Source organism: Panthera onca, chromosome D1 (genome assembly GCF_046562875.1).
Source record: "Panthera onca isolate mPanOnc1 chromosome D1, mPanOnc1 haplotype 2, whole genome shotgun sequence".
Taxonomy (NCBI): domain Eukaryota; kingdom Metazoa; phylum Chordata; class Mammalia; order Carnivora; family Felidae; genus Panthera; species Panthera onca.
The window spans coordinates 102,293,720-102,365,808 of NC_138348.1; the positions used below are offsets into that span (position 1 = coordinate 102,293,720).

General features: G+C 45.0%; 1 long non-coding RNA gene across 3 annotated transcripts; it reads right to left on the reverse strand.

The window, feature by feature from the left end:
* Positions 1-29,158: 29,158 nt before the first annotated feature.
* On the reverse strand, positions 29,159-42,990 carry LOC132660892 (uncharacterized). 3 transcript variants are annotated; one of them, XR_009601946.3, is made up of 5 exons: positions 42,794-42,990; positions 42,410-42,533; positions 38,864-39,142; positions 34,570-34,691; positions 29,159-29,690 (listed from the first exon to the last, which is right to left on the reverse strand). It is a non-coding gene; the product is annotated as an uncharacterized LOC132660892 (long non-coding RNA). The 3 variants fall into 3 exon arrangements; XR_009601947.2 differs by lacking the exons at positions 42,410-42,533; positions 42,794-42,990 and adding an exon at positions 40,959-41,086; XR_009601945.3 differs by lacking the exon at positions 42,410-42,533 and having other exon boundaries at positions 29,160-29,690.
* Positions 42,991-72,089: the final 29,099 nt, after the last annotated feature.

Here is a 72,089-nt window from a genome sequence, read left to right on the forward strand (position 1 = left end):
GTTGCTCAGAGGGTGAGATGAGGTGGGGTAGGTGTCTGCCTATATCACTGGGGGCTGGGAGTCTGTACTGCATGACAGAATTGAGCCCAATTAGCCAGGGGCTCAGGAATCATGTCTAGAGGCTGTGTTTGTTTCTTCAACCAATGTAGATTGAGTACCTGCTATGGTCTTGAATGCCTCAGACTATTCATTTCACCGTATTCTGACAATTTCCAGATTTTCTTCTCATGGAACTGTGGAATTTTTAGACAGAGAAAAGGCCTGATAAACTCTCCTATCCCTTTTATCCCTTTTACTTTGAGTCTGCAGGGAAACAAATGTGTTTTGCCTTAGATTACTGAACTGGTACTTAGGAAATTAGGACTTGAACTCAGATCTCTTGACTCCAAATTTTGTATTCTTTCCATCACACTCAGGGTGAGAGGCCATCCTTGTGTATGGACAACCATATGGTGTCAAGATTTTGGCAGAAAGGGACAACAAAACACATAGAATGGCTTGCCGAAGGTCACTCAGCAAAGTAGGGCAGAGGAAGATTGGAGCCAACCCCATTTTCATTCAGCCTGCCATCTTCTTGGGCCTGAATTTTCTCTTCTGTTCCCTTTTCCGTCATCTCTTCCTTGGATTTTGCCATAACCTTCTCTTCTTACATGGAAGGCTCCAAGTCACACGATGGAAATAACCACCCATCCACTCTCATCTGCCCATCCACCCACCCAGGCCTCCCGGCGTTGTGGCCAGGACAAATGTCTGCTTTGGAGACAAGATCTGGAGATGAGGAAAAATAATAAATTGAGAACTGAACAGGACTGAGCATTGCACACACCTCCCCATCTGCTCTCGAACAGGCTGCTGGATTTGCCTGAGATCAGGTCTCTGTTTCTGATCTGACGACAGATGCCCGAGCCGTAAATAACTGTGTGTTTTTCCCCTGAACTTTCGCTGCCATCTCCCGATGTCTGTGTCACATTGTGTTCTGGGGAGAGGTTCATTGGAGCGTGCTGCCACCTCCTTGTCCTCGTTCCCCCTCTTCTGTGAGCACCGCCACCCCAGTGGGTGCTGAACTGCTATTGGTGGGAGTTCCTGTGGAAACTGGGGATTAGGGACCCAGGACTGCTGGCCCTACTCTCCATTTACTCAGCACAATCTCGGCCCCTCTCAGGGAGACTGAAGTTGGTGTTTGTTCACATGGGCAGGGATCATCTGCGTGAGGTTATGCTAAATCTGCTGGAAGATTTCTGACTTGATATTGGCAGAAACAAAGGATGTAGAGGGGAGACTTTGCAGGCAGCCGGGCCAGTCCCAGAACCCCCAGGGCAAAAGATGCCCTAATGTGGCCCCAAGCCTCCTGTCCCCAAGGAGTGACACTAATGTGTAAGGAAGTATCTTCTCCATCCCTGCAGGGCATTACTAAATGATCCTGCTTTCCACCCTTAGTGGTGTAGTACCCATCTCCCTGGCCCCCACCTCCCTTCCCACACTCTCTTACTGCATTTGGTTCATCTAGAAATCCAGAGGAGTTACCCTTGGTACAGATCAGAATGGAACATTCTATAATCAACAAAACCTGCAGCTTAGCTCTTTCAGCTTGTCTTGGTGACAGATGAAAAATTGATAGTAGAATAGCAACTTCAGATGTTGGCGAAGGTTCAAAATTAGGACCTGTTCCATTTTCTGCTGTTCTGACTCTACGCCGTACATCTTCTTTCCTCTCTCTCTTCCTCCTTCCTCTCCCTCCACCTCCTTTTCTCTCCCTATCCTCTCAATCTCAAGACATCTCTCTCAATTTCTCTCCCAATCTCCCAATCATTCTTGTCGCCTTTCCTGTCCTTATCAGCCTCTCCGCCATCTCTCTCAGTTCCTCTCTTTTCTGTCTTGGCTTGTCACTCTTTGTCTTTCTGTTTCCCAGCCCCTCCTCCCTCTGCAGGCATCTGCCTCTGCTTCTCTCCCTCACTTTGTCCTCTTCCCTTAGTCTCCCGAGGTGTCTTACAGGAGATGCTTATGAGCCTGCCCACATCCAAACCCTGTCAGTGCCTGGCTCTCTCCCCGCTCCAGGTGACAAGGGAGTTCAAGGCAAAGGGCACTTGTCACATTGCTCTCCCAGCTACCTGGCTTCAGGCAGTTACCCTGGTGGTGGTCTCAACAGGGGATCAGCACTTCTCTGGGGTCAGACCAGGCTGAGCACGTGTTCCCCGCTCACTTACCTTCCCATGGACGTTGTGCACCTTTCCGAGAGCTCACACTCTTTGTCCTCCTCTGAGTTCTCTCTCTGGCCTTTTGTCTTTATCTCACTCTCTCCCTCATGACCTTACTCTGCCTCTTCCATTGTTCATCTCCTTCCCTGCTTTTTTGTCTCCCTTTTTCTTGGTCCTGCCTCATGACCCAACTCCCTACTTCTGTTTCCTTCCTTCTGTTTTTCTTTCTCATTATTTTTTTTCTCATACTGTCCATATGTTCCTTTTAGCTACTCTTACAGCCCAGTTTTATCTTTCCCCTGGAGGAATCCCAGACCCCCCTCCTTGTGATGGAAGCAATACTTTTTAGCTCTCAGCACCTTGGGTCTTTCTCTTGGTCTTCCTGCAGCACTGTGTCTCTGCTCCAGGTGGAGTGTCCACATTCTCCCCTGAAGAGCAGCTGGGACTCTCTACCTATCTCTGCACGTCTAGGTGTTTCTCAGCAGATTGAGTAGAACATGGCACAATGCTTAAGAAGCAAGATGTGAGAGCAGTGCAAGAGACTGCTGTAGGAGATTTGGGGGTGGCATGCTGGACATGGTGAGGCATGTAAAGCTGTTCTTCATTTCTGCTATGCACAGAAAAATAAAGAATGAAGGATTAGCTGAAGCCATGGGGCTCTAGCCAGGAGATCCATGGGTGGCTAGAGAGCATCGCCAGGGAGACTGAGGGGCTGCTTTAAGATGGTTTTGGAGAAGGGTCAACGTATCCTGATGGAGTGCTTCTGGTGCTCTCCATCCCTGTGGCAGATGATGGAAAAGGTGACCTCCAGTTCCCTTTGTGTTTTTAGCTCAGGCTCCTTGCTACTTCCTCAGCCACAACAACACTCAGACTCTGAATCTGTGACTGCAGATGCCTCATTAGCCCCTGTAAATAGCGATATAGCCTAGCTACGTGAGCAATCACAGGCATGATTCATCATTCCAGTGCAATGACTTGACAGAGCCCCCTTCTGCTCTGATGCCATTTCCTTCTACCCCAGGATGCCAGCTCCATCTTCATGGCCATACTCCGCCCCTGGGACCTGGCTGGGTGGCTTGGAAGTCCTCAGGCACTTGTGGTTCTCAGGCCCAGTCTCACTTCCTCTAGTCGGACAAGTGGCACAGTCCCACATCCTCCTTGGACAGTTCCCACCCCCCTTCTCTGCGTCGCTCAGCATAATCTGGGCAGTGAGCATGAGACAAAGCAAGGGAGTGCAGCTGGCCAGCCAAGACCATTCTGTGTTCCCAGGCTTTGAGACAGAGTCGTCAAGGTCTGGAGACTGCCAAAGGGCATCTGACTGAGTGAGACATGCATTTTTAATAAACTATATTTGACTTCCATGATGGGCAAGTTATTAAGTCGTTTGACAGCCAATGGCATGAGGAAATGAAAGAATACCTTAAAAGTAGACATTTCTTGGCAGATAAGGGAGAAATTCAGTGAGCTGGAGGCAATAGAAAAAGAAATGCAAATAAAGATATGATGCTTTTACCTATCTGCATATAGTGGAGAAGCCATTAATATAACAGTGAATAGTGGGATTTTTATCACTACTTGACTTGAATGTCTCAAAAAACTGGCTCAGCCTTGAAAGGATCAGTCTTTGTAGCTCTGGACCAAGCCCCGGTCCTTTGTCTCTGTGCTGAGAAGATGAATTTGTTTTCTGATGTGTTTTCCCTCTGCCTCCCCCTTTCCACATCCTTCTGAAATGAGCTTTGGATTGGTTTTCCATCACCACCTGATTTGGAATTATTAAGGATAATGATAAGGAGTAAATGGTTCTTTCTCACCCCGAGGCACACTATTGAATTGATAGATGCAGATCCAGACAGGCAACCTCGCTGTCCACCGCTTCAGGTGATCCACTGAATGCATCTCATTCTCAGGGACCTCTGTGAAGCCCACTTTCTCCATGAGCCTTTTGTGGTCACTCTGGGCATCCAGTGAGTTTCCTCTTTCTCTAAAATCCTACAGACTGACTGTCCATATGACTTATGTGTTGGGCTCCATCTTTCACTGCCTAGAATTGACAGTTTTCTTTGCCAAGTGCCTATGGGTTGTAATTCTTTTGTAAGCTCTTTTAGGTTTGTTGCTTTATTTTTTTCAGCCTCTATCCACAAGACCTGGGGTAGAACTTGAGGTGACCACACTCCCTCTCCTTGTGTAGGAAGGGGATACCATCTGCTTTGGGCCATTTAGTAAGACAAACTGGTGAAGGACAGCATATAGCCATTAATAGCAGGGTTTTAATATCACATCATTGCTGACATGACCTTGAGAAGCCCAGGCCTTGTGTCCTAGAAGAAGTGAATATTTGATATAGTTCACTGGCTTCTCCCTTATGTTATTCTCTCATCTCTGTCCCAGGGATTGTAGAGAAACAGTGTTTGTAGACTTTAGAGCTGTGCTGTGGGGAGATTGCCAGGGGTGAGGGATGGGGTGGATGGCCAACTCATCTTATTGTCTTAAGGTTCTTTTTTTTTTAATCCATGATTCTTCTTGCCTTGTCACTTGCAGTGATGCCTAAACTTCAAACCCTTCCACTGAGCACTGTGGAAATGTGCTCTATATTTTATAACGTCCCCTGAATCCTCAATCCCGTGTCTGAGCAGCTCCATCACCTTCTTGCTTTAACTGAACCCAGATCTTCCCTAAGGATCCTATTTCTCCCTAAAATCCATTGGTGGCTCTCTTTGCTCTTACTTCCCAGTACTTCTGGCTTTGGGACTGTGTGTTCTCCTTGGTTCTCACTGCTGCATCCAGAGTTGTTTGTCCTCCTCCCTAAAACCACCCAACTTTTTGAAGTCATCAGACCATACTTCCTTGACCTATTCAGTATGACCTCTTGAATGCCTAAGAAGAATCCCCCAAATCCAACTCTACTGGCACCAACTCCACCCACAAAATCTGTTTCTCCTCCTCAGTCCTTGGATCTCATTAAGTGGCACCATCATTCATTCTGTTGCTTTGGCTGAAAATCATGTAATTATCCTTGATTTTTATCTTTCTCTCATTCTCTCATCTAGTCCTTTAAATAAGTCTTGCTAAATCTTCCATCAAAATATATTCTGTGGCTGCTTTTCACCACCTTTCATACTACCTCTCAAGTCCAAGTCATCACCATCTCTTGCTCAGTCTACTATATCAGCTTCCTAAACAGTCCCCTCTCTTGCCTCTCTTCCATTTATTCTGAACAGTCAGCAAGACACTACAAAGACCTACATTACAGCATTGTTACTTCTCTTTTCAAAACTCTCCAAAAGCATGTCCCCCCAATTAGCACAAAACACAAAATCCTTATACAGTCTAAACTACCTAAATGACCTTGTCCTTGTGGTCTCACTAGCAGCCATTCTTTCCCTTGCTCCCTCTACTCCAGCCACACTCTCTTCCTTTCTGTTCATCAGTCATACCAAGAATAGACCCACTTTCCATCTCTGTTGCCTGGAACACCTTTCCACCAAGCATTCACATTCTCTCTTCCATTATTCTATTCTCTGCTCCAATATCAACTCATAAGAAAATTATTCTTGACACTATAAGTCCCTGCCCAACATCCTGAATATCCTCCTACTGTGCTCTTTTTCTTCATAAGAACATTTGAATGCCTGGCAATATATTAATGTCTTTTTTTGTTTAATTATCTATTGTGTGTCTCTCCCAAGAGACTGTAGAGTCCATAAAGGGCAAGGACTTACTTTTTTTTTTTATCACTGTTGTATTCCTAGCTCCCACACCAGGCATATGGTTGGTGTTCAATAAATATTTGTTGAATGAACAAAAGAATGTTGGGAAGAAACAGCGGTAGGCTGTTGGAGGGAGGATGGAGAAATTTTGTACACAGTTCCTGATGCTAACACCAGAAAGAGAAAGGGAAAGAAAAGCATCCATTTGGAGGCTTCTAGAGAGGGAGCAATTCAAACAGCGACTTCCTCCCAAGCATAGAAAAGGGATGTGGTAATATGGGACTCTGAGAAAAATAAGAGTGAGAATTTAGATGGCAACAAGAGGAAGACTTCCCTTGCCACTGAGGAGGCTATACTTACTTAGGAAAAGTGATCAAGGAATGACTCTTCTTCCTCCAGAAATTTCCATTACCTTCCCAGGCATTTGCCTTATAGACACATGGCAGGAAGGCCTTACGCTCTCAAGAAAAGGGAAGACACTGCATTTTTATCCCAAATAAAATTTCCAAAACACAAGGACAGTGCACATATGCATATGATTAAGGGAAGTGGTCCACGGTGGACCCAGAAACTTTTCCTCATTTTATAATCTCCTATTAATTATTAATTTTCCAAGAACCTCCTGAAAAGTCATTTCCTTTTCCCGACTATCTCAGGCAGAATTACTTTCCCTTTGTAAATACCTTTGAAATAGTACTTTTCCCTTGGGTGATGGGTTGTTGTTTACACGTTCATTTCCCCTGTATGATTGTGTAGGTAATGACCATGTCCTATTCATCTTTGCATACTGTGCATGGTGGTATTCAGTAAACATTGGCTGAATTAGGGGCTAGCTCTATCTAACCCTTGGAGTTAAAGCATGGAGCTCTTATCAATGACTCTCTCTCTCTCCCTCTCTCCCTCTCTCCCTCTCTCCCTCTCCCCCACCCTCTCTCTCTTTCTCTTTCCCTCTCCACCTGCCATGCATAGAACTTAAAAGGCTGGGTTATAGTGCAGAATTTCTTTGTTATTACCTATACTCTGGTTTGTTGTTGCCTGTCTGTATAAAGCCCATTTACACCTGTGACCCTTAGTTCTGCAACACAAAAGTTTTATTACAAAGGAGATCCCCTGTTCTTTTGGTATCCACCTCCACCACCTTCTTAATACCATCCTGTAACCCGGCTCTGTTTTTTAAATTCTGTCCAACTACTCAGCCAACATTCAGGACTCTCTACAGTCTGTCCTGAACTATTCCATATGGCTGGCTGAGAGAGCTAGGGGAAAAGAAGGTGAGAGAGTAGTTTATCCTGATTGTTCCTTACCCATGGAAGTAAGTGCTCAACATTAAGCTCTCCAAGTAAACCTACTTAATAAGGTGCATTGATCAAAAGAGAACACTGGGGCAGAGTTGCCCATTTCCTGTAATCCTCCACTCTTGGTCTCGAGGCAAGATACTCTGTTTGGATGTCCTTTCTTGGCATGGATGTAGCTGCAACAGATATTACTGTCAAGGGAGAAGTGGAGACATGGTGGTAGCTCTTGGGTGTGATGTGAACAAGTGGGATGTGTATTGGAGCTCCTCACGCTGTGACCAGGTTCTCCGAGCTCACCTTCTCCAAGATGGCTGGCTCAAAATTGGCACTTACTTCTCGTTGACTTGTTTGCACACGCTTTCAAGACAGGAGCCACCTTGGCTAGTGGAACTTATTTTAATAATACAAGAAGGTAAATAATGTCTGGTTTGAAGACTATAGCTATCAAAGTACTTACTCTAATTAAAATTTAACAAATGTCTTCCTTTTCTCCTCTACCATTAATCAGAAACATACCTTTGAAAAATTCCCTGTATATATATTTGGGTTCTCTCCATAGTTTGGCTATTGTTGCTCATGCTGCTTAAACATTGGTGTGCATGTACCACTTTGAATCTATTTTTGTATCCTTTGGGTAAATTCCTAATAGTGCAACCGCTGGATCGTGGGATAGTTCTATTTTTAGTTTTGTGAGGAACCTCTATAACTCTGTAACTCTGTTCTCTGGAGTGGAGAGAATGCTGCCCCAGTATGCATTCCCACCAGCAATGCAAGAGGGTACAATGGAATATTACTCAGCCATCAAGAAGAATGAAATTTTGCCATTTGCAACAATGTGGATAGAGCTAGAGTGTATTATGCTAAGTGAAATAAGTCAATCAGAGAAAGACAAATACCATATGATTTCAGTCATATGTGGAATTTAAGAATCAAAACAGATGAACATATGGGAAGGGGGAAGAGAGAAGAGAGGGAAGTAAACCACAAAAGACTCTTAAGGATAGAGAACAAACTGAGGGTTGGTGGAGGGAAGTGGGTGGGAGATGGCTGAATGAGTGATGGGCATTAAGGAGGGCATTTGCTGTGATGAGCACTGGGTGTTGTATGTATCACTGAATGATGAATCACTGAACTCTAGTCCTGAAACAAATATTGTACTGTATGTTAAATAACAAAAATTTAAATAGAAAATACCATATAAACAAGTCTACTTTTCCAACTCCACCTCATTTTCTATCCACCACAAACTCTCTCCTCTGCACAGGACCATGCAGAAAGACCACACTCATTTCTGGAGACATGTCTCTCTATGTGGAGTTAGCCTCACGTCCATGCCCTTTCTTCTACCATTATGCAGTCTCCTCAGCTGGGTTGTTCTGTGAATGCAGAAAACTCATTGTCCCTCTCCCCACAATAGGACTGCTGTTGTTTATTTGAAAAGTTGATGATTGTGGCTCAAAGTGGATTCCTCCTCATCTGCTGGGTACATGAATAAGAGTAATAAAGCATCTTCTCCACTGACAAAAAGTCATGTATTACTTCTTTCTCTTACTGATTTTCTTTTTTTTAAAGCTTTATTTATTTTTGAGAGAGAGAGAAAGAGAGAGAGAGCTTGAACAGGGGAGGGGCAGAGAAAGAGGGAGACACAGAATCTGAAGCAGGCTTCAGGCTCTGAGCTGTCAGCACAGAGCCTGACATGGGGCTTGAACTCACGAACTGTGAGATTATGACCTGAGCCGCAGTGGGACACTTAACCCACTGAGCCACCCAGGTGCCCCTCTCCTACTAATTTTCTTTAGTTAAAGACCGCTGAGTATAGCTACAGCTCCATTTTGCTCATATCTCCCATAGCACATCTCGTCCATAACTCTAGTATGATGCCTCCCCCAGAATATTCATTGTAATTGGTAACAAGGATAATGAGTTTACTGTGTTTATGCATTATATCAAGGGCTTTACGTGTGTTATCTCATTTAATCCTCACAACAACCTGAAAGGACAGCATTACCTCTATCCCCATTTTATATAGGAGGAGGCTGATGCTTAGGGAATTTAATTGACTTGGCCTTCTCACGAGCCCATAAGATTTCTATAAAGGCAGAGACCAGAATACAACTTTGCAGCATCCCTGGTACATAGGAACATTCAATAGATCATGATGGGGTATTTTTAAAGCAATCATCCAACCAACCAGTGCTTGGCCATAATAGAAAAAGGTTGCAGAATCTAATGATAATTAATCTTTCTGTCCAGCCTTTTGAGTCCTCAGGAAAGAGGAGGGATGGGGACGATAGATAGTATGTGTGTTGTGTGCTTAGACCCCTATATGAGGATCTGGGGAGGGAACTTCAGGAAACCTGACCAGGACCAGGATCTGACTTCTGAATTTAATCATGAAACCATGGTAAGTCTTGTGAGGTTTTAAGGGCTGGCACATAGCAGAGAAGGCCATGATAAATCCATGTCTGAATAAAAACCAGCAGTCCCAGGAGCTTGGTAGGTGGCAAGGCTTAGTCTCCCATTTCACAGATGACAATGTTGAGATTCAGACAGACTGCAAATGGATTCCAGTGCTGGGGAGGAGCAAACTAGAGCTGGAATACCAACTGAAACATGATTCCTATATGCTTTCCTTTTACCGTGATTCTTTCCTTGGTTGATGAATTAAGCTGGTAACCTGACTTGGGGATGGCAGGCTTCAGAGGTGGCTGAGCTCGTCACACTCATTCTTGTTCAGCGAGGCTACTATATCTCAACCAGCCAAGGAGAGTTCTAATCCTGAGTAGTTAAAGGTCTCTTGACATGGTTATGTATGGCGGGTTGAATAAAGGTGATTTACTGAATTTGTAGGAGCCTTGAATCTTGTGCCCTTTGTATGGGTGTTGACATCTATTTGTGAGGTTTTCCTTTCAAAGGCATCCTCTGTCAGGATGTGATGTGTGTGTTTGTGTGTGCGTATAATTGAAAGGTGTGTTCCATGGTTTCCTAATCTGTAAAATGGTGATATAATACCTGCCCCGATTATTTAATGGGGTAGTAATGAGAATCTAAAGTAGTACATGGACAAGTGTGATGTGAACATGACGTGCTCTACAAACCATAGTTGGTATGAATTCACTGGACTTAGAGTAGTGATTTTATGGCCTGGGCTCAAAGTCGTCTTTAAAACATGATCTCTGAGAAGTTTGACAAACTGTGTCACTTTCTTTTTTCAAGATGGTAAGATAAAGGGAAAAACTCACTAGTTGTTGACCAGAGTGTGTGGGGAGAAATGGGGGTCATGTAGGTCTCAGTGTACCTTAACTAGATGGGCAGAACATAGAGGGATATCAGTTGGTATCATTTGTCAGTAAGATGTCACGTTGTCTCCCCTTCCCTCAACAACCCCTGGCCAGTGACTACTGGTAATAAAATAAGCAGAGCAGTGCTTTTCTCATCCCATAGCATAGCTTGTTTTCCATGTATGATGAAGAGCTGAGGATTCTTTCAGAGGCTGATCTAAGAGTGAGGTATGAGCTCTTTAGCCAACCATCTCCCTACATAGACTGTGAGCCTCTTGGTTTCAGCAAACCAGCCTTCGCTAGAGGGCCTGCCCTGCACCCTGCACATTCTCATGCTGTGTGTCCATTGCACCTGTTGTTCTCAGCACTTATGTGGGGTCTTTCTTCACCATCCATCCCCCCCATTCTCCAAAGAAGCCCTGCTCTCTCCCCTCCCTCCAGCCAGAAATACTACATTTATCTCAATGTCATTTCTTCGAGATGTGAGCTGGAACAAATCTGGAGCAGCTGCTTCGCTTCTAAGTGTCCTTCAGGGACCCCCTCGGCAGACACTTTGCAGAGTATAATGATGACATTCTAACGAGCATTAATGTACATGTTGTCATTTTTCTATATTTACTCTTCCCGCAGGAGGCATATAGCTCTGAGAAGGGAACACAAAAAGCAGGGAGAAGGAGAAAGTTCTGTGGGCAAACCTCCCTGCCAACCCACTGGCCAAAGCGAGAAAAGCTTGGAGGGTAAGGGTGGGGGAGATAGAACATTCTGGAATTCAAGAGGGTAGGAAAGGGGAGCAAGAGTTGCTGAGGGGAGCCTGGAAGAAGTAGGAGGCAGCAATTTGAGAGGAGAGAAAGATTCCAAAATTAATTTAGGACTCAAGACTCTATCTTTCCAGGTCTAGAATATTATGTACATTTTTTTCAGCTCATGACCCTGACCACGATGTATTTCATTCATTCATTCGTTGACTCATTCATTCGTCCATGTGAAGGTAAGGGTTGAATTCTTTCTCCATGGCAGATATTATACTAGGCAGCAAGAGTGCACAGGTATACAAGGACAGAGGCCTCTCTTATAATTCACTGATGGTGGATAGATGAGGCTTACAAAGGGTTATGTTACATATACCACTGACCCCTCACAACAGCCCCAGAAGGTATGTGCTATTTTCCTCATTTTATAGATGAGGGGAAAGCTCAGGAAAGTTCAGTAAATTCTCACAGATGTCAATGTGTACACAGCCACACCAAGGCTTCAGTTCAGTTCTGTCCAGTGTTCAATGATCTTTCACCTTTGGTATTTTGCAGAATACATGAGAGGGGTTAAGTGGAGACTAAATCATAGTTCTGTGGATCCTGGGAGTTCTGGGGGACTCTGGAGAGGTCTCTTAGTGGACTGTCAGCCAAAATGCACCAAGCAGCTGAAAGCAGGGGTATCCTTTTGCTCGGGGCCAGCCTAGGGTATCTGTCACTGGAGGTTGGAGACAGGTACATAGGAAGCCTCGCTGGGTACCCTCAGCTTGACTTCTTTTCCAGTTTTCCCTCTGAGTGGGTTCTGCAAATATCTTGTAATGTGTTTTCACTAATTAATAAATTGATGCATGATTAATTATACATTTATATATGTCTTTGCTGCTTGCAAAGCTTCCATATTCATTATCATCCTAATGACTCTGAAGGTCAGCAGGGAAAGAGCTATTAACCCCATGGACAGATCAGGAAATAGGAGCTCAGAGATGTCACCTTGCTGAAGATCAGTCAGCCAGGAAGCAGCAAAGCCAGAACCCCCACACCACTCCTCCTGACCCACATCCTCTGTTCTTTCCCCAAAGCTTAGCAGCCTCCATGGACCGTGAAATCTGGGCAGCGTTGTAGAGATACCCCTCCTCATTTTAGAAATGAAGATGTTGGAGAGGTTTAATTTCTAGCCCAAGGTCACGAGTTGTCCTATACCAATATTGTTTCCCCAACATGGAGCCACCCCAAATTAAGCTTGGATAGGGCTAGGCTAAATGCCAGTCTGGTTTCTGTCCCTAAGAAGCAGATTTGGACAAGGGTGAGACCCTTGAAAATCATGTCAAAGTTAAACACAAGCAAATATGTGAGTGGGTGACATAGATCCCAGGGGAAGCAAGCAAAGTCGAAGCTGGATCCCTGTGGGGTGACAGTCTGGGAGCCTCTATGGGAAGCTGAACCTTCCCAAGGGCATGGAGAGAGGGTGGCTCCTCGAGCAAGCAAAGGGAAGATCCCTTACTTTCCCTTAGACGAAGGATAAGGTCAAACTTTGTCCTCTCCTGCCCATAGATCTTATCTGGGTGGGATTGTATCAAATAAATAATGTATCAGAAGATTCCTCCCCTGTTACATTAGCCCCATCAGGAGCTAGAGCACAGCCCGGGTGTGTGATAAGTGGTAATAAATGGCAGTGCTTGTCGGTGGAAATTTTTCTGGCAAATTTCCGAACCAGATTAAAAAGTAAATTAGATTTCTTCTGAAGAGTTATTTTCAAGGGTTTTTATCCACTGACGTGTGTATGCAAGATTGCAGCTTTGCCAAGGGGGAGAGAACAAAGCTGGAAAAAAATAATAAAATAAAATAAAAAATCAGCACACAATTATCTGTCTGAACAAGGCTATCGTTGGGAAGGCACCTAATCAGAGATGTCTCAAATTTGCTTAAAATACAATGTGTAATATAAAATGTATTTATAATGTGCCTCCTATGCTCCAATAAAATTGTTACCAGGACCAGACAATTGTAAGAGACAGGGGTTGTAAAATGGAATGGATGGAATCAAATCAGTTATTAATAATAGCTGAATAAAATACAGCTTTGGGAGAGTTGTATGTTGTTCTTTTGGTTTTTTTGCTTGCTTGACCAAGCCTCTTAAGTCCTGTGTGTGTCAAACGCTGATGACACTTGCCCCCTTCCTCTGTGTCCATGCCCTCATAGGCCCCTCTCTTCTCTTTCCTTGCATTCTTCCAACTGCCTCTTACGTGGTCTTCCTGTCCCCCATCTGGTTGCCCCTTCCAGGTCACCTTCCATACTGAACTCAGAGTGACTTCCTATTAGGCAACCCTGTGCCATCCCCGTGCTTCCGAGACTTCTGAAGCACCTCATTGTCTATAAAATAGTCTAAACTCCATAGTGAGCCATGTCTTGATCATCTGGGTCCAACTGGATGTCCAGCCTCATTTTTACATGCCTCCTTTCCCTGAACTCTGTGCTTTCAGAAAGACAGGAACACTGCAAATCTTTTCTGGGTCTCTCTTTGCTCCAAAATATTCAGTAAATAATGAGTAAGTGACCAAATGGGGGAGGGCTATAGTCTCTGAGGGACACCTCCATGAAACAGGTAGGAGTAAGGGCAGATTTAAGGAGAATTTTGGTGCCCTGAGACTAAGGAATTACAATAGCCACCTTCCATCCCTGGGCGAGTTCACACTTTGATTTAAAAAGGTAATCTCGGGGCGCCTGGGTGGCTCAGTCGGTTGAGTGTGCAGCTTCAGCTCAGGTCATGATCTTGCAGTCTGTGAGTTTGAGCTCCACGTCAGTCTCTGTGCTGACAGCTCAGAGCCCAGAGCCTGCTTCGGATTCTGTGTCCCCCTCTCTCTCTGCCCCTCCCCCACTCATGCTCTGTCTCTGTCTCAGAAATAAATAAACCTTAAAAAAATTAAAAAAATAAATAAAAATAAAAAGGTAATCTCTATGACCCAGCAATCGCACTACTAGGAATTTATCTAAAGGATTTGGGAGTGCTGATTCATAGGGGTACTTGTACCCCAATGTTTATAGCAGCGCTTTCAACGATAGCCAAATTATGTAAAGAACACAAATGTCCATCAACTGATAAATGATTAAAGAAGATGTGGTTTAGGAGCACGTGGGCGGCTCAGTCGGTTAAGCATCTGACTTCAGCTCAGGTCATGGTCTCATGGTTCATGGGTTTTAGCCCTATGTCAGGCTCTGGGCTGACAGTTCAGAGCCTGGAGCCTGGACCCTGCTTCAGTTTCTGTGTCTCCTTCTCTCTCTGCCGCTCCCCCACTTGTGCTTTGTCTCTCTCTCTCAAAAATAAATAAACATTAAAAAAAGAAGATATGGTTTATATATACAATGGAGTACTACTTGGCAACGAGAAAGAATGAAATCCTGCCATTTGTAACAACGTGGATGGAGCTGTAAGGTATTATGCTAAGTGAAATAAGTCAGCCAAAGACAGATATTATATGTTTTCACTCATATGTGGAACTTGAAAAGCTTATCAGAAGACCATGGGGGAAGGGAAAGGGGGAAAATAGTATCAAACAGAGAGGGAGGCAAACCATAAGAGACTCTTGAATGCAGAGAACAAACTGAGGGTGGATGGGGGGTCAGGGAGAGGGAGAAATGGGTGATGAGCATTGAGGAGGGCACTTGTTGGGATGAGCACTGGGTGTTGTATGTAAGTGATGAATCATGGGAATCTACCCCCAAAACCAAGAGCACACTATACACTGTATGTTAGCTAACTTGACAATAAATTATATTAAAAAATTTTTCTCTTTCTCGAAAATTATCAGTAAAGGGCCAATCAACTAGGCTGACTCTACATACCTACTGGGAAAAGGAGCATATTGGTTAATTTCCAGTTTTCAGTAGGAGTCCTGATTTTCTGTGGATTAGGGGTATTTCAAGACTTGTTTCTTGGTTTTCCTCTTCTTGCTCATGCTCACTCATTGACCATTTCAGAGTTTAGAAACAGAAACAAGAAAGTTGAAACTCATTATACCTCCAGTGAAGGAAAAGTTGGAATAGATGGTGAATGCTTTGGCTCCACACCAAAATGAGCCCTGTGGATTTAAACCCCCTCTGCCTCCCCAACGGATCCCATCAACCCTGCCAGAAAGAGAGAGTTGCCTCTCTCTTTGTCTTCCAGAAAGATAAGGAACTCTGTAGAACTTCTCTAGATTTTCCCTGCTCTCTGTGCACACTCGTCACTCACCTCTCCCTCCTCCTGGAACCTTCTAGCCTGAGTGCGGTTAAGGAGCAACCTTAGGTGCAATGCCTCACCCCCTGCCCAAAGAAGTGTCTACTTTTCCTCCATCTCAAAAAATTAGAAAAGAAAGGGGAGCCTTGTGGTCTGGTGCTGTTATGTGTGAAGGTGAAGGCTGGCAGGACTGAGTGCCTCAGGGAGAAGAGGCACAGGACTAGGGCTGAATCATGCAAATTAAGTGGGCCCTGGAATTAACTGAAGAGCCACTTATTTCAGTCCAGCCCCCAACAGCTTCCCTTGGGAAGCTGAGAGATAAAGGTGCAGAGAGGCCTCTGGGCTCTTCCTTCTCTAATGATGTTTACTTTGACCTCGAGTGGTGTAGATCCATGAAATACTTGCACTCTGAGAAGCCAGTCTGATTGCTCAGCATGGGGTGAGCACAGAAGACCTTCCAGCCCTCTTTAGAGATCGGCGAGAGCCAGGAGAGCCGGGCCACCAGAACGTCTGCTGGATAACTGCCATTGCAATGTACCCGTGACCCTGCCTGGACGCCTGTGAGTCTGGGCCGCTGGTCAGTACAGCTGCAGTGTCTGCCTGAGGCAGGTGAGAGGAGGTGCTTTGGGAGAGTTGATGGGGATCAACCCAGGGAACAGAGGAAGACCAGCTGGGCCCAGTCAAATCCAGCTGGGTCTTGAGTCTGCCCCACAGAGACACAAGCCGATAGTTTTCCGGTAGGGTTAATCCAAACAGATCTAGCTGGAGTAGGTGAGGACAATCCATACAGATCTAGCTGGAGTAGGTGAGGACAGAGAGGAAGGAGCAGGACCCTCCTTTGTGTTGTAAGTGACGACTGTTTACACAAATCCAGCTGCAGCAGGAACTGCTGTGTTTGAGCTGTGAAGAAGCCACCCTTCTTCTGCATGGTGGCCTTGCAGTCACCTCAATTCATAGATGCTCCAGAGGAGGGTAGGCCTAACACTGAGGATGCAGGGATGGGAAGAAGCAGGCCCCAGGGCCAGACACCAGGTGCTGAAAAATTCCCAGAGAATCTTTGGAACCCATTTCCACTGGCCCGCTTCAACCACTGACCCTGGTGTCTCTATTCACTTTTCCCTTTTATTCTCCTCACTGTACTTTCTACTTCACCTTTGTGGCTTTCTCCTTTCCTTTCTTCCATTTCCTCCCTGTTCTGGTATCCAATGACATTCTCTTCTGCTTAGCACAGCCTTGAGCAAGAGACAGGTCCCCTCTCCAAGGAGCTCCCTAGTGCGAGGAGCAGGGAAGGAAGCCAACAGTCCTGGGACAGCCCTCAAGGGAAGCATATGCAGCGTCCTAGGATCATCTAATTCTGCCTCAGGGGCTCAGGAAAGGCTTCCCAGAGGAGATGACATTTGAGGATGCCTGGTAGTTTTCTCAGACAAGGAAGAGCTGAAAGGTCTTCCTCTCAGAAGGAACCCAAGGACAAAGACATGAAGACACAGCCCTGGTGTCTCACTTGTGGCTGGAGACAGGGCAAGAGCTGATCCCACCCAACTGCACAGGGCTCATGTCTGGGCTGAGGAACCTGTGTTTCTACATGCAGGCCACAGGATTCTTGGAAGGTTTCCAAAAAGGTGAAGTACAAGATGGCCTTCCTCCCTCTTCCTCTACTTCAACATCTTTCACGTCCCCCTTCCTTGTCTTTCTCTCCTCCACCTCTTCTCTCACTGAGCCTGCTCTTGCCTCCACCACTGTTCACCCAGCTGTGCTCTGCCCCAGCCAACCTCACCCTGGACTTGGGGTTATCTCTGTGTGCACATCCATCTTTGGAAGCAATGGCTTCCTTAGCATCCTCAGCATGGCAGAACATACCTCTCTGGCCCCTGAACAGTCTCCTCCTGTCCTTCTTAACGTGTTGTTCTTGCACTCTTTCCTTGATCACCCATTTCCCTGTTGGTGACTTTCTGCCCCGGGGGAGCCCACAGTCCCCTGCACAGCTTGAGGGACACAGAGTAGAGTTGGGCAAGCGTCTCCAGCCCCTTTCAGACAGTGAGACCAGCTGATTATAATCAACCCATCTTTCTATCTGGAGGTCTTGGTCTTTAAAGTTTGAAGGTACCATAGAGATAACACTCCACACCTACCAATGTCAGTACTAATACTAATGCAATACTTAGACTAATATCAAATGCTAAGAGTAAACCTCAAAGAGTGTCTTTCAGTTTAAAAATATCCTCTTTACTGGCGATTTCTCATTCAAAACTCACAGCCGCATCCACAAATGCTTGCAGATCATCTGTTCTGTGCCAGATACTGTGTTAAGTCCTTCACATACGTGCTGTCTCATTTAATGCTCACGAGAATCTCATGAGAAAAGCACTTATTATATTCACTTCATACATGAGCAAACTGAGGCTCCGAGAGGTCAGAGAACTTAACCATGTGTACACAGTGAGTGAAGCAAGAGCTTGGTTTTAACCCATGTCTCCTGACTGCAGGTCCAGGCCTCTCTCCATCTCGGCTATGCTAAGAGGCGTTTCCCCTATCCACATTTCACAGACAACAGAAGCTACATTCCTGGAGGTGAGAGTCTAACTCTCTCACGATACAGATAAATAAAGTGGGTCCAAGGGACTTTTCAGTGTGAGTTATGAAGCTAACACTCAAATGATATCCCTCAAGAACATTTTGGCTTTTTCTTCCTCTTGCTGATGGTGTGGTCTTCTGCTCCTCCCTCTGACCACCCTGCCCTCCCAAGTAGCATCAAGGGACAGACAGACCTGGGGTGAGAGTCTAGGTCATCAGGGCCATGTAGTGGGGAAGGGGTGTTTGGGTCCATCTGTCACTGTGACAGCCCCATATGTCTTCTGATCAGAAAGCTTTTGCCTCCCCTAGAGCAGCTCATTATTCCTCCCGATGTTGTTGCCTGAGGAGCAGAGCCCAGCGTCTCTCACGCTGGTGAGTGACGACGTGGTAGAATGGCAGCGTGAAGTGCAAGCCCCAGCTCCCCAAGGCTCTTCGGTGTTGGGGGGAGGCAGAGGTGTGACTGGCTGGTCATTGTTTTGAGAGTGGCATTGATCCATCCTGGTGCAGATGTAGCTGGAGGGGCAGGCTGCCTGCCTGGCCAGCTTGTTAGTAGCACTCGCTCAGAAAACTCAGCTTGTGAGTATTTGCACATGTGTGAGTAGAGATGGCCTCACACCTGGGAAGAACCAGCACAGATCGATAAAGTTCTGGGCTTGGGTCAGCTCTGCGAAGTGCTGTGGGGGCTATGGGAAGGTGGGGGTGATAGACAGTGGACCATGGCACAGACCCTGCCATCCAGGAGCTTAAAGGTGATGAGGGAGATGTGGGGGGGATGACCGTATCCATGGTTCAGAGCTTTGGTTATGTGGGAATTAGGAAGGATAAGGAAGTGTTTATTTCAGAAAAGCTCAATGTTTTCTTGACAGTATGATATAGTTGGGAGACCATGGGATGCTGTGTATTGTGTTGAAAACACAGCTTCTGATCTTAGAGCTGGCTGTGTGCTTTTGGGCAAGGTATGTGACCTTTCTGAACCTCACTGTCCTCATCTGTGGAGTGGAGATGACGATACCACCTATCTCAAATGGAAGTAAGCATACTAAGGATTCAACCCCCTGCCTGGCACATTGCAAGGCCCAGGGAGTGACTGCCAGCTTCTGTGGATGTTAGAATCAAGGAGCTGTTTCACATTCCAGAGCTGCCCTATCCCACATGTCACCTTGGGCAGGTGACATACTCCCTCTGAGTCTCACCTATACGATGGGTTGATTCCATCCACCTAAGGAAGTATGTGCCTCATATGAGATACACTATGAAAATTGTCTGACACTTAGTAGGACCTCAGTAAATGGTAGTTACCATTAGATGACAGCAGAGGTAAAGGCTGGATTAACCTCAGTCCTGACAGAGAACGAAACCCTGTTAGATTCGAACGTCCTTCTGGAAATTAATTGCTTTTTACTTATTCATGGTTATTACTTTAATCAAAATGAAATGTCTTACTTAAAGGCAAATGATTAGTTCTGCTAATAGAAAGGTAAAAAGAATCTTAATCTATGAACTTTCCATTGTTCTCCCAGCCTGAGATCCTGGTGGGAGTTGGGCAGGGCCGGAAAGCTGAGCATGCTCCCTGCAAAGCCCCCTTGCACCCGCTCCTGCACACATCTCCGGCTCCTGCAGCTCAGAGGTGGGGGGGAGGGGGGAGGGAGACGGATCTCTGTCCTGCATCATGCCCTGAAAGTGTAAGTAGCTGACAACCCTTTAATCTTGCGGGCAGTATTTGCAAATTTGAAGTAGGACGTTTTTATTCCTGCTTCCACTTTCGTATCCCTTAATCCATTCTCCATACTGCAGTCAAGGCCACCTTTTAGAAACACAAGCCTCATCATTTCTATCCCCTGCTTAAAACTCCTTAATGACTTCCCCCTGCCCTTAGGATAATGTCCGAATTCCTTATCGAGGTTCACAGGGCCCTGCAGCACTATTCTGGACTCTGCCAGGATCCTGGCAACGCCCAGAATCTACACAGACAATTCTCGCTGACCAGATTGTTCTCCACTTAGCCAGCCCCTACTTATCCTTCAAATCTCAACTCTAAACGTCCTTCCTTACAAGGGCCTTCCCCGATTCCCTACACCGACTTCCTGCTCCTATGGTATCAGTGAAGGCAAGCTATTTCCTCAGCTCTAAAAATATAAAGATGTGTAAATGGCATCTCTCTTGAGAATCTTGACAGACCCTGTGGTCTAGGAGGAGTAAGATGGTTTCAGCACACTACTTCCTGCATCCATGCCCTGGTGAGGCATCTTTGCAGATACAGTAAAACCTTGGATTGAGAGTAACTTTTCTGAGAGTGTTCCACAAGACAAGCAAGCATTTCTAGTAAGTTTTAACTTGATAAAAAAGTGATGTCTTGCAATGCAAGTAGTGTGTGATGCTGAATGTCACATGATCACAACTGAACCAATGGTTTTTCTCTCTGTCTCTCTTTGTCTCTGTCTCTCTCTCTCACTGTGGGATTGTGGATGATCGTCTCCAGTGCTTGGATGCTCAGTCTCAGGCCACAGTGTTTGGCAGAAATCAGTGATTTTTCAGAACGTGGGAAGGAGCCAATAACTGGCACTAGTGTATTTTTTGTCACTTCAAAGCACCTATGGACAGTCCTTTGCTTTTCATGTAAGAGTAAGCTTAGGAATGCTTTGCTTCATTCTAGGTCAGGCTGCTTGCAGACATAGACCCTTTCCTCTACTGCCTTACTGCCAGTTACATTAAATGCAGTATATGACAAGAGTTTATTAATATTATACTATATATAGGCGATGTCCATGCAGAAGTATACAATGGCCCCCATGCAGAAAAAGATTCCACTGAGCCAATGGATAGCGGTGATTTCATTGGTGATAGTGAAAGTCATCCTATACAATAGTCCTCCTCTCTCTTGTCACCCTCACACCAGCCACAAATGTTTTAAAAGATAAGTAAGGGTTAATTTATTTTCCTTTATATTTTATATTTTCTTTGTTATTTTGTATTATATGACAGTATTGTTATCATTTTTATATGAATATTTTTGGGTGGTGGAATGAATCATCTGAGTTTCCATTATTTCTTATGGGGAAATTCACTTTGATATACAAGTGCTTTGGATTGCAAAGCATGTTTCTGGAACGAATTATGCTCACAAACCAAGGTTTTACTGTATTTCCATCAAAAGGTAGGGGGTATTTATCTACCCCTTAGTTTTGGGGTGGCCCTGTGAGTTGCTTTGGCCAATAGAATGTGGCAAAAGGGATGACAGGCCTCAGGAAACATTGCACAAGGCCATCGGTTGTCTAGGAGCTCTGCCAAGTTGCCCTGTGAATGAGTCCAGACCAACCCGCCGAATAGTTTAGAGACCATGTTGCCCTGTCACCTCTCATGTGCTAGTCAACATCCACCTAACCCCCAGAAGCAGAGTCCAGCATCCGACAGTGGATGCATGAATGAACCCAGCCAAGACCAGAAGAATCACCGAGCAGAGCCCATTCCAAATTGCTAACCACTGGAATCATGAACTAAATAGATTGTGGCTATTTGGGGCCAGAGTTTTGCGGTAGTTTGTTAAACATCATAAACTAACTGACACAGGCCTTTTATATGATAAAATAAATACATGCATAAGCAGATAAGCAACAGCACAAGGGAGTGTATGCTAAGTCTGCCATGAGTGGACAGGCAGGCATATGAGTACAGGAAAACGGGGGTCCCTGGGGACTGGAATTGTTCAGAGATGATTAATTCATGTACATTATTATTATTATTTCTTTGAGCAGATGAAGTTTTCTGAGAATGTAGAATGTAGCTTAAAATGATTGTGTACTTTCTGCAATATATAGCACAGTGTGAGTTATAGCAGTCAGTTCAAAAAGTACCTGATGGGTATTTAAAGCCAGGCTGAAAACTGCAAATCTCTTGTTCATTTTATGTCCCCTGCATCTGCACAGTGCCTGGAATATAGGAGGAACTCAGTAAATACTTAGGGATGAATAAATGAGTGATTGACTTCATGAATAAAGAAAAACATCATATGTGTTTGTGAGCGTCTTTCCAGGCAACCCCAGGCAGTGTGTATAGGTAGGTGAGATGAGGAGGAACAGGCAGAGAACTGAATGGTGGTAGGACCAGTTGCCTCACTTCAATCCATCGTGTCATTTGTGACTGCCCCAAGACACAGACAATGGCATGTTTGTCCACTGCTCTCTGCTTCTCTTCTCCAGCTTCCTACCATCTTTCTTTCCTTCTCTGTTTCCTCTATTTCAGTTCTCTGTTTCTTCTGTCCTCCTGATCCTTTCTGAGTTAACATCTCTAATGTAGGGTGGTGATCAAGTTCAAGATTGTGGCTTTGTGTCTGAAGGGATTGGGGATATGGGGGTTGGCAGATGCAAGGTCTTGTGGCAACTGTAGTGCACAGATAGGTTCTGCACTCTCCATTCCTGTTCCCCTCCCCACTCCCTGAGAATCCAAATAAAGGCAAAGCATGAGGACAGGATGAAATGGAAAGGGTGTGTGTGTGTGTGTGTGTGTGTGTGTGTGTGTGTGTGTCTGTGTGTCTGTGTGCAGTCTATGACTGAATTTTGACGGATCTGATATTACCACCCGAGAACACTCTTCCTGATATACTGTGTGCACCTGCATCCTTCCAAGGTCTTAATAATGGCGTCCTTCTCTGGTGGCATGGAGCCAAACTTTGGGTCAGAATGCAGTGACTTTTGAAGATAACTACAGGAGTCTACCCTCCAGGCACACGCCCTTTACACACGTGCATAATCTGCATACGTCCTCTTCACCTTGGCTGTGTTTCAGCTGCTCCTTTTCAAGACCACTCCATCTTATCAGACTAGCCTATCCCTGCTTCATGTAAACCTTCCTTGGTTTGTTTCTCCCTAAAGGTTCTAGCGCTTGCCGTGTGTTACCCCTTTGATATTTGCCACACAACAAATAATCTCATGACATTTCTTGTTTTAAGCATTGCTACACCTAAACCCCTAGAAGGAAAAGAGTAAACTTTCATTGCTCACAGAGCCAAGAACAATCCTAGACATAGAGTAGGTCAGAATTCATTTTCTGAATGAATGGCGGGTTTGCTTTGAAAACCCTATACCATTAAAAACTGTTACTTTTTAATAAGTACTTACTACGTGCCCAATTTCAAAGTATGTGATTGCTGTGTAATTTAGTCTTCAGGATAGCACTGTGAGGTAGGTCCTACTACCGTCTCCACCACTAGGAAGGGAGGCACCGACATTCAATTCCAGCCAGTTGGGTTCTGAAGCAGGCACCTTCAGTCTCCAATCGAAGTTGCTCCCTAGAGGAATTAGAAGACAGTTGGAGGGACAATTTGGCCACAATGTGGCCAATTTGTAGAGAAATAGCCAAAAATGTAGTATACCTTATTTATGAAAATAAATGGCATTTTCCCTTGAAAATGCCTTCCTTCATGATGGCCCTGGACATATCAGGACCCCTGGCTATTAGCTGTCTGCAGTTATTTCATGTGCATTTATTTTGTTTACCCCCAAAGACTATATTGATTATTATATAATAGCAGCTACCACATATTACCTACCATGTTTCTGGCACTATGCTAACTAAGCACTTTGCATTCAATACCTCATTTAATCTGTGCAAGAGCCCTGAACACTGATGATATTATTGTTGTTGTTGTTATTTATTTTATAGATGAGAAACTGAGGCAACTTTCCAGAGTCACTCAGGCAGTGGGTGTAAAGCTTGTTTCTATTGGACCCCCAGTCTCTCCTACCCAAACCTGTTTCCTCTTAAGTACTAAACCATTGGATTTCAAATTTCAATGTGCATAAGGATCCCCTGGGGAGCTAGTCAAAAGCATATTCCCAGACCTCACCTTCAGGGATTCCCGAGTCGCTGTGCAGTGGTGTCCAGAATCTCCCCTTTGAACAACTACTCCTGTGAATCTACTACAGCTCGTCCATGGTGCCCTCCACTGTACCTGCCTCCCTCCCCTCTGTAAGTGGCTGGAAGTAAAGTCTTCTGTAACCTGTTCCCAGATATCGGGTTTCGCTTGCTGGCCATGAGACATGCTGGCAGTGCCTCAGATGTAGCATTCGTGAGCTTTTGTCTTGTAGCCTGCCATCAGAATCAGAATTCAAACGCCTATGGCTCTTTCTAGCTATGGATTCTGTCCTTAATGTCCTTTGCTCTTCTGTTTTTGAGTGGCTTGGCTGGAAACCTTAACAACCTTTTTATTCTTATTTTTCCAGGTGTAGCCTGATCTAAATATCTAGCTCCACACTTCTTTTTCCCTGGATCCCATGCTGCTCCCTTCCCCACCTCCGTGAAGCTGCCACCCAAGCTAAAGGCATTCCTACCCCTTAGAGCTATAGATTGTCTGACATCTTAACTTTCTTCCCAAAAGAATTACTCCTTTGTTCTAAGTAGGGTATTAGTGGGGAATTTACACAGTGGCCCTGTAATTTCCTTTTGTTCTCCATGAGAAATTAGAAAAGTTGTTTGCAAGAGTTCTCCATTGCATTTCTCCTTTTGTGAATTCAGTGAATTCGAGCACGTCTTGCTGCCTTTTTGCCACAAGGGACATTGTCATTGAATTTTGAAAAAGTTCTGCCTGCTCCATCACAGGCTTCTTTTCCCATCGTTGCCTGTGTATCCTCTCGGGATCAGTGCGATGGGTGGTTCTTTCCCTAAGGGGGCTTTATGAATGTCTCTTTCAATATTAATGTGACACTTGCAGATGCGATATTGAGCAGCACAGGTTTGCAGAGTGTGGCACGACTTCCTGTGAATAACACGTCCAGGTACGAGGCACAGTGTGAAGTCAAGCTGGCACCAAAGAAGGACCCAGTGTTTATTGCAATGTGTGAGACCCTTGCCCCTCCAGAGAGAGCAGTCTTAATAGCAAATGTTTCTACACAAACAGTGAGCAGTACAGTGACTTTGGACACTTGTGTGTGGATGGTGAGACCCGTTTGTACTATAGCTGTGACTGCAAAATAGGTTTCTGGTGACTGGTTCACTGTTATTTTGAGTAATTTAATTTCTTAAAATATGCCTATGCCATCCCCAGACCCCTATACTGAAACACAAAACAGTGGAGAACTACTGGACTAGATTCACAGTTTCTCTGCCATTCATTTATCTACTCATCAGAAATATTTATTTGACATCCATGATGTAACAGGTACTGTCCTAGAAACCGAGGCAACGTATGAGAGCGAAACAGAGTTCCTCCCCTTAAGGAACTTGCAGTCTGGTGGAGGAGACAGAGAAGTGCTAATGCAATGCGCTAAGGGCTACTTTTTAAATGTGCACCATGTGCTATGATAGCCCAGAGGAGAGGTTCTGAACTAAAATGGAAGGTTTGGAGGTTGGGGGGAGGCAAGAGGTCAGGGCAAGTTTTCTAGAAGGGACACTGGAAATGAGTATCCAGAGGCTAAGGGTATTTCGCGAGAATGAGGTGGGAACATAAAATAGGCAGGAAGAGAGGATTAATGGCTTCATCTTCCCTGGTTGTCAGTCAATCCTTGCCAGTTGTCCAGGTTTTACCACCTGTCAACTAAAACTTAATTGAGAGAAATCTCTCATCAAGAGGTTAATTGTGACACAGATTCCCATATCCGGGGGAAAAAATCCATCACCTGTGCAGACTGCTTCTTTTTTGGCATCTTGAGCAATCCTGACTGTTAGCAAAATGTAGATGTTTGCAGTAGAGCTCCTTCTGGTCCCCAGATTCTTACTGACCTTCTGATCTTTCCTTGAATATCCTCTTTATGTTTAAAACTTCTTGGCATTCCTTTGGACTGAGATTGTCCCTGTCTCTCTCGGACCCCTACTTTCTTTGGCACCCCAATCCTGAATTGAAGGTGTTCTCAAGGACACAGTCTCTATTCTTTCTTGTGAGTGGAGTAGAATTCTCAACCTAGGAAATTAGAAATTCACTAGGCTAAATTCATGACCTTATACCCCCAGCAGGTGCAGACTCCTCTTTGTTTTCTGTATTTCTCCAATGCCACAAGGATCCCAAGGATCCTTTCTCCCTTCACCCCCCCCCCCCATAATGACCACGGTTCTAGCTTCAACTTTCGGATTTCTTCAATCTGTAGCTTCACCGGTATCTCCTTCCTTCTTTCTCTCCTGCCCACTCTCTCCTCCTCCCCTCCCTAACCCTGTTCCTTTTTGCTCTGTCTCTATCATCAGATGATATACGTGCATGTGTCCATTGACTTTTGAGATTCTGCAGGGAAGGGGTCAGGCTACCTGTTACATGAAGAAAATGTGAGTAGAAATCGTTTCTAGATGACTCCAAACTTAACCTGACTCAATTCTATGTAACTTTTTAAAGAGTAGAAGTTTAAATAAATTAGGTGGTCAGTAGGAAGTAGATAAATCAAAGTGCCAGGAAATTATATGGGAATATATGGAAAAGAGACCCAAGCCTGAGATCTTCTAGAGCCTCATGGGTAAGGCCTTCTGTTTGATCCCTGGGGATAATGGCAGGGGATTTTTGTCCTAGGTGTTTATTGCAGGCAGCTCTTACCTTTATTACGTAAAAGCCACTACAGTTCATGAGGAACTAAGGCCCAGAATCCAAGAGAAAGCCCATGTGAAATCCTCTAGAGCACACAGGCAGCTTGAGCAGTGATGCTCTGACTCACCTGAGAATGGGGCTTTTAAACCAGCATGGGGACCATATGCAGAGGCAGATGTCACTGGGAAATGAAGTTGTTAAGTCCAGTCTAGGTTGTGACTTGACAACATCCTAGAAAATTAGAGTATGAATATTTTCATTGAAGCAACAGACAGTATTGACAGTCTCAAACTGTGGGTGCTTGTAAGCAGAGCATTCTGGGTCAGCCAAGTCAGGGTGCTATCTTTGGAGGAACAACAGTTAAAGAGTCAGACCAGTGCTCTAGTCCAACTTCTCTACTGGCCAGCTGTAAAACTTTAACCTGGTTACTTAATTCCTCTGAACTTCGTTTCTTCGAATGAAGATGAGATCATAAAACCTACTCCTGGGGCGCCTGGGTGGCTCAGTCGTTTAAGTGTCTGACTTTGGCCCAGGTCATGATCTCACAGTTTTTGAGTTTGAGCCCTGAGTCGGGCTCTGTGCTGTCAGCTCAGACCCTGGAGCCTGCTTTGGCTTCTGTGTCTCCCTCTCTCTCCGCCCCTCCCCTGCTCATTCTCTGTCTCTCTCTATCTCTCAAAAATGAATAAGTGTTAAAAAAAAAAACCCTACCCCATAGAGGTGCAATATTGCCTATGAAGCTCAAGGCATAATACCAGACCTACCTTGCTATCTAGTAGCACATATTCTAGCCCTGCAGGGCAAGCCAGGTAAAACATCAGAACAAGGGAAAGACTCTAGACACTGGGAATTGAATTAATTTTCCTTGGATTTCAACACATATATTAAGTAACTGCTGTGCATTGGAGCTGTGCCAGTACCAGGGACACAAGGACCAAGATGGCATGGGCTCTTTCTCAAGAAGCTCTCAGGCTGGTGGGGGATAAAGGCAAAGGAACAGAGTGGCAGTGCCATGTGCTGAGCACTGGATGACAGGTCTATGCAATAGGTTTGATAGCATGGGCACTGGGGAGGAGGGTCAGGGAGGGCATCATGGAGGAGGTAACAGTGGAGATGGCTGTGAATAAGCTGTCACCCGGTTGTCTTCCATACGGGATGCAGAATAGCAAATGGACTGAGCCAATGGGGTCAGGGTAGAGATGACCTAACCTTACAGCTCCAGGACAGAATGTCATGTCTCTTGAGACAGCTCACACAATTAAGACCCCAACCATTTGAAGGTACTTCCCATTCACCTTGTCTGTCATTGACTGACCGTTGGCAACCCTTTCTATTGAGATGAATACAGTATGGGAGGGTAATTAGATGGACTAATTTCTCAGTCAAGGAAACTCTCCCAGCCTCCAATTTCCCTATGGGCTCTGAATTGAAATTGCTATAGAAGAGAGAGTTAGAGGGAACCCAGAATCAAGGAAAAGGACTGGAAGAAAGATGGACACAAGTCGAGGAGGGAACCAGAGTGACATATACAGAACTCAGCCCAGTCTGAGCAGTTACCTTTCCTCCCCACCCCCCACCTCTACCATTCCAGTGATTGTTTAATATACTAAATAGTTTTAATACATTTTCTGGCTTACACGTTAATGAGCATGCATGAGTCATCATGTTGGTTCTCCCAGAAAAGCCCAAAGAGTGACCTCGGTCAGGTCATTTCTCCCTGAGTCTCAGTTTCTTCATCTTTAAGATGGGGAGTTAGGGTGACAACCATCTGTCTGGATTTGTCCACCTCTAATGTCTAGGGCTGTACAGATTTGAGTGTCAGAGAGCCAGAGATTCCAGGGGAACACAGATCTCAAAGGGAAGGATGGAGAGTGAAGAGAAAGGACTTTTGGTACCGGGGAGGGGGGGCAGCAGGGGGTGGGATTTGGCCACTAGGGGAACCCATTGAGCAATACTGCATTGCATCAAGGCACCCTGTGCTTTTAATTAGCCCTGGAGGAAAGCAATACTGACCCCTGTTACTCACCTCCATGTCTCTAGCACCTGGAACTGTGCTTGGCACATAGTCTTTGATCAATAAATGCTTATTCTGTTAGCTGACCTGAATACCCAGATCTGAAGGAATCCAGAGAAAGAGACAGAGGACAATCTAGTTCTGTCCCCTGGATTTCTCTACAGATAACTGATCTTATCCATTGTGGTGAATTCTTATTAGTTTTCCTCTTAGAGGTTAAACTAATTTCCAGTCCTGAAGACACCTTCCTCTCCCCCTGTACACTGAGCGCTTCTCCTCTTGGCTTGGGTCGGAGCCCCTTCTCCCACCTTAGACCACCCTCTGCCTTGTCTCTGGCAGTGGCAGCAGAGTGGAAGGGACTCATAGTGTGAGCCAACCTGTTAGTATTTACCTTCAGCTATTTTCATGCTTCCTAAATTCAAGCAGGCCAGGCTCCAGAGCTTTGGGAACTGTTGGGTCGTTGACAAATTTATTTAGAAAGTGATATGCAAAAGTCAGCACAGGTCAGTCTCTCCAAGGAGCCTGATTTTGACCATCTGCTTAGGGGATGGAGATTCCTCTTCCCTAAGCTGGGGAAAGGAGGGGTAGAAATCCCCCTGCGGACCCTCCTCCCTCCACCCTGAGGCGAGAAAACACTTGACCAAGGCTCTTCTTTCAGGTGCTTGGATTCAGGAGGCCTTGACTGCATCCAAGATGACAACCCTGTCCTGACAGCAGTGACGACCAGGGGACCCTCTCATTTGGAAAGTCCCTAACCTCTATTACACTGAGGTAACTTTTGCTAAATTTCACATAAAATATACATGAGACTGTATTTTTGCAGGCGGCCAGGTATAGTCGAAAGAGCATGGGATTTGAAGACATAAATTTAACTTCTGGCTCTGTTACTTCTTAACTCTGAATCTCCTTCCTTATCTGGCAAGTGGAAGTAACTAATCTACCTTAAATTTACTATAAGGACCAAAGAGAATATTCATTTACCAGTTCAACAAACATTCATTAATTAGGATAAACAAAACTTATGCCTTAGCAGGTAAGCCCCTAAAGCTCAGCGGTGCAACACAATGGAAGTCTGAAGCATTTGCTGTAGGCTGGTAGGGTCCTCTTCCATCCGGTACTCAGGGATCCATGCTCCCTCCACCTCCTAAGGTGGTTGCTGAGGAGGTTGCTGTGGCAGGAGAGAAGATAAGGTCAGTTGTCTCTTCCGTGCCTTGGCCCAGAAGTGACACATCAGCTCGACTAGTGTTCTCATTTGCTAAAACTTAGTCATGTTCTTCCAATTTCTTTTTAAGGGAGGCTGGGAATGTCTCTCCATTTGGGCTCTGGAAGAGGAAGCTATATGGAGAACAAATAGCATTGTCTCTCCCGCAGCATCTAGTATGGATGGGGGACACAGAGATGAGCAAACAAAGTCTCTGTCCTCAAGGAGAACACAGGCCAAAGACAAAATGTGTAGGCACTATTAGCTCTCAGGATGGTTCTCCTCCCCTTTTAATTCTGTAATTACATTAATTCAGTTCAATCCTGTATTCAAGTAACTGTAATTTCCCCATGATTTCCTGCTATCAATAATTATTTATACCCTAAATATTCTGTACTTAAAACTTTATTTCATGCCTATCAATTTCCTTTGAGTCATTCCCGCTTCCTTCCCTAGATGGTAAATCCCTAGGGCTGGATTTACACCTTCATTACCTGTCAGTCATTCCCCCCACTCCCACCCCCTAAGCCCCCGCCCCTTGTAACCGAATATGGTACCAGTCACATGGCAGGTTCCCCTTTCCCCTAGATTTTGTTGAATTTGAGTTTTACATTTGTATCTTTGTTTCTTTTCCTCCATGATATTTCTCTTCTCCCTCTGCACATTGCTTCTGGGGCCCACCTTGCCCAGCAGACTACCCCAGGCTCAAAGAGGAGACACCCAGTTTCCCAGCCCAGCTCTTCCTCTGACATCTCAGGCCGTGGGGTTGTCCTGGGTAGAGGCGAGACCAGCACACCCATCCTTCCTCTCTCCTTCTCTGCCTGACGACCCTTTCTCCCGGGACTAAGCATGAGAGCACCCTGACTGAGCCCTGGGGGAAAGGTGCTGTCTGTGGAGCACCTGGCTCGGTCAACTGGAAAAGCTGTAGGTAGACAAGAAGGGTGCTGGTGGATCCAGAGGAAGGCTGTGGTCCCTCAGGGAATCACCTGAGGCTCCCTCACTGAGCCTCTTTCCCCTGAGGCTGCCTCCACCTGCCAGGATGGGGGTGGGTGAGCAGCTCCTAGGCAGCTGTTGGTGCTCCATTCCTCTCTGACGGTGCCTGGTCCCAACAGGGCTCAATGCTCTTATCATCCCGGCAGCCAGGTCCTGCCATGTTGGTGAACAATAACGGATTCAGCCTCCCGTGTTCATCATTACCCTGCACCTTTAATCAGGAGTGTTATCCGCAGCTCCTGCCCAGGCCTCATTTAGATTTCTTGTTTGTAGCAATAATACCCTTTTAATATGCTAAATGAGCGAGCAAATGAGCCTTCCTCCACTTGCGAGGTTTTTAAAAACATCCCTTCTTTAGTGGATGAAGGTCATTCTTTTGGCAGATTAATACTTAACTAGGAGGCCCTGTTTATTGTCTGGGGTCACTTCAGCGGCTGTCACAGCATATTAAAGAGCGCAGGATTGCCCATGCCGGAACAATGCGGCTAGGTGGGAGATGCGGGAGGGGCGGCCCCTCACCCGATTCCCTTCCCTGGCTCTCATTTAAACTCCGCAGCCGTTATTAATACTTTAATTTGTAGTGCATTAATGAATTCTAATCCCCATTATGTGTTGAGCAAATGGGCCTTCACCAGGCTCTGTGCCGTCCAAGTGAGTCCTGGCTGTGGGCTGGGCAGACTCACTAATGGCATTAGTGAGGGGCAGGGGTCCCGGGGCCCCCTCTGAAGGGGCAAGGAGAGAAGCAGGCACGCTGGCTCCTGGCAGCTCAGTAGCCAAGGGGCAAGTGGAAAGGGAAGAAATGATCGCAAAGACACTGTTTGAAACCTCGGCCCCACTGTGCCAACCCTATCTCTGCACTTTCCGGCTCCCCATTGCTGTTCCAAAATTGTCCTCATCTGTGTATAATAATAGCATCTACCGTATAGGGCAGACTTGCATATTAATTGGAATAATATATAGAGACGACTTACAGCACGCAGAAAACACTTATTGAGTGTTTAATAACATTTGTTATATTAATTATCGTTGCTATTCCCTGACCAAACCTCCTGGCTCTCTTCTCCACCAGGACAAGCCTGAGAGATGGGCTCCTCAACAGTCCCTACTGGCATCTCTGAGCCTTTCTTGCCCTCTCAAGGCACTGGTTTATGAGCCTGACTTCTCTGTGAGGGCAGGGACTGTGTCATTCTAATTTTTACACCCCCCAGTGTGTAACAACAGTGCTTGTCAAAAAGTAGGTGCTTCATAAAGTCTGGGTGCACAAGCAATTGAATAAATGAAGAGCGTTGGATTGGGCTCTCTCGTCCCCGATCCCAGAAAGACCTGAGTCTTTCCATCTGTCCCAGGAAGACAATCCACAGAGGCTACAAAGCTCTCTTCCTGGTGTGTCTACTTTTACCCATCCTGAGCTTCTGCCTCTGGCCTCCTGCCCCAGGAAGACCAGTCCTGCCCCCTCTTTGAACTCTAACCCTGTTTCCTGAGCCACTCAATGGTATCAGCTTGGTCTTGTCCATCCCTTGGGCTGCAAAGCAAGCCCAAAGGCAAGACTGGGGTCTCATATCTCACTTCCATGCCTTGTACAGACATGTTCAAAAGTCAATGGATTGTAGCACAACCTGGAAAGGGGTGCATGTGCCCAGGGACCAGTGCTCATTTTCTTTCTTTCTTTTTTTAATTTATTTTATTAAAAAAATTTTTTTAAATGTTTCTTTTTGAGAGAAACAGAGACAGAATGCAAGTGGGTTAGGGGCAGAGAGAGAGGGACACACAGAATCTGAAGCAGGCTCCAGGCTCCGAGCTATCAGCCTGGAGCCTGATGCAGGGCTCAAACTCAGGAGCTGTGAGATCATGACCTCAGCCAAAGTCGGACGCCCAACCGACTGAGCACCCAGGCGCCCCTGCTCATTTTCAGATTCTAGGCAACATGAGGGCTAGGGCTGTATGTCACACATTTTGTGTCTGTCTTACTCTGAACCTGTACCATTGAGTGCCTCATTCAGACATAACATCAGCTATTTAGAAGACGTACCCTGGGTCAGGTGCTGAGCAGGGCGCTCAGAGGATGTCACTGAATCTGCACCAGAAGGCTGATGCATAGCATTATCACTCCCATGTATCAGATGACGTTCTAGTTGCATTGCCTTGCTCACTAGTAAGTGCCCCCCAATCTTACAGCAAGAAGAAACCTCAAATGTCATTCGGGACAAACTCTAGTTTTTAGTTCGAGGTGCATGAGACTCAGGTTTAGGATGGTCTAGGGTCACACAGCCATTCTGTAACCCAGCCAGTGCTCAGAGTCCAGCTAGTTCCTCCTACCCTGTGCTGAAGGGGCACGTAGTTTGATGGGCCAGGCCATCCTGCTGAGGCTGATGCAGGGGCCCTGCTGGATGGGCCAGGATGCTGAGAGCCTCCAACCTCAGGCCATGAGGACTTGAGTCAGCCCCTGGTCTAGATTGCTCTGCCCTCTGGACTCCCCAAGGCCTCCAAGTGCTGTAACTCAATTTGACAAGTACTTAGGGGTACCTGCTCTGAGGGAAGAAAGCCCCCAGCTAAACACCAGAGGCCCTGATTCTGGCACCATCTCAGTGACCAACATGATTTATGAGTTTCCACCTGTCCCATGGAGGGTTAGTATTCTAAGTGGAGGCCTATTCTATTGTCTGGTGGGGGCTGGTATTCTAAGTGGAGGCCTCATGGGGCTCCCTGACCACACTGCCCTGGCTCACTGTGATGGCAGGCAACTCTTCCCCCAAGGCCACTCAGAGAGCCCATCCCTGTAGATTCTAGCAGAAACTCTTCTCCCACCTCCCCCTGATGTCTGCTCGGAACCCAGGGTCCAGTCATTTGGAAGAGAAGCAAATATTCCTCCTGTGTTGTATACTCCTGATGTGTTATATACCTTCCCAAACTTCCAACCTGGGCGACACAATGAGCCGCTTTCTTCCATTAATGTGGGAATTTTGTTAGACTCAGACTTTTCTTCACTGGCACTAGACAAACAACTTCCTTGGTCCTCTATGCCATCCTGCCACACAGCCCAGGGTGTCTCATCCCTTCTATTGGCAGAGATTTAATGGATCTGAAGTTCAGTGAATCAGAAATCAAAAGACAAAAGAAGAGACGCTGATGGATTGTGCTCTGCAGAGACAATGGGCTTTCTGGCCAAGTTTCTGTCTTGCTCTTTCCTGATGTATCGGCCTGATGTCCCCCAGCCAGTGCTGGCCTCTGCCTTGGCTCTTAAGTTGCTCTCAGAGCCAGTGGCAGCCTTCCCTCTGGGGGACGTGCCAGGTTCCATCCCGTGTGTTGGCATGGGACCCTGGGGGGCAGATGGGTATAAGAATATGAAGCATGTGTGAGTGTGTGTGCAGGGGCCATGTGGAAGGTCTCCGTGCATGAGTCCTTATCAATAATGGATGTGGTAGGTGGGTGAACATGCATATGCATGAATGGGTGTTCGTTGTGTGTTTATTACTGGGTATGTAGGAAAATTGAGGGTATTTGAATATGTGGGTAATGAATGAGCCTTTAGTGTTACATGAGAGCTTGAGTGTATTTGAATGATACGGATACATGCACTAACATGTTTGGGAATTCTTGGCATGGATGTGGATGGGGTGTTGGTGTGTTTGTGTTCATGAGTGGGGATTCTGGGTAAATGATAATGGTGTGTATGTGAACGAGTGTGTTACAACAGAGGTATTGGGTGTGTTGGCGTTTATACATCACACAGCTGTATATGAGAGTGTTGGTATTTTTGAGGCAGGATTTAGAAATGTGTGTGTGTGTGTGTGGGAGGGTGCCTAGGTGTCTCAGCTGGTTAAGTGTCTGACTTCAACTCTGGTCATGATCTCACCGTTCGTGAGTTCAAGCCCTGTGTCGGTTTCTGTGTTGCCAGCTGAGACCCTGCAGCCTGCTTCAGATTCTGTGTCTCTGTCTCTTTCTCGCCCCTCCCTGGCTTGTGCTCCATTTCTCTCTCTGAAAAATAAATAAACATTAAAAAAATTTTTTGAATGGTGGAATTCTCAATTAAAAAAAAAGAAATGTGTATGTGTGAATTGGTAGATAAGTGTAAGTATAACGAGTGAATGTGTATATTGCTATGCAAGAATACATATGCTAGCTAAGTCAGCATAATTGATAACTGGGATCCATGGTTCTTCAAGTGTCCATCAAGAGAATTCAGAGGTCCTATGAACTTGAGTGGGAAAAAATACTAAATCTTTACTTTTACTAACTTCTAACCAAAATGTAGCATTTCTTCCAATATAGACAACAATCCACAGTAGTATTACAGTGTCTCTGATTTTATTACCAATAGAAATCACAGATATTTTCATCTCATTTTATAGTTTTTGCAGGTATATCAAAATATCACTTATAGTCGCTACTTTAGTTGTGAGATCCATCATTAGATTTTATTTAAAGCTTGAATAAGGAAGCACACATATTACCAATCCACAGATTGTGTTAAGAATGCTTTGAAAATTGAACTTTAAATGTAATTGTTTTCCGTTGTACTTCTGTGTATTTCATTTTATGCATTCAAAAACATTTTTCTGAGGGGGTTCATGAGTTTCATCAAACTGCCAAAGGGGCCCATGGCACAAAAGCCCATTACTCAGATGCTATGTGTAGATGTGGTCGGCAGATCAATGAGTGGGGCCCTTGTGTGTGAGAGAGTATGTGGTTATGCCTTGGAATGTAGGAGTTTACGTGACTTGCAGGCATTAGGAGTGTGGGTGAGGGAACAGAGATAGGTTTACGATCCAATCCCCAGAACCAGATTCTTCCCTTTTCCCCAGGGAAACCCAGGGAGTCTGTGGTGGTGGAGTAAAGGGATGGGGAGTGTGCTGTCCAGAGGGAATGTGAGCTGAATTCTAAACCTTTCCCTTTGAACATGGACTTACTCCAAAGCCCTTTTATGCAATTATTATTGGCAGAAAGTAAATTCATTCTCTGAATGCTGGCTTCCTTGCTGAACATAGGTGGGGTAAAATTTCTCACCTGATTCATGGAAACCCTTTCCCTGTCCCTGCAGACAACTTTAGGTCTCTTTGGCCAAAGGGCCTCACCACTGACCTGTTATTTTGCTTGTTCATTTCCAGACACATTAAAACCCATCCTGACCTAACATACATAGCCCTCTTTGGCTTAGCTAAACACATCCCACTCTCCACTCCCTGGCCTGGCACATGCCCCTACGCCTTTCTTCACATGACATCACCTCAACTCGATCACCTCCCTGCTCTGCTTCCTGGCTGGGGTGTCTGCCAGCTGGTCTCAGCCAGAGGACAGCTATAAAGTTCTCCTGAAAAATAGCTTTTTTGAGCAAAGGGGAGGAGGGGGAAGAGGAGAAGGTGAAACAGGATGGGGAGGAGAAGGGAGGGAGGAGGACTGCATTTTGGGGCTTCCTGCTCTAGGGGTCCAGCCCCAGAGTGATGGCTCTCAGAGTCAGAATCCCTGGAAGGCTGCTCTTTCCCTGATATTTAAAAAAAAAAAGTTGATTTTTTGATTGATACTGATAATGCTTTCATCCTGGAATTTATTTGTCATTGACCTCTGAAGTGAGAGTCAGAGCTCTTCTCCTTCTCTGGACTTTTAATCCACACCCTTCCTCCATGTGAGATGCTCTCAAATTCTCCCAAAGGGTAGACAGTGGACATTCCCATAAGCCTCTGGAGAAGAGGAAGCTCTTCACCTTTGTTAAATCAGGTCTCATAAGGCTTCCTCAAAAGCTGTTGTAACCCCAAATCCCTCCTGCTTCAGTGTAAGCCTCTTGATTGGCCTCTGGAGGAAGAAGGGCAAAGCTGTATGATCTCTGAGTTTTGAGAGCTAGCAGCCAGCCTCTTTTGAAAGAAGCCAAGTAGCTGGATGGCCTGGGAGCAGCCCTGGGACATGACCTTGAGAGGTCTCTGGAGCCTAAAGTGGTCTGTGCTCACCTGTGTGGTGGGGAGAGAAGTGATCTCTGAATAGACACACAATTTGGCTGCCTCTGTGTTTGTGGCCTTTGTAGGAGTGGATATTCTATGACCTAGAACTATGAGACAGCTTGGGTGAGGATCCCCAGGTGGCCAAACACAGCAATGCTTCAGGCCTCTGGAAATAATCTTTTATAGGAGCAATAACCAGAAATAAATCCAGAAGGGACCTCACTGACTATGAGAAGCAATGAGTCATGTTGTTCTTTATTGCATACAAAATTCTCCTCAGACTGAGATGTTTTCTGGAATCAAAAAAGGGATCTTTCTTGGGGACAAGCATGCAACCTGGTCTTGTCCTCTACATCTTCTCAGGTAGCTTGCAGCCTACCTGGATGCACTGGTTTGATTCACCAACCCTTTGGTCTGTTCCACATAAACTGTGAGGTTGATAAACTCTGAGCAAGTCACTTGAAGCCAAGCCTATGTCCTCAATTTATGTATCCAACTCAGGGCTGAGCTGGAGAAGACCTGAGTTTTTCAACCACTTCTTTCATCCTCATCAGGTGCTGCTGGTTAGAAAGTATTCTTTGTGTCCTTGTTATGGAAAATTCCATTTAGAAGTCCTAGTGAGTTCTCTGAGAATCCCATCTCAGGTTTGAGAGGACACCTCTTGTTAAATGGTCCTCACTCAAAGTCTGACATTCAGTGAGACAGGAGATGAGGCTCCTCAGTTTCTGATAGTCCTACTTTGGGCATGTAAAAATGGTTGGAAGGTAATTAAAGAGAGTCAAGATCTGTAGGATGGTTGCCCAGCTGCCCAGGGCTATGCTAAGGGCACCACTGGTGGCTTTTGTTGTTTCCCCATCAAAGGCATGTTTGTATTTGTGTTCTCACTTACCAAGACAAAATATAATCTTGTATTTTTGAACATGAGTCTCTTTGTGTTCACCTGTCTGCACCCATTTTGGGATAGCCCCCCAAAACTCTTAGGAATGAGCTGCAGGAGGAGACATAAGCTAAGCAGAGGTTATAAATGTAAGGTGGAAATCTCCCCATCCTGAATTTGTCCAGGCCCTCATTTCTACAGCTGGGCTGGAATACAGTCATCTTTTGCATCAAGGCAAGAGGCATTCACCTACCCACCACCTCCATGCTGTTCCTTTCTTGCTTACAAGTTATTCCATGTCAGTTAGTTAAAAACATAGGCTCATGGGCTTCTACTAACCAGATGGACACTTGTTATTTGCATTACTCTGGCAAATTATTCAAACTTTCCAAGCTTTAGCTTCATCTTTTCTACAATGGGGATAACAGTACCTTTGTCACATTATTGTTACCAAAATTGGGATAAGCCTGGTAAGACAATTAGCCAGAACCGACCCTTGTTAGTAGTGCATACACATCATTAGTGGTGGTGTTACTGTTATTGTGCTCATTCTCTTGGTTCTCAATCCTTTGTGCCACTGACTTTGTGGATTTCCTTTAGGCATTTGTCTATTCTCCAGACCCATCTTCTCTGAGGGGGAAATTTGTAGAGACAGGAGTAGCATGGGATCCCAACTGGTCATCTGTGGAAATGATTACAGTGTGCCTTGACATTTATCCCATCAGCCCTTGCAGTGGTCAGGGACGCCTGAAAAGTTGCCCTCCACTTTGAGCAGCTTCTTGTGGGCTCCTCAGAATGCTGCCAGAGCAATGGCACCTACTATCAAAAAGTTGGGAAGCACCTGAGTTAGAGAATGTTGGCTCCAAGACCAGAAAATGTTCATACCAGGCAAAAATTATGGTCCATACATCCTGAGCAGTGCTCAGTGTCTCGTGAGAGGGGCCTTTTTGTAGTCTCCTGGAGTGGAAGACTCATGGATGTTTGTGATAGGGGAAGGGGAAGATGGGCAGCTTAGAGATGCTGGGCAGAATTCTCCCCCCTTGAACTTAGATGTTGGAGTGCCCTGATATCAGGTATTTCTAGATTCTTGCATGGTCTCCCCTCATTTTTTCTCACATTCTTCTTGTTCCATTAAAGCTTCCTTGTAGATAAACCATCCTTTCTTCGTTTTTAAAAACGTGGGGAATCCTGAGTCTAAGCGGCTTATTTCCTCTCAGATTACTTACCAGTGCTTGTAGGTGGCCTTAGGTTCCTGAGAAACATCTCTCACTACAAGCCTTTTCAGGATCTTGTGAGAACATCCTTAATGCCTGAAACCCCCTCTGCTGAGTGTTACTGACCTTATGTGAAAAGAGATGTCAAGCAAATCTCCTGCTAGTCACACATGATTTGATGCGGACAAAGAAACCACAAAGCAATCCTCCTCATTGACCTGGTGGACATCTCTCTCTTGGTGCAGCAAAGCTGGACATGGAGGGGATGTGGTCAGAGGTCCCTGTGTCTTACATGTCCCTCCTCTTTACTCGGAGAGTCTTCAAGAAAAATCTTCTGGGGTGAAGCTTCAGTCAGAGTAAAGAGGGTCCCCAGATCTCCATCTCTTAGCCATTAGGAAAACAAGACTGCAGATAAAAAAAAATCCAAACTTAAAACCAAAGAGGAGTCACCCAAAATGTAAGAACTAATCACCAAATTGGAGTGAGGGAAGAAGAGGCTTGAGGCATAGAAGGAATGATTTTAGGTTTAAAGAAAGAAGGACTTTGCACAGTTGGTGACAACCTTCTGGAACTCCTTATCCCATGGGTTGGCTTGAATTGAAAATTTAAAGATGTTGCAGAAGCCAGTGAATTTTACAAGGTCATTAAAAGAGTTGTTCTGAAGTCAGCATTTATTTAATATCTTCTATTTCTCAGGCACTTTACTAGGTACTTAATGGTCTTTGGTTTCATTTTCACAAGAATTCTGTAAGTTAGGGACCATTGCTATTCCCATTTTATAAATAGGACTCATACTGGTTAAAGAACATATCTAATTGAGATGCATCCTGGTAATCAAACTTGTACTTGTCCAGCTGCAAAGCCTGTGGTACGTCTAGCTATTCTGTTTTTCTAAGGCAGACAAAAATATACGGAGCATTTGCTTACCTATGTAGGTTGAGATTAGGTAAAAGGGCAAGATTGGCTTTCAATTATTCATGCTTGCATGCATTCCTGTGTTCATTCCCTTAATCAGTATTTAACTATTCTGTTCTGGGCACTGTGATCTTGGTCATAACATGTCCCTTGGGTCTTTAGTTTAAAATAAGCCACTAGGGTAATACCAAGTATAAGGAGATATTTTGCTTCCATGACTCACATCAAAGTAGTACAAAGAGACAGATACAAAGAGCCAGAAGTCCTTGTGTCCTAGCATGGTTTTTCTGTGACCAAAGATTACTTAACAGTTATCTGTCCCAGGAGCTGATAACCTGCTTTTCCAAGCCCTACTGTCCCTAAAACAATCATTTGCATATAAATGCATAAGCCATGTCCTTTGTCTAGTAAGGAGCATGAACTATATGAGAGCCAAGCGAGGCTGATAGTTCTGTTCATGTTTTAGACCTCATCTCCTTACTCCTCTTCAAGGACATTTCTCCAGGAACTATCATCTCTTTCTCATGAAGTATGATTTTTCTCCTCCTTTCTGGATCATTTTTATCAGCATTTGTACATGCCACAATTTCTCCCATATTAAGAAAAAAAGCAAAAACAACCTCCTTTGACCCCGTTTTTCTCACCACTTCACCGAAATCTCTTATCAAGATCACTCTTGTGATGTGATGGCCATTTCTCACTCCTCACGCTAGTTGACCTATCAACGGCAACCTTCGACCCAGTCAGTTCCTCCTTTGAAACACTGTCTTCACGTGGCTTCCAGGATACCATAGTCATTAGTTTTCCTTTAAATTTTCTGGCTGCTTTGTCTGAAATCACTTTTGTTGGTTCTTTTGCATGTACTCAAACTCTCAATGTTGGAGTGCATCAGGACTCAGTCCTCAGGGTTCTTTGCCTTGGAGCTCATCCACCCCTGTGTCTGGATGCATTGAGGATATCACCCTCAAGATGCATTCTCTCCCTTCTGCTCCAGACCCACATGCCCCCTGTCTACCTGACCTGCTGAAACTGTTACAGGCATCGCAAACTAACATGTCCAAACTTGAGCTCCTGCTCCTCCTTCCTAAGCCATCCTCTCCTACACATCCTGCATCTCTGTCTATGATGACTCTATTCCTCCAATTGTCCCAGCTCAGTCTTGGTGACATCTGTGACCCTCTCTGCTCTCTCACCCGCCATGTCTCCTCTGTGAAAAAAAAATCCTCTCCTACTTTCAAAATACAGCCAGAGTTCCACCACTGTTGACCACTTCCACTGTCACTACCTCGGTCCAAGCTGCCATTACCTCTTGCCTGTAACACTGCATTAGCTTCCCAATCATGTTCCCTGTTTCTGCTTTTGGTCCCTCAAGCTGTATTTTCCACACAGCAGTCTGAGTGATCCTGCTAAAAGCACTCTGATACTTCCTGTGTCTCCCAGGGTAAGAGCCCAAAGTGCTCACATTGACCAGAGAGCCCAGTATGACCTGACTTCCCATTTCCTCTGTGACCTCAGCTCCTTCTATTAACTGTGTTCTGGCCACACTGATCTAGCTGTTTCTTTGACACACAAAGCACAGTCCTGCTTCAGGCCCTTTGCACTTGCTTTTCTCTGCATAGAATGTTCCTTCCCCAGCTACCACATGGCCAGCCCCCTCACTTCCTGTTAGGTCTTTACTCAAATGTCACTTGGTCCAATAACGTTTTTTTTTAGGCCCAAATCTCAAATTTCATCTTCCACCCCTGGATTTATGTATCTCCATCCCATCTTTTTTTCCCCTCCAAATAACAATATCTACTACAATGTATTTTATGAAGTTATCTTGTTTATTGTTGACCTCTTCCAATAGAATGTAAACCCAGTGAGGACAGGAATTTTTGATGGTTCTATTTAGTGCTGTAGTTCAGCATTTAGAAGAGTACCTAACATACAGTCTGTTTTCAAAAGTAGTATGTGGATAAATTGGATAGTGAGAAAAGGAAGAAAGCCTAGGCCTGAGAAACTGCCTAGTTCACAAAAGAAACCTGAAAAACACCAAAATAGATCAAAAGCCACTTTTAAAACCTTAACACTAGGATATTACCTAATACTAGGTCTTATAGCTCTGAATCTTATCCATAAAGTGCTTAATAAAGTAAAATATTTGCTATTCTCTTCCGGGGACTGGGAGGGGAAAATTGCAAATATTGCAAAAGTATAAGGTGAAGGCCAATGATAAATTAACTAGGATATTGCTTATCACGCTTTAATATCAGCAATACTAAAACACAATGCAAGCCTGGAGTCAGATGTCATAACGGGCTTTCATCCACCCAAGCTTTCTCTAGCGGCAGTTTCCTTCTGCTTCCTCTTCTGTGAAACGTGGGCACATGTTTAGGTGATAAACGCTTCTCAGCAACTTACACAGGAATCCTGTCTGTGGGATACTGTGTTACAATAAGGTGATAGAGCCTAAGGTTGCACAGAGTGCAGGGACTGATTGGTCTTCCTAAGGGTGAGTTTCACATCAAACAATAGACCCATGTGCCAGCAGATCTGAGAAATGGGTGCTAACTGCAAGGACCTTCCAGTAGCAAGGCGAACCTTGCATGGGGAGGCGGGAGTGTGGATGGTGAGAAAAAAGAAGGCTACAAATGGAAGCAAGTTGTTTCAAGGGTGCAGAAGGGCCTTGATGCCCAGGCTTTGCACTCAAAGTTGCCCCTACTTGGCCCCACACCATGTAGCTGACAGTCAACAAAGGTATTGCAAGTCCCTTACCAGCCACGGTCTATACCTCCCAAGTCTGCTGTCCACACTGGCTCTGGTCAGCTCATGATTCTGGTCACTCCCACACAGTGTTACAGTTGCTGACAGTCCTGATTTCTTAGTTGCCACCCAGGTGCTACATAAGGACCCTCAGTCAGACTCTGTGGCTGATCTTCCTACCCTTGCTCCCTGAACATAAGAGAGTCTAGCACTGCATCCCCAGCCCCAGAGCCCAGATCCCCTCACGTGAAAGGTGATTGTCTAGTAGGGCTGTGTGCACACTTTTGGCAGAGAGTGTATAACTCTGGCAGCCAGGGTCACCTCCTCAACCAGCATCCCCTTGTTCTCTGTCTAATTCAACAAACTCCATGGCAACGCGGGCCCTGCACAGCTTACCTGACCTTCCCCGACCTCACTGTTAACAGCACTCTCACTTAGCTGAGTGTGCTGTGAGCCTCCCTCTCTTCCCGTGGCCTCCTCTGATTTTCTGCATCGCCCTGCGGTGAGTGGGGGTAGCCTCTATTGGACAGGAGGATCGAGGAGGGAAATAGAGGGGGAGATTCAAGGCTGCGGGTGAAGGAGCAGGGAGCTAGTCTCTGTTCTTACCTGGGATCTGTTCTAGAAGGTGACAGTTCAAGTGGAAAAAGTGGCTCATTGTTGACTCTTGCACTCCATGAGAATATGTCATAATGCATGTTCTAAGATTTGTTTTAGTTTTGGGCACAGTGGATTGATGCTCATGTCGCTCAGGATGATTTCTGACAGCTAATTGTGAAGACACATCCTCTATCCCTCCTGACCCATGACTTACAGGGATACTTACATGGGGATTTGGGGACCTTTCTTGCCAAACTAAGGCTTCTCTGGCCATGACAAATATCCATAATGTGCTATTTGGAAGATTATAATCAGCCATTTCATAGTCCCACTGATTTATGCTGGGCTTTTTATCATTGTTCTTTCTTATGATAAATATTCTTTTTGTTGTTTTACTATCGTTTTTATTCTTATTTTATATTTGTAGAGCACTAGACAGTTTTTGAAGCACTTTCTCATAGGCCATCCCATTTGGCTGTCCCGGAGCTCCTACAAGGAAGTCAGGGAAGGTCCCGATGATGGTTGAGGGTCATGTGTCTTCCTGAAGGCGGTCACAGCAGAGTGCCAATAGGCTAACGGTCCTGGGAGATGTAACAGTCCATGGAGGCCTCTGGATCCATGTCAAAGGCTTTCCCACTAGCCCATAATGTCTCCATCTGATGGTGTGCCTTTGCTGTCCTTCAAGAGGAGGTTTGACCTGTAGAACGTGTGAATGTGAGAAATAAGGGCACGAGTGACAACAAGGCTCTGGGCTCCCACATATGCCGTGCAGGCTGGTGTCAGGGAGTGCTGGTGTCACCCCATCCCTTACTCCTTTTTCTTGAACAACCGCCCCTCGACAGAATCAATCTCTCCCGCCTCTCTTCTCCTGTACCGTGTAATTCGAAAGTGCTGAGAAAACGCTTATAAGATTGTAGTACAGATTGGTGTAAAAGGGTGGCTTGGCTGAGACTAGAATATGACAACTTGGAGGTTAAGCAACACTCCCCTGGAGGCCTTCTCTGTGCTCTGGGCAGAAAAAAATCACTCCAACTGTCACAAAATGTTCAGAGACTCGGTTACAGGTGTCAGGCAACATCCTGTGATTTCCCTGGGGCCTGGGAGCTCTGTGGGAAATAACCTGAACCTTTGCTTTAGTTGGAATTCAGAGCTTCATAGATATATCTGAGGGACTGAATAGGGGGTGAGGGAGGATGGGAGAAAAGAACGAGAACAGAGAACCTATAGAAAGAGATCTCCATAAGTGAATAAAGAGCCTGGGAAGGCAAGCTGGGCTCGGCCACAGGGTCTGAGGACTGGAGAGACAGGAGACTCTGGTGCAGAGCGAGGCTGCTTGGAAACCACCTGTCCCTCCCCCGTGAAGCTCTGGGCCTTTCAGGAGAAGGGAGCAAGCAGGAGCCCTGTGTGGATGCATGTGCCCTCCCTCTGCTGTGGGTCCCCGTGAAGGGTCTGGGCCCATTTCCCCAACCGGCTGCAGACAGGCGATCATTGGAGTGCAGCGGAAGGAGACATTAAGGAACCTTGTAACTACACTGCTGAAGAATGCACATGTGCTGTCCTAGGACTACCCAAACCTGTGTGCCAGCCAGTGACTCAGTGGGGCCACCAGCATGCCTGATATGTGAAACACCCCAGCTCTTTAGGGGTACCCCATAAAGACATCCGAAGTAAGGAAGACAGGCTTGGTGGATATGCGGCAGACTCTTACCAAGGCGGGATGTAAGATGTGCACCACGGATGGCTGGGGAGCCCAGGACAGAGGAATCAGCTGGCACCGCTTCTCCGTCATTGGCTCTGAGGCTTACGAGCAGGAAGCAGGTCTTCCTCATCTTTGGAAGATGCTTAGTGATGACTAACGGTACTTGTATCCGGAGGTTAAGAGCCTCTTTCTAGCCTCGGTGTTGTTTGGTTTCATTAGTTCATTTCTTTTCATTGTGGTAAAATATGTAAAATTCACCATTTTAACCACTGGGAAGTGTGTAGTTCAGTGGCATTGAGGACACTCACACTGTTGTGCAGGCATCACCACCATCGGTCCACAGAGCTCTTTCCATTTTGCAAAGCTGACGTTCTGTGCCTGTTAAAAACTGCCCATCTTCCTCCCCAGGTCCCAGCAGCCGCTCTTGTCCCTTTTGTCTGGATGCATTTGACTACTCTGCGTACCTCGTCTCAGTGGAATTATGCAGTGTCTGTCCTTCTGTGACTGTCCTACGCCACTTAGTACAATGTCTTTGAGGTTCACCCAGGTTGTGAACCTGGGTGAGGTTCACCCAGGTATTTGTCAGGATGGCCATCCTTTTTTTTTTTTAATTAAGCATTTAAAAACAAAATATTTATTTATTTTTGAGGGAGAGAGAGACAACGCGAGCAGGGGAGGGGCAGAGAGAGAGGGAGACACAGAATCTGAAGCAGGATCCAGGCTCTGAGCTCCGAGCTGTCAGCACAGAGCCCAACACGGGGCTTGTACCCGTGAACTGTGAGATCGTGACCTGAGCAGAAGTCATATGCTTAACCAACAGAGCCACCCAGGGGCCCCAGGATGTCCGTCCTTTCTAGGGCAAAATACTGTTCCCTTGTATGTATATGCCATAGTTTATTTATCCAGTCACATCACGTGGGTTGCTTCTGCCTGTTGGCGGATAATGCTGCCACCAACGTGGGTGTATACATATCTTCCTCTGTGTTGTTTTGCACATTGTTTCTCATGCCCCCCCCCCCCTTCACCCTCTCAGCTCCTCCACCTGACTGACTCTTAGCCATCCATCCTCTCTCACCCTACAGGTCACTTCCTCCAGGGAACCTTCCTTGATTCTGTAGACCAATTTAGTTGCCCCTGGCCAGGTTCCCACAGCACAGTTCATTATCATTGCCTGTTTGTCTTTCCCATTAGCCCCTCAACTTTCTGTCCAGCTCACCATTGTATCCCTAAGACCTAGCATGGTGCCTGGACCAGAGGAACCCTAGGAGAACTCTGGAATGTAAGAGCACATCCGGCCAGCCAGGCGGGGACGTGTGCACCGAGCACACACGCTCAGGGCGGTGGCCTTGCAGGTGTCCACTCTTACAATGCGCTTCTCCCTGTCTGACTGGGGTTCCTTCTCTAGGTGTTTGTGGAGCGCTCAGTATGTGCTAAGCCCTACAGTAAGCCCTGGGGACACGCACAAGCTGTGTGAGGTATGTCCCCAGAATTCCCTGGGGGGCTCCAGGCCCAGTGAGGAGACAAGAGCTAGAGCTGGGGAAGAGCGTGAGGCAGAATGCAATGAGGCAGCAAAATGAGTGCCAGAAGCAGGCTCAGGAAACGGAGAATGTGCTACTTTCCCAGGGCTGCTTAGCAAATTGTCACCAACTTGGAGTCTTAAAACAATGCACATTTATTCTCGTACATTTCCGGAAGCCAGAACTCTAAAATCAAGACGGTTGGTATGGCTGCCTTCATTCTGGAGTCCTGGGGGGTGTGGTGGGACTCATTTCCCTTGCACCCGGAGGCTGCCTGCCCTCCTTGGCTCACCTCTCCTTCCTCCACCTTCACAGCACATCACTGCGGCCTCTGGCTCTGTCCTCACTCCTCGTTTTTCCTGCATCCCTCTCTTATAAGGACTGTGTGGTTGCAGTGGTCCCAGCCAGAAAATCCACTGGCACCTCCCCATCCAAGGTCCTTGATGTAAGCACATCTACACAGTCCTGCAAAGAAAGGGACCATAGTCATCTTGGGGTGGGGGGGAGGAGTAGGGCACAGACAGGGGCCGTTATTCCTTCTGCTGCAGGAAATTTCACATGATCCACACAAGTGAGGGCAGACGTTACTGAGGTTATACTTTGCAGGAGTGGGAAGGTTTAGGAAGACTGGGGGAAGGGGGACAGGGACTCTTCAGGTGCAGGAGGGGTGCAAAGAATGTGTAGCTTAGGGGTAGAGCAGTGAGGCCCTGGCTGGTTGGGAGCAAAGAGTTTTGTGTGGGTGAAGCAAGTCCAGGGAGATGTTGGGGATGTTTGTCCAGACTTCTGAGGGCCCTGGCTGCCAGGCAGAGCCATCTGGCCTCACTCAGAAGACCATAAATACTCCTTGGCAGTTTCCGTGTAGGAGTTCTGCACACTCTCGGCTGGGTCTGCTCTGGATCACCTCCCAGCATCCTCTTTTACATGCTTTTTAACGAGCACTAAGATGGCAGTGGGATAAATCTCTTCAGACCCTTATGTGAGCATTTTAGTTGCCATTCCCAGCAGCCCTCAGTAACAGCAAGTAAATAAAAGTGATGCCCAGGAGCTGGAGGACCTTAAGAAAGGGAGGAGTGCTCAGTCCTGAGGTTTGGCACCTGGGACTGGCTTTCACAAGAAAATGGTGTAGCCAGCTGTTTCTACAGAGCCCAGGAAAGGTGTCCTGCTCCCCTCCCCCCAGGATGCACCTTTGCATTCCTGTCCCATCAGCATACTGGATAACAGGACCAGCTTGGGTTGGAGGGTGTGTGTCTTATTTTTGCTATAATTTCCCTTTCCCTGTTCTCAAACTAGGCATAGGACAATCTCAGTGCCTTTCGAAGCCAGGATCCCAGCTCCTGCACCATCTAGTGGGTTCTGGGAGAGAATGTGAGGAGCAGGCAGGTTGGGTCCTGGGCCAAGTCCTCAGAGTACCCTCTAGAACCCAGTTTCTGCTGTCCACCCCATCCTTCTTCCAGGACCAGCCAGATGCCCAGGGCCACTAGTCTGTCTGCTCTGATCCTTGAGCCCTGCTTATTTCTTACCTTGACCAGATTTCCAGTAATGCTGGGAATGCACATCGTTTCCAGCCCTAGATTCTTTTCTAGCCAGGAGACTATCGACTTCCTGAAGGCTAAAAATAGAAAGGCAAATGCTCCCTGCACCTGACCATATTCCGTACCTCCACAGTCCAGGGTGTAACCACCCAATCTGAATCCCTCAGTGTCTTTCTGGTTTAACCATCACCTCCTGACTGCTCTCACTGCTTCTCCTTTTGATCCTCTCCAGTTCTCATGAAGCAGCTGAAAACACAAGTCAGATCACACCATTCCCCTGCTCAAAACCTGCCAATGGCTTGTCCTCTTAGAACAGAATCCAGCCTCCCCATCATAGCTTGCTAGGCCCTGCATCACTGGGCTCCTCTGGGTCCCCTTAATCCCACCTCCTACCACCTTCCATTCCTGTGGGGGCTCCTTGCTGGTCCTGGGACACAGCACGGTTATTCCCACCTCCAACTCTTCTCACTACTCCCTCTCTGGACCGCACAACTTCCTTGAGATTTCAGAATGGCTCCTTCCCTCACTCCACTCAGCCTCTGCACAGAGGACTTTCCTGGCCACCCACATGTGAAATGGTGCTGCCTTCCACCTGGCACTTTTTGTCTTCAGGGCACTCATTGCCATGTGACATTTATTATGTGACCATGTATTTGTATCCCCTGTCTTCCTCCACTAGAAGGGAAGCTCTATGTCTTATTCATCACTGGGTCCTCAGTGCCTTGTACAGTGCCTGGCCCAGAGCAGATATGCCATAAATATTTGTTGAATGAATAGATGAAATCATTTGCTTCATAGATCGTGACTGAGGCTATTGCCTGCTGGGCACTATGATAGGTGAACAATGCTTATTCTCAGTGCCTGGGAGCTCACAGTCCTCTGAGCAATGATGAGGAAATAGATATAAATATATCTATTATCTACATTATCTATCTATGTCTGTGTATCTCTATATAACTTTCATAGGGTGTGATAGATGCTATAAATGAGGCATGCACAAAGTATCATGAAGCAGGTGAGATGACAGTGAATTTTCCCCCCAAGGTCCCAGGAGAGGGGCTTGGACTTGAGCCCCAGGTGAAGGGCTCCAAATCCTCCTCAGAACCAGCTAGATGCCCTCTAAGTCCTTAACATCCCTGAGCCATCAGGAGTAAAGTCACTCGGAGTTCTCAAGGATGACCATGCCTGAAGAGGTTCTGATACTGGGTCCCAGAGGCTTGCCGGTGTGAGGGCCTCCCAGACCCTCCTCAGGAACCTCAGTGTAAGGGCCTGTGTCTCTAGGACCTCAGCAGGGCAGGGCTCCCAAAGGGCCACCCTCCGCATGTTGCCAAGACTTGAAGACTGACTGTTAGACCACTTGTGGTGGCAAATACTTGCTCAGAGGCCTTGGCCCCATCATGCAAAGAACTGTCCCAGTTGCGCTGTCCTGGGTGCTGCAGGCTGGTGCACTGGATGCCACAGTAGCCTGTCCTGGATGTGCGTGGCTGTGGAAGCTTCTCCAGGCTACCCCGTGTCTCTTCCAAGAGTCCACAGGAGTGCACTTGTGTATGTGCCACTGGTAGCATCGGTTATTCAGGGTAGGAGACACCCCTACCTGGTGGCAATACGGCAGCTGCCAGGAAACAGTAATGCTACCATGTAGACAACCGTACTTAGAAGGAGAAGGGATAAAGCATCAAAGGCCCCTCTGCCCCATCAACAAGGCTGTTCTCATGCAGCCTTGCTGATCCAGGGTGGACTCTGTAAACAGCACCAGCTCTGAAAGATGAATCATTGATAATCACCCTTACATTTTTTTCAGAGACTTTTATACACATTATGCAACTTGGTCCTCACAGCAGTCTTGTGAGGTAACAGGGCTGCGTGTTTGATCATGCTTTAAATAGTATTGTCCCCATTGCATTTTATTATAGAAATTTCGGAATATGTGAAAAGGTCCACTGAATAAAATAAAAATCACATGTAATCCTACCATGCAAAGTATCTACTGCTAATGTGTTGGTGTATCTTCCATGAGGCTTCTTTCCTGAGGCATAAATGTAAAGACGGGCATCAACTTACGGATCATTCTATTCTAACAAAGTCCAGCTAAGATGGGCTCAAATTCCTATCTGATAGCGTTCAGAAGTATGTCTGAGGCTTATAGTCTTATGGTAAACTGTGGCTCTCAGCTACTGTCATCTCTGAATTTCTCTCCCAGTCGACCACAAGCTGTCATTATTTCACACCATGACAATACGAATGTGGAACTCAATCCCTTCCCCATTTCCACTGCTCCCACTGCCCCGCCACACACAAAACCATCTACACTCAGCATCCTTGTGCATAGAAAAATGCCTTAGGGAGAAACGTTTAGGGAGACAGGAGGCCTTTGTAGCTGTACAAACAACTCCCCCAGGTTGTTCAATTGAATTTTCCCCTCTTCTGTTCTCTCCTAATTTTCTTTTTTAAATTTTTTTTTGAAGTTTATTTGTTTTGAGAGAGAGAGAGAGAGAGAGAGCACAAGGGGGGAGGGGCAGAGAGAAGGGGAGAGGCAGACTCCTAAGTAGGGTCCACACTGTCAGTGCAGAGCCCGACGTGGGCCTCCAACTCACCAACCATGAAATCATTACCTGAGCACCCCACACTTTATGTATCCCCACAGTTAGGGATAGCTTTTGTTTACTAGTCTCCATCTACCCTTCCCCAAGGGGGCACCTCAGTCTGCTAGGGAAGAAAGTTTCTTAGCCAAAAAATTTCTTCCTGTAGCCCCTGAGTTTTCTTAGTTTCAAGCCATGGAGACAGATTTAGGCAAAAAATATAAAATGTATCAAAAAATAATCTGGGTATTTCACAGAATTGAGAGGGGGAAAATGGTAAAGAAAAATCTCAGAAAGGACAGAAACCAAATTATACTAAAATAATGGGTGGCAGAGAGGCCCCCACCACTTTGATAACTGGAGCATTTTCCAGTCTTCTTCAACCTTCTCAAGATTCAAATTCTGGGAAGAGCATCTGATTGGCCTAGATTGTTTCATCTGTTCATAATTTGGCCACAGAAAGGCAGGACGCTCGGCTTGGCAATCCTACCAAAACTGCACTCAGTACGGGGCACCTGGGTGGCTCAGTTGGTTAAGTGTCCCACTCTTGATTTCGGCTCAGGTCATGATTTCATGGTTCATGGGTTCAAGCCCAGCATCAGGCTCTGTGCTCACCCCATGGATTCTCTCTCCCTGTATCTCTGCCCCTCCCCTGCTCATGTGCTCTTTCTCTCTCCCTCAAAATAAATAAACATTAAAAAAGAACTACATTCAGTGTCAGACAAGCAGTTCTCTAGGGCAAATGAGATTGCTATGTATTACTTATAAGTGAAAGGACAGACACTTGACCATTGGCTCACTAGTCTCAGCAATCTGTATTTTATCTACTAGTTTATTGGGGGAGGGGAACACCCTTTGATGCCTTACTCCCGTGTCCCTTGGATAACTCCCATCCATCCTTTTTCATTCAGTTCTCAGCTTGTACTTTTATTTTTGGAGACATCGTCCACAATCCCCAACCAAAGTATGGGTTAGGTCCCTCTGTTATGTGTTCCCAGAGCACCTGAGGCATTCCTAGACAAACCTTGAGTCTTAATCTACAGGACCTGGCATAGAAACTGGCATGTAGATGGTGTAGCTAAAATATTGTGGATTGACTTATCTGCCATGAACAAAGTGTCTTCAGAAGACTTGCCTGGGGAAGAATAAAAGGAGGCAAAGGGAACTCGAATTGATCCCAGAGGGAAAAGACCCCTGATTGAGAAGTGAGTATATGGCCACTGGAATGAGCATCTCTCACACAAAAGAAACACAAACACCTACACATTCTGCCCTCCAATCACAAAGGACCAAACAATTGGAGAGGAGTCTATAGATAATTGCAGCTTGAAGCACTTAGCCCAAGTGCGGGTGCTGTGGATTCCAGGAGGGTGGGCGGTGGGGAAGCCTTTAGCAGGAGCATTGCAACATTTCGCCAGAACTCTGGGTGGAAGGTTTTGCCTTCATTGTCAGTCATTGGAAGAAAACCAGGAATGTGGGACATGGGGAGGGATGCATAGGCTCTGCCAAAGTCCAGTACCAAAAATAACAGAGTTAAATCTCATGGGATTAGCTAATTAAACTTGTTACTCTCTGTGTGTAGCACTTAAAAAATATGTGTAAATGGTCACCACCCAAGCCCATGGGATAGATCTTCTTAGATAAAATAACAACAGCCAACATGTGCCAGCCATTGTGCTGAAGCACTTTGCTAAACCATCTCCCTTAAACCCCCTAGGGGATACCATGGCCTGGCTTGCTCAATGTCTACTGTACCTCCTTCTGTGATTGCTTCCTATATATACTGTAGGGCGTGGGAAACTGAAAACTACATTTCCCAAATGCTTCATAGCTAGAGTCTAGATGTGATTTTGCTTATCCAATCAGATTTCTTGAAACTTGAATTCCTTGATGTGTGAGGTAGGGAGGTAATCCATTTCCTAATACAGATCCAGTTGGTCTAGTCCATTTGACCCTGGAATTAGCAGTTGTGAAGATGGCTTCCGGATTGCTACAGTTCAGACATTCCTTGGACCAGCAATTCTGGTGACTTCTGATTGTTAGGATTATATCTAAGGTGATGTGTTCCTAAATTTGGCAGTTAAGACAGTGACCTCCTATTTCCTCAGCTTTATGACTGGCAAATGTAGTTCTCCTCTTACTGAGCCAGTAGGACAATTTTGGAACTTATTTGAAGAGGCTGATCCTAGAGCCTGCTCAACCCATCATTCAACAATTTTGTAAGCACATAAGTCACTGCATTCAGTCATTGTCTGGTTAAAATACCTGGTGTGTTTTATGTTATCTGCGTGAACCCTGATTAAGCCAAGAAGTATTGTTCCCATTTCGGGGATAAGAACATTGAAGCAGAAAAGAGAAAAGTTACCTAATAATTGTGGAACTGTGTTTTGAACTCAGGAAGTTTGCCTGGATTAAATACCTATCCATCACCATGCTATTCATTCATGCTTTCACCCACAATTAGCTGCTGGAGAACTGTATACCATGCAATATATTCATCTCTGAGGGTATTGCAGTAAAAAAGTGGAAAAATCTTACTTCTAACTCTCCTGACTTTTAATAGAAAGTAAGATAGTTATAAGTACATTTAAATGGTGATACATTTTCCTACAGGCTTGCATTGGAAAGAAGCAAGTAGCTTTTAAAAGCAGGCAGTCTGTATCAAAAAGCATAGTATTGTAAACGAACGGGTTGCTGAAGGGATTCAATTCAAATTTTGGTTTACACATAATTCAGTCAAAATATTGGTAAGAATTAAAGAAGGAGGCTAGGAAGAAAAGAAGGAAGGAGTGAGTTAGTAAATGGGTTGGCATCCTTTGCTGTCATGAAGTCCTTTGATCTTCCCTCTGGCTTGCCAACACCCCAGACCAGCAGCATTATGTGACTTCAGAGCCCCTGGATCCCATTTGGGATTCTACCCTATGGAAGAAGAAGGTAAGTTTTGAGTAGGGGACTTGAAAGGGGATAGTGTCCTCCCCCCCCCCCCACCCACCCCTGGAAATTTCCTTCTAGTGCTGAAATGGAAGAAGTTGGTAGTTAGGTCATGTGAGACGTCTGATCACTGCTGACTGAGAAAGAAAACTCTGGAGAAGCTAAAGACTTTCCCAGTAGAGGCTTAATCTGCTGTTGGCAGAAGAAAGACTCCAGGGACATTAATATCTGGTGATGCCACAGAAGCACTGGAGCCATAAATATGCCCCAGGAAGGAATTTTGATTCTAAGTTTCGAGACTGAGAGTGATTTGAAAGAAATGTACTCAAGGTTTGGGATAAAACCAGGGCAAGATAATCGATAATCGTGAATAGTTAGTTACATGCCGGAACCCCCCAAAATTTCCTGGGGGAATCGGTTTTGTTTTCTATCAAGACTTAACACTTTTGGACTCTCCACATATCTCTTTGGCACTTATTTATTTATTTATTTATTTGGCACTTATTTATTTAAATGGAGAATCATGTTTTATGCGAGCAGGAAGCTAGGTGCCCAGATGTCCAGGCCACAGGTTTATCCCCAAGGTAACTCGAAGGCATTGGGTTCTCATTGCTGGCCAGGACCCAGGAAGAAATAAAGAATTTTGTGTGTGTCGGACTTGTGGTTCTAAATGTAAAAATGACAACAACATCGTGGGTTTTGCAGAGAACGAAGGAAAAAACGACTCTAAGAAGAAATCTTGAGGCAAAGGTGCACTTCGAAGATACTCGGGTTACACACATGCGCCAGGTGGATGTTTCATTTGTTTCAAGGAAACAGGGATCTATGATCCTTTGCTGTCAATTCATCAGCTGACACTTTGTCATTTCCAGACACTTGCTATATATCACCGAGGACCTTCTCCTTCAATCACTCAACCCAATTCAAAATGTACGGACATGATGAACACCTACTATCCATCAATAAAATATGTATTTGCTTCCTACTATGTGCTAGGTTTTGAGGAATACAAAAGATACATCAGTCAAATAACTGTTGCTGGAAAATTAAAATAAATGAAAGACATGTAAGATAACTATTTCTCCCCTCCCCTTGCTGAGGGAGAATCATTCTTTTTTTTTTTTTTTTTTGTCCCACTGAAGTCAGACTCTGCCTTATGACTTTGACCAATAAAATGCAAGGGAAAGTGATGTGTGTCATTTCCAGACAGAAGTGTTAAGAGCCACTTCTTGCTTTACCGTCGTCTCCTTTCCCTTGCTGTAATGACAGGCCATGTTCCGCTGACAGTCAGCCTGGTTCTGGGAGTAGAGCAATATAGAGCTGATTCCTAACTGTGCTCCACTAGACATGAATCTTGAATAAGAAATAACCTTTTGTTTTTGTAAGAAGCAGTGTTTTAAAATTCTTTGTTACCATAGCATAACTTAGCCTAATCTGACTTATACAGACATCTCTATAAAATTAACATTTACTGGGGCACCTGGGTGGCTCAGTCGGTTAAGCGTCCGACTTCAGCTCAGGTCATGATCTCTCGGTCCGTGAGTTCGAGCCCCACGTCGGGCTCTGTGCTGACAGCTCAGAGCCTGGAGCCTTTTTCAGATTCTATATCTCCTTCTTCCTCTGACCCTCCCCTGTTCATGCTCTCTCTCTCTGTCTCAAAAATAAATAAATGTTAAAAAGATTAAAAAAAATAAAATAACATTTATTGAGCATTTACCATATCGTGAGCACATGCTGAGGGTTTTATATGCATTATCTCTGTGAATTCTCATAAAGATACCATGAAGTATATATGATATTCCTGCTATTTTATAGATGTTGAGCTGAGTCCCAGAACTAAATTCAGACCATGATGTTCTGTAGTATTGGAGTTGAATTTCAGACTCTGGTTTGCTTGGCTCTAGAGCCCATGAACTTAACCATTGTGTCATACTAACATAGTGGCAGGCTGAATACAGTCACAGGTCAGTATGGAATTTTTATAATGAGTCTAAATGCTCTGGGCAGTTCAGAAGGGAAAAGATCAATGTGCACTAGAACTTCTTGGGAATAACTTTATAGAAGAGATGAAATTTGAAAAATGGGTAGGTTTTATATAGGAAAAAAGGAAGCTATAATATTCTCTGACCTTTTTGGAATGGGGAGAGGGAGGGAAGAGACCTCACGTATCTGGGTGAAATAAGGCAATACAATGGATATGCCAAACCTGGAAATTGGTTTAGGCTACACTTAAGAACTTTACAGTCAGAGAGGGATGATAAGGCATTTACCCAAATTGCTATCATAATTCAGGCAAGCTCCATTAGGAAGCATGCCGGAATTCTCTATAAAGTTGTGTTAAGATGTATCAAACCAAGACTAAGTAGAAATCTCACCAATGCAGGATGGGAGTTTGGAAAAAATCTGTACAGGAGGCAGCTCAGGGGTCCAGATACAGTAACCCCAGACACATAGAAGTCTTTGTGCCAAATTCAAAAGGTGCTGGTATAGAAATAATCCAATAAGCCAGTGGAAGGTGTCAGGAGAAATAATTATCTTGCTGTCCATCACAGTTCCCAGCCACACCAGACCAGAAGGGCTAAAGCAATGCTAAGGCTGTTTTTGTACTTCCTGTTTCTGTGGTACCAGCTTGGGCATGGGAGGAGACCACGGTTTTGTGAGGACCACAATGGTAAGGCATATAGAGAAGTGTTTCTCAGTTCCTTACCTATCACCTCCAGAGATTCTGAGTTAGGGCATCTGGAGTTGCACTCAGGAATCTTCATTTTTACCGAGCCCTCGTGCGATTCTAATGTTGATGGTCTTTGAACTTCATTAAAAAAGCAAAAACATAACAATAATACCACCAAAGAAAATGCTTTTCTAGAAGTTAAGGCAGGCCTGCATTAAAATGAATTGAGGGCTCCAGGGTGGCTCAGTCAGTTAAGCATCTGACTCTTGATTCCAGCTGAGGTCACAATCTCATGGTTTGCAAAGCCAAGTCATGCATAGGGCTCTGCACTGACATGGGGAGCCTGCTTGGGATTCTCTCTCTCCCTCTCTCTCTGCCCCTCCCCCAGTCACACGTGTGTGTATGTGTCTGTGTGTGTGTGTGTGCGCGTGTGTGCACGCACACACACACACACCCACACACACACACTCAAAAGAATTTTTAAAAATAATTAAAAAAACACTAACTGAAATACCAGGAATAGTGTGATGAGTTCCTTGAGAGAGATAGATAATGCTTTAAGAATTCAGGGATTAAAAAAATAAAATAAAATTTAGAGAAAATAACTCAGTGATGGGCAAAAGGAAATGGTGTGGGGGTGTTTCATGAGCCTCTAACACTATATGCAAATATCCTATTGGCTCATTTGTATCTTTCCTGGAGAAAATCTAAATTTTCATCAGATTTTCAAACTCAAAATGTTTAGGAGTCACTAAGTCTGAGTAAGTGCCATTTTACTTGACTATTTTATTTTGAGAGAGAGAGAGAGAGTGCATGCATGCACATGCATAAGCAAGCTGGGAAGGGGCAGAGAGGGAATCTTTAAAAATTGTTTTTTCATGTTTTATTTATTTTTGAGAGAGAGACAGAGTATGAGTGGGGGAGGGGCAGAGAGAGAGGGTAACACAGAATCTGAAGCAGACTCCAGGCTCTGAGCTGTCAACACAGAGCCTGACACGGGCTCAGACTCCTGAACTGGGAGATCATGACCTGAGGAGAAGTCATACTCTTAACTGACTGAGCCACACAGGTGCCCAAGGGAGAGAGAGAATCTTAAGCAGGCTCCACATCCAGAGTGGAGTCCAAGGCCGGGCTTGATTTCTTGACTCTGAGATCATGACCTGAGCCGAAATCAAGAATAAGACACTTAGCCAACTGAGCCACCCAGGCATCCCTTACTTGGACTTTAAAGGGAGACTGAAATTTTAGTAACCAGACATACATGGAAGTATTAGTAATTAGTAATAGGAATGGCATGGGCAAAGATAGAGTCAGGGAAGAAAGACAATTTTTTGTGATATACTAAGTTTGGGTAGAGTTTGACATGCTTACAGGACAGTTTCCCAGTAATGCTGGGAAAGCAGGCAAGGATAAGATCATGGAGAGCCTTGAATGCCAATTACTTGTAATATAATAAGATGCCATTGAAAGTGTAGCAGCAGAAAAAATGATGTGTTGGATCTGCAGTCCAGAAAGATAAAAACCTCAAGTGTGTGGGATGGATTGGACGGTTGAGAGAATGGTGGAGATCCTGGACAGAAAGTTGTAGTTGGTTCTATCAAGAAGGCTGAGCACACGAAAAGCACAAAACAGAAACAAAACATATTATTAAAGAATTATGGACAATATTTTTCAATTAAGTGGATGTAGAATGGAGTCAAGGATGACCAACTGAGGTTGACTGAAAAGAGAAAGGATACATCATTTATAGGAAAAGGTAAGGCGGGTGTAAGAACTCATCTGTAATGAATCATAAGTATGCTCCAGGAACTAAGCATGGTTATTTGGATGTATTACCTCTTTTAATATTTTCAAGAACTCTGTGAAGTAGATACTTTTATTTTCCAATCTCACAGGTGTGGAAATAGAGTCACAAAAATGAATTTCTTGGGACACCTGAGTGGCTCATTTGGTTAAGCCTCCTGCTCAGGTCATAGTCTCATACTTTGCAAGATGCAGCCCCAAGTTGGGCTTTGCGCTCTCTCACAGTGCAAAGCCTGCTTGGGATTCTCTCTCTCCCTCTCTCTCTGCCCCTTCCCTGCTTGCATTTCTTCTCTCCCCTCCCCCCCACTCTCTCTAAAAATAAATAAACTTACCAAAATGAATTTCTGGGGTGCCTGGGTGGCTCAGTCACTTATGCATCCGACTTCAGCTCAGGTAATGATCTCGCAGTTCACAAGTTCAAGCCCCAGGTCGGGCTCTGCACAGGCAGCTCAGAGCCTGGAGTCTACTTCAGATTCTGTGTCTCCCTCTCTCTCTTCCTCTCTGCCCCTCCCCCTCCTCCACTCTCTCTCTGTCTCTCTCAAAAATAAATAAACATTAAAAAAATGAATTTCTTAGGGTCACATGGGTAAAGCAGTGAGGAGCTGAGTCTGGAACCCAAGCCTATAAAACTTGAAAAGCCATATGTTTAACCAGTAGACTGTACTGTTTTGATGGATGTGAACATTAGTCCAGACTTGGAGCTATTTCATTATGTCATTGGAACATCCACATGGAGATGTCTACAACACTTTTGGAAAGGTGGAAATGTAACTTGGGACAATGCTTAGAAATGGAATCTGTGGTGTGTGGATGATGGTGAGGCCATGGGATAGATGAGATCACTGAGGTGGAAAAGGTAGTGGGAGAAGAGGAGAGATAGATGCAGGACCTGGTGACCAGATACCACTGGGAACAGGGAAAAGAGGGAGAGCTGAAGACAAAGGGCAGAGAAGAAGAGATTGCAAATATAGGAGAATAATCTGGATAAGGCACTGCCATGCAAACTAAGGGAAGTGATAACGGCCAGAAGGAGAGGCCAATTATATACACTGCAGAGAAGTCAAAGAAGATGAGGAACTGTGCAGAGCCTTTGAAGTTGTCAATTAAGAAAAGTTCAATGTGTAGAGTGTAATTTGAGTTAATTGTTTGAAATAGGAGCCAGAATGAAAGATGTTCAAGGGTGCAGGATGGTGATAAGGGGAAGCAGTGAGAGCACACAGGATTTGGAGTAAAAGGAAGGAAGAAATAGAGCAACTGGTCATTCCAGAAGGCAGCAGGATTCAAGGAAATCTTTTACTTGTTGTTTTTTCACTTAGTGAGAATCTGAGCATGTTAATAGTGCAAGGGGCACGAGGTAGAGGTAAGCAGGGTTTGATGATGCAAGGGAGAGTGGGGAAAATTTATGGAGCGACACAAGAGAAGGACCGGCCTTGGACAAGTACCAGAATGTTACCGTTCTTACAAAACTGCCGTCACTATTTCTGTTATTGTGTTAAAATAAGAAAAAAGACAATAATTACAGCCTGGAGTACACCATTAGGACTTCTGTGATTAATGTAGGCATATAGCTCAAGAAAATAAGAGCAGAACAAGCCTCTAACCCATCCTTCTGGAAATAGCCACTTAACTCTTGGGTCTTGGACACGGCAGCATTCTTTGCCTGGAGTAATTGCAACTTCTCCTTTGCAGAAAGAGGGCTCGAAGCTGCTTTAGCAGTTCAGCAGAACTGTAGCCCCTGAGTCTTCAGCAATGTGTATGACAGAGCCACTCCTTGGGCTTCTTATTGGGTAGCTTTATTGCAAGCTTCTAGTAAACGTCTTACTAAATCCAGATGGACACAGAAGCTAGATTTGCCTCACTGGGGCCAATTAAGTGGGACTGGGAAGATGTCCTACAACCTCAGGCTCTGCTACCAAAGAGACTGTGACTTGCCCAAGGTCACATAGCAAGTGGCAGAGCTGGATCTTAAACCCACATCTCTAGAACCAGTCTCTTTCTACTGCACCTGGAAGAATAGCTTAAGTACAGAATGTTGCTAGGAAGTTTCTTCCTGTATGCAAATCTACCTTTCTGTAGCCTTTTCTCACCACCTACTTCAAGCTTCCCTCCTCCATGGGAAAAAAAAATGCTCAAAGCTGGCTTAGGGATTAGCTGTAGCATCCACACATTGGCACAAAAATGTCTCTTGATGCTTTTAATCATTAATGTTTTTCTGTCACAAAGGCTATTAGTTTCCTATTGCTTCTGTAACAAATTACCCCAAATTGATGGCTTAAAACAACGTAAATTTATTCTTTTATAGTTCTAGATACCAAAGCTTTGAAATAAGTTTCACTGGGCTAAAGTCAACATGCCAACAGGTCTGGCTCTTATGGAGGCTCCAGAAGAGAATTTACCTTCAGAAGCAGTGGATATCTGTGATCTGATTCCTCCTGCTTCGCTTTTATAAGGGCCCCTGTGATTTCATGGGGCCCACCTAGATAATCCAGGATGATCTCTCCATCTCAAGATCTTTAACTTAGTCACATGCAAACTCCCTATCAACATGTAAGGTAATGTCCCCACATTCCAGGGATTGAGACATGGACAGCTTGAGGGGCCATTATTCAGCCTACCACACAGAGTAAGGAGCAAATATGTACTGTTGTAGACATATGTCAATAAATCAGTTAGCAACTATTTATTAAACACTTACTACATGCCAAGCTGTACTAGGGGAGGTGTAGAAAATCTATATCAATATAAGGCATGTTCTCCTCCCTCAAGGACCTCACAATATTGCTGGTAAGAGGAAACTAATATTCATGAAACAATTATATTCTGAACTCTGGGGTCCTAACTATAAATGCCATGGGCTACAGGAAACTCACTTGAGTTGTATAGGTTGGAGCGATCAATGAAGTTTTCATGGGGAAAATGTAGAGACTCAGAATAGATATGTAGAATATGGATGGAGCAGGAAGAGAGGGAGGGAAGGAAGCAATTCTAAGTGAGATGGACCACAGGAGCCAGCGTGTGGCCACAGGAATAGAACAGGGCTGAGAGACATAGAGATTCCCCAAGATCAGAGGTCAACAAATTATCAGTCCCAGGTCAGATTCATTCCTCCCCCTGTTTTTATAAATAAAGTTTTATTGGGACTCATACATATTTACTTGATCTATGGCTGCCTCCATGCAACAATGGCAGAAAGGAACAGCTGTGACAGAGGCCAAATAGCCCACAAAGTCTAGAATACTAAAACAGTCTGGCCTTTTTCAGACAAAAGGGAAAATCTTCCAATCCCTTTCCTAGATTGGTAAGTCTCTTCAGCAGGAAAGATACTAGAAACACTCAAAGCAGAGACATAGCAATGAGGAGACTAATCCAGCCAAGGTCCATCTTTAGTTCAGCTCCAGTCTTCTAGTTAGTTTGCCCATGAATGCAACCCCTGTACCAGCCACCATTTTCATAAAAGCCTCTTGTAGCTCAGAAGAGGGACTATACAAGATAAAGAACACGTATCAATCAGCAAAAGCTTCTTCACTCCTAACAACTGAGCTTATTTGTATTTTTAACAAACATTTATTTTGTACCTAGACTGTGGGGGAAACAACAAAATTGGTCTCTGCCCTCCGGGAGCTCTGAGCCTAATAGAAGTATCAACACAAACTTATAGGGTACAGTTAAACTAGAGTAGGCACAAGGTGATAAAAATGTCAAAGTAAGGGAGACAGATGGTAAGTGTGATAGAAGGAATTTACAGAAGAAAAGGAGGAATGTGAGTTAGATGTGCATAGAGCAGTTTGGGAAAGCCTTGAGGAAATGGGATTGGGTCTGGTCTTGAGGAATGGATCACATTTGGGTTGGAAGAGGAGAGATGGAATACATGAATAATGGAAAGAAAATGATGGCCACAGGTTGGAATTGTAATTATGAATAACAATCCAGAAAATAAACAACTGATACTGTTGGGAAGTTAGGATACTAAATTGTACATCCAAAGTACACAAAACATCAGAGAAACCATCATACCTACCACAGTCTTCCTATGGATATCAAACCAATTCATCATTAGACACATACACATGAGATGAAAAGCAGTGATAGAAGGCAATGTATGGTAATCATCAAATGGGTAATATGGGTGCTAACTGTCATAATCAGGTTATTCCTGTTTGAGATGGATATGGTTCTCTGAGGGAACATCATTAAAGAAAAGTCAGGTGTACTTTAACAGGGCATTCCCTAATTTTTGCTGATTACTATTTCTGCTACCACCCAGGATAAAAAGGAAGATGAATGTTTACAACCTTGGGACCACAGACCTTGCTTTCCAATTCTCATCAGAGTTCTTCTCAGTAGAAATGTTTTGGCTAGACCACAAACTCTGGTCTAACAGTGAATGGAATGACAGAGCTTAATTCTGTGTAAATTAAACCTTCTTAATACTAGAAATGTCTAAAGATTAAAAAAAAACAGTTGTAAGAAGCAATGAATTTCCCATCACTGGAGGTTTTAAAGCAATGTCTAGATATTTGATTGATAAGAATATTGTAAGGGGTGCCTGAATGGCTTAGTCTGTTGAGCGTCTGACTCTTGATTTTAGCTCAGGTCGTGATCTCAGGGTTGTAGGATTAAGCTCTGCATTGGGCTCTGTGCTGAGTATGGAGCCTGCCTAAGATTCTCTCTCTCCCCCTCTGCTCCTCTACCCCACTCATGCTCTCTCTCTCTCTCTAAAAAATAATTTTTTTTTAATTTACAAAAAGGATATTGTAGAAAAGATGCATGCATTGAACAGTGGGAAGCAAAGAGTGGGGAACACTAGAAGAGATATCTTTTATGATCCCACTTAAACTCAGGGATCTAGGCATACTTTATTTTAGGTTCAGTGAGAAAATGGTAACATCTTATAGAGCTCTTAGACCCATTGATCAGGATGAAGATAAGCAGACGGTAATTAAGTCGGACTTTGATTTCAATTGGAAGTTGAGAAGAATATGATCCTCTGGGGCAGTTTGAAATAAGGGAAATATGGGGAATGAGGAGGGAAGGGGTGAGAACCTGTGAGTCAACAAAGCTGTTCTGCCCAGACAGGGACACCAGGTCTTATTTGCAGTGCTCTCATTAACAGAACGAAACCCATCAACAGAATGAAGAAGTTAAGAGTAATATTGGCTTTGATGGAAATAAGCAGATAGCCCAAAATACCTATAGGAAGACCTATTTTTACATAAGTCAAGAAACAGCACCACCCACCCAAGCAGAGCCTAAGAGACTATGTTGGTATATTTGTTTCCTCTGGCTGCCATAAAAAAGTACTACAAACTGTATAGCTTAAAATGATAGAAATTTATTATCTCACTGTTCTGGAGGCCAGACATCTGAAATCCAGGTGTTGGCAGGGCCATACTCCCTCTGATAGTTCTAGGGAAGAATTCTTCTTTTACCTTGTCTAGTTTCTGATGGTGATTGGAAATCTCTGGTGCCCTTGACTTATAGTGATATCACTTCCATCTCTGTCTCCACCTCCACATGGCACTTGTCCCTCTGTATGTGTCTATTTCTTCAACATGGCTTCTGATATGGACACCAGTCATTGTACTCACAGCCCACCCCAATCCAGTATGATCTCATCTTAACTAACCAGATCTGCAAAACAAAATAAAATCAACCAAACAACCAACCACCCACCCAACCACCCAACCAAGCAAACATGCAAAAAACCACCTTGTTTTTTTTTTGTTTTTTTTTTTTTACTTATTTATTTATTTATTTATTTTTTTAACGTTTATTTATTTTTGAGACAGACAGAGACAGAGCATGAACGGGGGAGGGTCAGAGAGAGAGGGAGACACAGAATCGGAAACAGGCTCCAGGCTCTGAGCGGTCAGCACAGAGCCCGACGCGGGGCTCGAACTCACGGACCGCGAGATCATGCCCTGAGCCGAAGTCGGCCGCTTAACCGACTGAGCCACCCAGGCGCCCCAACCACCTTGTTTTTAAGGAAGGTCATATTCTGAAGTTCCAAGTGGACGTGAATTTTAGAGGACACTATTCAACCCGATGCAGTTGGGTTTGAATTTAAATTTAATGAAATGAATTTAAATTTCATTAAATAGTACTTGAAACTGGTTGAAAATAGAGAAGGTCACTGATCTCTGCCTATGTGTTTTTTTTAAATTTTTTGGTTTACCATTTTTCACTTTTCAGCAACAATAATGGCTAACACGTGTGGAATATTTGCTTTCCACCACACACGATCCTGAGTTCTTCATGTGCGTTCTCTTACTTAATCTTCGCATGATGGGCAGGATTATTAGCTCTATTTTATAGAGGAGGTAACTGAGACTTAGAATAAGTAACTTGCTGAAAGTCACTTCAGTAGTAAATGCCAGAGCAAGGCCCCAAGCCAAGACTGTGTGACTGAAAGACTGATAGAGATATGTAAGTGATTACTGATTAATACATATGTATATTGTTATCTTTCTGAAGTCATATTTATATTAACATCATAATTGGGTGGAATATATGCATTAATCTCCAGATCCTCAGTTATCTCTGCTTGGAAGGAAACTTATTCTTTTGAACATTTGTTATCCAGCCACTTCATGGCAACTATGTTGAACTGGAGGCACACTGCCTCAGAGAAACCAACAGACTGTACTGTAGGAAAATGTCTCAAATTCTGCAGAATGAAAGTATTTCCACAGCATCTGCATTTACTTGCAGCACATGTAAGATGCTCTTATGTCCAGTAAGAGGGGAAATTGGAACGGATGGAAAGGTGATTCCTCACACATGATTGTTATTACTATCATTAATTTTTTTTATCATTATCATTTAAGATAGTAGTTCTCAACCAGGGTGATTTTTCTCCCCAGGGGACACTTGGCAATGTCTGAAGACATTGGTTGTCACAGTTGGGGGGAGGGTGTTATTGCATGTACTGAGTAAAGGCCAAGGATGCTACTAAATATCCTGTGTTGCACAGGACAGTCCCCTGGAACAAAGAATGATTCGGTTCTAAATATCAAGAATGGTGAGGTTGGGAAACCCTGGTTTAACTGTCATTGGTAAAAGAGGGTGCCCCTTGGGAGTCTCGTTGTTGAATATAGGGTTCTACTGTTATTCTCTCAGACTCAGGCACTTAATCAAATTTTTCACGACCCCTATACTACTGACTACTCTCTCAGTAGTGATGACAATTGATAATGATGCTTAATATTTATTGAATTCTTACTATGTGTCAGGCACTGTTCTTAGTGCTTTTCATGTATGGGCTCAATCAGTCCTCACTGTGACTCTTCTGAGAGACTGCCATTATTATTCTATTATACAAATGAGGAAACTAAGGCATAGCAAGTTTGAGAAACTTGCCATAGGCTACAAAGCCAATGCAGGGCATAGGGAGGATGCTGCTACTCTAACCTTCATTATGCTCTTCTCTTTTCCTACCTCCAGGAGTAGATCAGGCTGAGTACCTGGCTGCACCTTTTATGGAACATTACAATGAGTGGGAGTAGGACTCCCACCTCACAGATGGGGAATTAGAGGCATCAACAAGGGACGGAAACTGGCACACTGTTCATGGGCATTAACCAAAAATACAGGAAATAGTGAGACGCTATGCTCATTGATCAGATCCCTAATGAGCACCCTGTCTTGTCACTAATTCTCACATAATGCTTAGCTCTTGTTCTCTTCCAATTCATATACCACATGCAGATTTTTTTTCCCTCCCAAGAAGTCTTATCTTAGAATGGGGTGTGCCTAGTAGAGTTTGAGTAACTCTGTTAGTGCCTAATGAGTACTGCTGACTGGATAAAGGGATGAATAGATGGGTGGATGGCTGGGTGGGTGGGTGGATGGATGGATGGATGGATGGATGGATGGATGAGTGGATGGGTGGATGGGTGGGTGGGTGGAGGGAGGGAGGGAGGGAGGGAGGGATGAACAGATGATCAAATACTGAGCTACCAAGATGGCTTAAGGAATGATATACTAGGGGAGAGGGACTTCATTCCTGAGAGTGCAGTTATAATCAAGAATCCTAAGTTCTCAAAGGTGTCAGCAAAGCTGGGAGCCTACAGAACTGGAAAGAGCCAGAGACCAGAAAGAGAAGCACGACCTGAAATTTACCTGAGCCCAAGTGCCATAGTATATAGAAGGCCCTTATTCCTCAGAGCCTGGAAGTGAGTCGCCTTTCAATCTGTTTGTATCTTGTTTCTCCTTCTAGACCAAGGTTTTCTCAACCTCAGCACTATTGAAATTTAGAGCCAGATAATTTCTGTAATGGGGGGGAGGAGCTGGTCTTTCCTGTGTGTTGCAGGGTGTTTATCTGTATCTCTAGCCTCTACCTGCTAATCCCAGTAGTACCACCCCAAGTCACAAAAATTTTTTAAAAATGTCTCTGGACGTTGTCAGATGTCTCCTGGAGGGGCAAAATTATGCCCAGTTGAGAACAACTGCTGTAGTCCAGGAGTTCCTACAGACTCAGGGCTTGGATTTCTTCCCCTTGCTGGCAATTGCCGAGCTTGGAACAACAATAAAACCTTCATAAATGTCTACGAGTTGATAGATTGCTTACCTCCTCTGGCAGGAAGAAAGGCAAATTTCAGAGAGAAAACACTGCAGGAGAAACAAGGGAAGATGAGAGAGGGGCAGGGAAGGAAGGAAGGAAGGAAGAGAGAAAGGGAGGGAGAGAAAAGATAAGAAGGGAGGTAGAAAGTAGAAGAAAAAGGAGGAGCTCATGGGTGTCAGCAAACCCCACCCATGCCCCCCATGGCCCATTCCTGTGCTGGTGGCTCCACAACAGGTGTGAAGTAAACTCTCACACTCAGCAAGGAGCATCGGGTGACTTCACCTCTTCTTGAACCAGAGAACTCACAGTTTTTGCATTCATGTTGCTCGGAAGGGACCTGGGATAGCTTTTTGTGTGTATGGATATATGTGTGTGTGAAAGTATAATTATCCATCACTGATTAATCTTCAGACTGAGTCAAGCATTCATTGCAAATCCTTGAAACAAACAAGTCTATTTATATTTTAATTATTTTCTTGGGTTTCAGGTTGATTTGTCTTTCTTCTGCATATTTATGAAGCTGTTGATCCTATGGTAACCTTATCCTTACCTCTTGCAGAGCAGGAGGAAGGCAGAAGGATAAAGAGAAACCCAGAGAAGCTGGCTTTACCCCTTCCCTCCCCCAGGATGCCAGAGCATTCCCTATAGCTCTAGAGAAAAGTGAGGAAGACACAGAGTAGGGACCTTTTTTTTTAAAATTAAGGTATAATTAATTGGTACCTCTTGCCCACAGCTGTCATTCTTATTTTAGGGGACCTCAGCTCTCTTGCTGGAGTCTGATTTTGGTCCTGGCTCCTTTTGCTTCCTTGCTACCCATATACTATAGTCTTTTTGCATCTTTATTTTGTATACATTTTCCAAATGAGCCAAATTTTTTCCTAAATAGTCCAAGATTTTTCTATAGAATTTTATCAGTGAATTTGGATGATTGAAGAAATCATGCATTTTTCATTACTTGGCAGTCCTTTGTACCTGGATATGAAAAAATGTGCATGTGAGGTCAAGGGTGAAGCATTCACCAGATTCGCAAGTGGATGTACAGCTCCTCTGTCAGGGATGGCCCGACATGTGTATCAAAATAAGATACGCATGCTTAAGCCCCTGGATCCAGTAGCTTGGGGCTGCACTAGACACTGCCTAGCTAATCTTTTGGCTTCTTTAATAGGTTATATGCCAACAAATATTCACTCCCTCCAAAAGACCTCCCTCCATGGAGGAGAGGAGTGTGCTCTCCCAACCCATTGATGTTGGGCTTGGCCGTTTGACTCGGCTTGGCCTCATGGTGAGAAGAGTATGGTTTCCTCTGTCTTGCTGTGGCCAATGGTGCATTAACAGATGTGATGCCAGCAGAGGCTGGGGCTTATGTGCTCCTGTCACTGTGGAAAGAAAATGCCTTAGGAAGCTGCTGGTCCAGAGAGGACCAGAGACTCATCCTCCTCATATCGGACCAGCAAATTGGAGCGAAAGCTGGCTGAGCCAACTCTAGATCAGCTGAGCTCCAGCTGACTGGCAGATGTATAAGCAAGACGTTAATGCTTGTTGTTTTATGCCACTGGGTGCTGGGTTGAACGTTATTAGAGTTTCAAAGTCTGATTGCCTTGACAGACCCAGCTTCACCAAAAATGCCTTTAAGAAATATGACCTTGTGCTAGAGCTAGACCTCAGGAGAACAACGCCTGCCCTTGCCCAGCAGAGAAACCCTGGCTTATCCAGGTCTACCATACTATTACATAATAACTATTGTAACTATTATGTAATGACGGTTTGCACAAGAGTTGTGTGGTTTTCAAAGTTCTTTGATACACTTTGCTCACCTAACATGTCGAGACTATAATGTTATATTATTTTCATCTCCATTTCTTCTCCAGTGAGTGGACTGGACTCAGATAAGTTAAATGCTTTAATTAAGATGATACAGTCAGTAAGTGCAAGATTGACCTCAGTCTTCTCCTTCCAAATTTCGCCCTTGCATCATATTGCCTTTTTTGTTGTACGTATAAAATTAAGTTAGGTAATGGCAATTGGTTAGGAGACAGAGTGGGTCTTCGGTTTCCACCCTTGTCCTTGCTGCAGTGGCTTTTAGCCCTGTGGGCGTGGGATGGACACATCACATCTCATCCTCTTGAAACTGTTCTCAGGTAGAGAAGACAGAAGTTTAGAAGCTTTAGAAGCTCACCCTCCTTTTTCTTCTCTCCTCGCACTGCCATGTCACCTGCCCCCCTAAGAGGTACTTGTCTTGGCTTAAGGGTCCCTGAATATCATGCAGGTGGGAAGTTCTATTCTGAAAAGTCAGTCCCACTCAGCATGTCTGAAAATCAAATCAAACAGGACACCTGCTCTCAAGAGATGATAACAGAGGTTGGCAAGCTTTTCCTGCAAGGGCCACATAGTCCATTTTCAGGCTCTGGTGGTCATACAATCTCTCTTACAGAGACTCAGATCTGCAGGTGTAGTGTGAAAGCAGCTATGGGCGATATGTAAGTGGATGGGCCCCAAGCACCTGATTTATAAAAACAAGGTGGTGGGCAGGGTTGTGCCCAGTGACTGTGGTTTGCCTGCCCTGGTTTATAGACTAATAGAGACCTTAACACAAATTACGGCATCAACGCTCCCTGTCTTTGAAGTGATATCTTACGGAAAGATGAGAGTGCTTGTCATTCTTCCTCCTCTCTCCTTTGATTTTTCCTTCTAGTCTTCCTTCTTTCTTCCTTCCTTTTTTCCTTATTTCTTGTCTTTTCTTTCTATTGTTCTATTTCTCCTGTCTTTCTCTTCCTTCCTCTCTCTCTCTCTCTCTCTCTCTTCCTGTCATCTCTCTTCCTTTCTGCCTTCCTTCCTTTTTTCCAAACCATCAGCAAATATTTACTGAGCCCCTCAGTTGTGCCAGGCACTGGGCAAACAGGTGAGGAGTGTCAGCCTCCGCCCCTGAGCTCTGCTTGTTCCCTGCCACGTCTGCAAGCCCTGGGCACTTTGTTCCCAGCTGTGCCCTGGGGAGGGATTGGGGAGGGGATGAGGAGGGGAGGGGGGAGAGGGAGGACAGTCTGGCAGGGAAAGGGGGGCTGCTGCAGTGTCATCACCCTGGCCCGTGGCGTAAAGGTGCAGAGCGTCTGCTCCTGAGCCTGCCTTCCAGTACTCCTTTCATCTGGAGTAAGACTCTTTAATTTGTAAACATTAATAACCATTATTATTATTAAAAAGGAAAGAAAGTGAGTAGCCCTGTAACTAATTACTTTAAGTGTTCTCAACAAGGCACAGTTCAACTCCTTTATAAAACCTCCTGCTGTGAAGACCAGATTGTCATTATGATCAGATCCTTCCTTAGACCTATTAATTTTACCCAGAATAACAGCAGAACAGATGCAAGAAGAAGGCTAGTCTGATTAACATAATTCTTTTCAAAGACCATTTCCTCCCTAAGGGCCACCGTACTGAGTCTTCTATCTTGTCTCAGATCTAATTACATTCAGGAGAATTCAGACACTGACGGGCGATCTCAGCAGATGTCACTTCTCAGATTTGAAGCACACTTCAGGATATGAAACCTTATCAGAAAATCAATTGAAATTAACAATTCCCTCTCTCTTTTTCCCCATCTCTTCCCTCTGCCAGCACTCCCTCTCCCTGTGTCTTTTCCTCTCTTTCCCTTTTCTTTGGCCAGATTAAAGTTGTTTCCAAACACTAACCTTTCTCAGGAGGAGAGACAGCATTTCCGGGAATTCAATAAACCTGAAACTCAAGCCTACGCTTACCTTTTGAAGTGTTTCTCCGCTTCTCCCTGTCTCAGCATAATGAGTGTGTGTGTGAGTGTGTGTGTGTATTATGAGCAGCAGTTCTTGAGGGTCTCTATAGGGTATAAAAATAAGGTAAAAACAGGAGAAACAGGGGCTTTCTGCAGCACATTGAAAAGATACACACCACAAGCTCCCTCTTAAGTATCTGATCTCTGATTGAAACCAGAACCGATTTGGATCCCAGTGTCTGATCTTTGATGGGCAAGAGCAGTGGGTTTACAATGGAGTCTCTTGCTGCTTTTAATGAAGTATTTGACTTTTCGCCTGCTGCTTTCAATTGAGCTCTGGGAGCTTTGGATAGAAGCTCTTGGGGGAGCAGCAAATGAGTGGGGGCTGGGGTTCCAGTGCCTGGAGCCTAGGTTAAGATACGGCAGACCTCGAGTTCCAGCAGCAGCAGAAACTTTTTTCTCAGCCTCACCCTAAGCTCCAGGGCCTTTTGTTCTGGGATCTCAGAATATAGAAAACGAGGCCTGGAAAGCCAATTAGCTAAAAAAACCAACCACACTTTTTTTTTTCCTGCTGCCATGCTTAAGCTGTCCCTTATTGTGGTCTGCTTTGCTCTGCCTCTCCAAAGTTGCCCAGGTATGGGGAAATAGTGCCATAGGACATGACTGTAGGCAGAGACCATGGACGAGCCATCCATTTTCCATATCCTGGGAGAACAATGAAGAAAGAGCTAGAAAGTGGGAACATGCAGTTCTGCATTATGCATTGGTTTTTTGCAGTTTGCAGGTGCCATACGGCACCATGCTGACACAGAGCGCAAGCCGGCCTCCACTCCCCAAAGCCTCATTGCAGCAGCTGCTCTCGCCTGGCTGGGCCTGGCTGTGTCTCTGAGGTGGTGTTCCTCAGGGTGGCCATCTGGGTGTTCTCCCCGGATAGCCCGTGGCCTTGGCACCGGCCCTCTGGGAAGCTGCCCAAAGTAAGAACACTGGAGCAGGATGGGCACGAGGCGTCTCTTCGCAGGGACACTGGAAAGCCTGTGATCTTGACACTGGTGGGGTGAGAGCTTGAGAGGAAAGTACTAGACACAGGACAAGAGGTGGAGAGGATTATGGAAACCAGGGCCTCTTTGTCATTTTCTGGTTCGCGTTGAACATCTCGCTTACTGTCCCATAGAGAGTGGGGGAGAATTTGACTTGTAAACCCACATCCATTCTATTTGGCCTTTCCGTGGTCCGGCCCTGAGAATGACACTGGCATGTTCCTAATTGATGGATGAGGGCGCTCTGGGCTCCTGAGAGATTGTTGTGTCTCAAGCTTTACGCTCCGGGCTCTCCTAAGAAGGGTTAGACTTCAGCCATAGTCAAGACAATCAAACAAGAGGAGAGCAACCCCTATTCTCTTCCAGGGTTCACTGTGTGTGATGTCATCATCACGCAGTCTGCTCTCGTGGGAGAGAGAGGAAGCTCATTATGGTGGAAGAAGGAACATAGAGTGTCAGGGGGTCCTTAGCAGTGGGTGGGTCCTCACAGCGTCTGTGAGCCACTCAGCCTGTATGTAGGCAGACAAATGTGTTAGGGTTGGTGACTCTCCAGCCTGCCTGGGCCTGTCAAATATTCCTGAAGGGCTCACCTGCTGCTGCCTTTGGAGAAAAGGAGCCCATGTAGGGCTCAAATAGAAGGAATGGAACTGAGTTTCAGAAGTCTGGCCTCCACCTTGCCTTCTCTGAGTTTAACACATGAAAAGGTACGCTCTGTCTGGTCCAGGTGGTCTGAACGGAAAAAAACGATGGTTTATGACTGCGACATCCTAATAACAGCCAGTCTAATCCAAGATTTGATGAAAAAGAGAATGATTACTGAGTGTTTTGGTGTGTAAATTCTTGCATTTACTCAGTATTTATTTAGCATCTATTATGTACATAGTAATGTGATAGCTCCTGGGGAGAGGTGACAAGAAATAAATCAGACATGGTCTCTGACACTAAAATAGTTTATTGTACAGTGGATATACACATGTACACACACACATACACACACACAATTCCCTGCATCTTGGGTTTTTTTTCA